This window comes from Lactuca serriola, chromosome 1, assembly GCF_051521515.1.
Source record: "Lactuca serriola cultivar US96UC23 chromosome 1, Lser_US96UC23_V15, whole genome shotgun sequence".
Lineage (NCBI taxonomy): Eukaryota > Viridiplantae > Streptophyta > Magnoliopsida > Asterales > Asteraceae > Lactuca > Lactuca serriola.
The window spans coordinates 190,305,657-190,377,745 of NC_136408.1; the positions used below are offsets into that span (position 1 = coordinate 190,305,657).

The 72,089-nt window shown below is 38.4% G+C and overlaps 1 protein-coding gene and 1 non-coding gene across 2 annotated transcripts; one reads left to right on the forward strand and one right to left on the reverse strand.

Moving 5' to 3' along the window:
• Positions 1 to 21,693: 21,693 nt before the first annotated feature.
• On the reverse strand, positions 21,694 to 21,800 carry LOC145080638 (small nucleolar RNA R71). Its single transcript, XR_013695233.1, has one exon. It is a non-coding gene; the product is annotated as a small nucleolar RNA R71 (small nucleolar RNA).
• Positions 21,801 to 66,851: 45,051 nt separating this feature from the next.
• On the forward strand, positions 66,852 to 68,645 carry CIPK12 (CBL-interacting protein kinase 12). The gene has a single exon (XM_079039456.1). The coding sequence runs from the start codon at positions 67,133 to 67,135 to the stop codon at positions 68,570 to 68,572; it is 1,440 nt and encodes a 479-aa protein (XP_078895582.1). The 5' UTR covers positions 66,852 to 67,132; the 3' UTR covers positions 68,573 to 68,645.
• The last annotated feature ends 3,444 nt before the right edge of the window (positions 68,646 to 72,089 follow it).

A 72,089-nucleotide genomic window follows, 5' to 3' on the forward strand; every position in this document is an offset into this window, starting at 1 on the left:
TTGAACGATCTTCTCTGTCGTTTCCTGAATGATCTCCGGACCCGTGAGATTGCTTTCGGGAGCTCGTTACTTAGCTAACTGGGTATCACCCACCTCAGCCCAACACAGAGGGGATCTGCACTTTCGGCCATAGAGGGCCTCGAATGGAGCTGCCTTTATGCTCGTGTGATAACTGTTGTTGTAGGAAAACTTGACAAGAGGTAAATGGGTATCCCAAGCTTTTCCAAAGTCAATCACACATGCACGCAACATATCTTCTAAGGTTTGGATAGTTCTCTCACTTTGCCCGTCGGTCTGTGGGTGGTAGGCTGTACTCATGTCCAGCCTAGTCCCTAGGGAATTTTGTAATGACTGCCAGAACCTCGAAGTGAATCTACTATCTCGGTCTGAGATGATAGATAAAGGAACATCGTGCAACCTTACAATCTCCATAATGTAAGTTCTGGTAAGTTTCTCCATCTTGTCTGTTTCTTTGATCGGTAGGAAGTGTGCAGACTTGGTCATTCTATCGACGATGACCCATATGGAATCAAGTCCACCCGTCGTCTTGGGCAACTTGGTTATGAAGTTCACAGTGATCCGCTCCCACTTCTATTCTGGTATCTCCGGTTGTTGTAGAAGACCGGAGGGTTTCTGGTATTCAACCTTGACCTTTGCGCAAGTAAGGCATTTACTCACGAAGGTAGCAATATCTGCTTTCATGTTAGGCCACCAGTATAACTTTTTAAGATCCAGATACATCTTATCTGAACCCGGGTGGACGGAATAACGAGTGTTGTGAGCTTCTGTCATGACCAAGTCTCTGAAGCCACCGTGTTTCGGTGTCCAGATCCGATCCATGAGGTATAAGGCTCCGCCACCCTTGGCTTCTAGGTTCTTATCCATCCCTCTAAGGGATTCACCAGCCACGTTTTCAGGTTTCAAAGCGTCGAGTTGAGCCTCCTTTATTTGCATGGACAAGTGTGAATGGATACTTAGAGTCAAAGATTTGACTCTACGACCGGTATATTCTTTCCGACTTAGGGCGTCGGCTACTACATTGGCTTTACCCGGATGATAACGAATTTTGCACTCGTAATCACTAAGTAGCTCGACCCACCATCGTTGTCTCATGTTGAGCTCTTTCTGGTCGAAAATGTGTTGTAGACTCTTATGGTCTGTAAAGATCGTGCTTTTTGTACCATACAGGTAATGTCGCCAGATCTTCAGAGCGAACACCACCGCTCCTAGTTCAAGATCGTGGGTTGTGTAGTTAAACCTCATGTGTCTTTAGCTGTCTGAAGGCATAGGCGATGACTTTACCTCGCTGCATCAAAACACATCCGAGTCCTTGATTGGATGCATCGCAATAGACAATGAAGTCTTCTATTCCTTCGGGAAGGGATAGTATTGGGGCGGTGCACAAGGCTCGTTTGAGCGTTTGGAACGCTCTTTCCTGTTTCTCTTCCCAGTCGAAGGCCACGCCTTTCTGGGTCAGGGTTGTAAGGGGTTTCACTATGCTGGAGAAGTTCTGAATGAACCTACGATAGTAGCCAGCTAGACCTAGAAATTGACGAATTTCAGTAGGTGTCTTTGGTGCTGACCAGTTCTCGATGGCCTTAATTTTGGAAGGGTCCACGTGTATACCTTCTTCGCTAACTACATGGCCCAAGAATTTGACTCGTCGAATCCAAAATTCGCACTTTGAGAACTTCGCGTAGAGCTTCTCCGATCGTAATGTTTCTAAGGTTTTACGGAGATGTTGACCATGCTCCTCCTTACTTCGAGAGTAGATGAGTATTTCATCAATGAAGACAATGACGAACTGATCCAAATAAGGACGACACACCCTATTCATCAGATCCATGAATACTGCGGGCGCGTTAGTTAATCCGAATGGCATCACTACAAACTCGTAGTGTCCATAACGAGTTCGAAAGGCTGTCTTGGGAACATCCTCCTCTAACACTCGTAGTTGATGATATCCGGATCGCAGATCTATCTTCGAGAAATAGTTGGCTCCTTGAAGTTGATCAAATAAATCGTCAATGCGGGGCAAGGGATAATGATTTTTAATGGTAAGTTTGTTGAGTTCTCTATAGTCGATGCACATGCGAAACGATCCATCTTTCTTCTTGACGAACAAGACCAGTGCTCCCCATGGTGAGAAGCTTGGTCGAATGAATCCCTTCTTGAGAAGTTCGTTAACTTGACTGGAAAGTTCCTGCATTTCAGCCGGTGCCAGACGATACGGGGATTTGGCTACGAGGGTAGCCCCTGGCACTAAGTCGATTCTGAACTCGACTTGGCGTTGTGGTGGTAAACCGGGAAGTTCTTCTGGGAATATGTCGGGAAAGTCGCGTACTTCTGGGATTTTCTGGATGTCTTTCAGTTCTTGACTGGTATCGACGACGTGTGCGAGAAATGCATGGTACTCCTTCCGCAAGCACTTCTGGGCTTGAATGCACGAAATGATGCGAAGGCTCGTACTAGGTTTGTCGCCGTAGATAATTAAAGTTTCGTTGTTAGGAAGGTTAAGACGAACTGTTTTTTCGAAGCACATAAAGTCGGCACGAAGAAGACTCAACCAATCCATACCGATGATAACGTCAAAACATTTAATTGTGACAGGCATGAGATCTATCTTGAAAGTATGGCCATCTAATGTTAAAGTACAACCTACGTATATGCAGTTTGTACTCTCTGTTTTCCCGTTAGCCATTTCTATCGTGAATGAACTATCTAGTGCACATGGTTTTTGTTTAAGCAGGTGTGCAAATTTGTGACTTACAAAACTTTTCTCGGATCCACTATCGAAAAGTAGGCAAGCATATGAGTTATCGAGGAGGAACGTACCAGTAACTATCGTAGGATCAGCTACTGCTTCCTCGTGGCCTATGGCCATAACTCTTCCTACCCCTCCAGCCATTCCTGCCTTAGGGCAGTTCCTCTTGTAGTGGCCCACTTCACCATATCCATAGCAAGCTTGGCCCATACCGGCGTTAGGAACTTGGGCAGCTTGAGCTATTGGAGTTTGGCAGAAACGGGCGGTGTGCCCCTTCCTGTTGCAGTTGGTGCATTGCATCTCCCTGCAAGGCCCGCGGTGGTGGAAGTTGCACTTGGTGCACTTCGGGAGAGACCCAGCATAAGTTTTTGCTGGTAAGGGGTTCGCAGGGACAGCGGGTGTCATTGTGGCAGCATTGATTGCCACAAGTTGTTGTCTCTTAGAGGATCCTTGCGAAGCCCCCTTTTTCCTCTTAGACCACACTTTCTGGTTGTTGCCAGGGCTGGACTCTTGGGGTACGGGTGTAGGGATTGTTGTGTTCTGAGGTTTCCGGTGATCGATAAGAGATTGTGTCAGTTCCTTGGCACTATCAAAGGTAATAGGCCTGGAAGCGATCACACTTGACTGGATCTGGGGCGACAGTCCCCAGATATATCTCTCGATCTTTTTTCTCTGGAGAGCAACCATATCAGGGCATAAGTTTGCCAAATCGTAGAACCTATTTGTGTAGGTAGTGATGTCGGATCCAACCATTTGTAGACCCCAGAATTCTTGCTCGAGTTTTTGTATTTCACCTCGAGGACAATATTCTTTCATCAGCATATCTTTTAACTTTTCCCAGCCGATGGAATACGCCACCACCAAAGTTAGATAGTTAACATGGCTGTTCAACCATGTTAGTGCTCGGTCAGAGAAGCTACAAGCTGCGAACTTGACCTTGTTGCCTTCTTGGCATCCGCAGATCTTGAAGACAGATTCCATCTTCTCAATCCATTGTCTCAACACCATAACACCCCCAGTTCCATTGAAGCTGCGGGGTTTGGCGTTAGTGAAGTCCTTGTAGGTGCACTCCCGAGGGTGTCCATGGCTTTCGCCGTGGTTCGAGGGTGGTGCACCTGTTCCTGATCCACTAGGGGCAGGAGCGTTGATTGCTGACACAGCAGCTGCAACTGCTGCTGTGAAAGCTGCCTGGAACATAGTGGCATCGAAAGGATTTGGTGGTTGAAGGGGTACAGGTGGTGGTGGAGGTGGTGGTATCGGTGCTTCGTTGTTTGGGTTACGTCTTGTACTTCTGCGTGGCTGCATCTTTAACTATACGTTTAAAAGAAGACGACATGGATAAGAATAAATGATTTAATGAATGTGTCTCATGGACTAATCCCCATAGTCCAACAACAGAAGGAATATTTAAAATAGACGACTGACTAAGGTACTTATAGTAAGACCAAATACCCATATGATGTTTCTTTATGGTTGTGTTGGAAAGTTTTTAGACTTGTTGCCATATCACAACCATTCTTGGGCATATTCTAATCACTCCTCGGACTAGCATAGTTGATCAGGCTATGCCATTCCTAAGACTGACCATATATCCCCAGGCTTACTTGTGATATTCAACAATCGTAATACTTTTGTTCTTGTCGTTGTGACACTGATTTTAGTATGAATGCAGGCACGTATACTTTGTTAAATATTTTATTATTTAAAAGCATAACTCTGAGACAGAGTGTTTTAATCCCGTTGTATTTATAGTTAGTATATCTTTTATGGGTTGATATACTATATTCACTATAAACAATGCTCTGATACCAATCTGTGACACCTTAAAACCACGAACGGTGGAAACGTTCAGGGGTGGAGGACGTCATGTACAGTATCACAACCGTGTAATATAATAAACAAGAAACAACATCATCCATTGCATTATAAGTAAAGTTTAATACATGTGTGTTCTTTCATTGTAATAAGACACCAAAAATATACAATCAAAATGAAAGACGAGACTTGTCTGCTCCGTCTTCTCAAAACCTGGCCTCCGTACCTGTCTACTGATGACCTGAGAATACAAGTTATTTTGAAAGCGACTATCAACTTTAAAGCTGGTGAATTCATAAGTATAATAGTGTCATTGCCTTGTTTGTGAAAATTTGTTATGAAGGCCATGTAAACCTTTAAATGAAAATGTTGAGGTAAGTATGAAATCCCTAGAAAAACCCTTATTTTCTATAAGTATGAAATGTAGTCTTCTACCAAGACCCGAATGTTCTGTACGTATGAAGTGTAGTCTTCTACCAAGACCCGAATGTTTTGTAAGTATGAAGTGTAGTCTTCTACCAAGACCCGAATGTTCTGTTTGTAAAATGATAGTTTTTCCTTTGTATTGACTAGTACTAAAAGTTCTTAGTCTAACTCAACGTTTATGTGAATGTATCACAAAATAAAGTAAACAGGAAAATGTACTACTGTAAGTGTTGTCACTGGGTACTAGGACCAACACAGCATCGCATTAAGCGAAATGTATAACCTAATGAACATCCGAAGATTGTCCAATTGTCATCTGTAGCAGCAGCAAGTGGGTGGAAGGGTCAGTCCCAATCGATCTACCTAATATAAATAGTAACCTTAGACCTCCGTAAATGGTCATCGACCACTAGTGCTAATCAGTGGGGGTCGGAATGGTAAGTCCCGCCTAGCTATCCCATTGAACCGAGATAGGAAAGACAATTTACACAGTAAGTACTAATAAATCATCCTCGTAGTCCTAAGTACAAGTATCCTGGTAAGTGAATACAGGATAATGCTCCTATGTAAAAGTGTTCCTGTATGGCATTCATGTATGTGTGTCCATGTAACAGGTAAGTATATGTGAACATATTCATGTATCAGGTAAGCATCTGTAAGTACTCATGTATCAGGAAATGTACTAGTATAGACTCATGAATGAACTGACTCTTGTGTGATTCCTTGTAATAGAAATAATGTTTGATATCTTCAAATTATCCCTATGATAATTTACTATAATATAACTGGTTGATCATGTAGGTTTATACACTCTTACTACTCAAGGGTGTGGGAAACTAAATGAAAGATGTAAACTATAACATCAATACATATATAAAAATACAAGTGTATATGCCTAGTTTAGTTCAAGAATGTAAAATGGTTTTGTAAGACATCTTATGGGTTTTGAACAATAATTAACAATGACTTGATGTCATTTTAATTAACATTTCAAAGGTAAAACATTTGGTAACAATGTGTTTTTAAGATGTAAAATCATTTCATGCATCACATTTTGTAGCATGTGAAATCTGTTAAATGACAAACACAGTTATAAAATACATATCAATGATTCAATAACATGTTTGTTTCTACTTGTATCCCCCCCCCCCCCAATTAAAGCATTTAAAATCATTTAAAATATTGATTAGGGGTATGAACTCACTTGAAAGTTTGAAGATAGCGAGATGGAAAACCGGGCAGAGTTTCGTGTCGGGAAACGGATTTTTCTCGGGATTCTCGGGAATCTCGGGAGTAAAATCGACCTTCGGGACTTGAGCAAAAAGACCAGGGCTTCGGGTTTGAACGGGCACGGAAAACGAGGCAAAACGCAAGAGAAATGAGAAGAAATGAGCAAGTTTTTCGGAAACCCTCGCATCCCTTTTATAGGGGTGCTAAATCGCCTCGGTACGCTGGGCGTACGAGGGTACGCAGCGCGTACTGGGGCATCATCGCTTACGTACTTCGGATGGGAGGGCATAGAGGAGTAAGGGCGACGTGGACAAACCGAGGCCCTTGATTTGAGTACACGGGGCGTACGAGGGTACGCAGGGCGTACTCCGGTCCTATCTGCTGACTCCTCTTCGGATATTACCAAGAGTTTATATTTAAATTTATATTTATTTTAAATAAACTTCTAAAATTCATATATCCTTCATACGAACTCCGTTTTCGACGTTCTTTATATCCACGCGTAGGTGAGACTAAAATCTACAACTTTCGTTTAGATTCCGTTGGCAAATTATGAAATTATTTTTACGAACTATTTATTAAAATGACGTGATTAAGGAATTTCTTTAAAAATTCATAACTTCTTTATCTGACGTCGGTTTTTGCCAGAATTTTTACCGTTGAAATACCATTGTCGAGACCTTCGATTCTCGTTTAGGTCATTCCGGCCAAAAGTCGCTCGATTTCCGATTCGAGTTTTTAGTTGTTTGTTGCTAAGCCGAACTTGGAAAAATCTTAACTTCAAAATACGAAGTCGGATTTGGGCATTCCTTTTACGTACGATCATGGTTTAATGACATTTAAACATAGAAGGAAATTTAAATAGAAACTTTTTGGACACTTTATTATCAAAGTAAATTTTATTAACTCAAAAGTGGTTACAATACTTGACCCTTTTAGGTCATTACAAAGAGTTGAAATATCGGGTTGTCACATAAGAGACACATAAAGAATCTAGGTGTATGGTTCTATAGTATCATAAAATACTCCTATAGTATTTTAAGCTTTATGTTTGGTTCTAAGTTTTATTTGTATGGGATGTTGGTAAGTTTTAGACTTGTTGTTCACAATGACTATTCCCCGACATATGCTAGTCACATCTTGGATAAATATAGTTGATCATGCAATATTTATCCTAGATCTGATGACATACCCCAAGGCCTACTCGTAGTGTTCAACTTATCATAATACTTTTATATGGCTCTTGTTATGACAGAGTCCTAGTATGTATGTATATACCTATACTTTTTTTTATAAATATCTATATATTTTAAAAGTATACTTTTAGTCGGAGTGTTTTATCCTGTCACACCCCCAAACTAGAACGATGGAATCCTTCGAGGGCGGATGACTTCATGTAGTATCGTAACAGTTGAATACATAGTAAAGAAAGTAAAACAACCATCATATATATAATTTAAAAGTTACATTGTTGAATGATACTTGTTTCAAAACAAATTACAATATGATGAAAAAATGAGTTTTAAACTGACGCCTTAGCGTCACTTCTCTAAAAGTTGAAGTTTACCTGTATTACTGAATCCTTAAGAGATACAAGTTAATTTAAAAGAGTAGATCAGCATTTATGCTGGTGAGTTCATAAGTATTTAATGTCAATGTTTGTATAAATTTAAATGAAATTGTTTGTAGATGTTTGAAAACTCCTAGAAAATCCCATATTTCCTACTAGTATAAAAGTAGTATTCTACCAAGACCCGACTGTTTTTGAATGTTTACTTCTAGAAATCCAATATTTTTCCATAAGTGTGTAGTAGTTTAAAAGTTCCAAAACAGTAAAGCAATAGTGTTTTTCATGTCTAGAATAGTAGATTTATGTATGTATAAAATCACTAAGGCATTTGATAACCCCATAAATCAACGTGTTTTTAATACTCCATGTGAGTTTTATAACCATGCTATTGACCCAGACTTCATGTAACAACGTTCTTCAGGCATTGGTATGCAATGACGTTTGTCACCCCAGACCTGCCGGTCTAACTGTAGCTAACAGTTTAGGTGCGGGATTCTCAATCCCGTATAGATCTATACACCAGTATCACGCTCTCCCTACAAGAGATTATAGTATATAATACCGGACTTTAACTGCATACTTGAAACTACGTGAAGTTGAATGTCTCACAAAACTTAGTATCAAATAGATTTATGTATGAAAAGTCCAACTATTCTTGTATATGAAAGTATTTCCTTGATATAGTACTTATAGTATGTAAAATCTCATGAATATCTAGTAAACTATACCGATTATAGTTTTTCCAAATTTGTGATTCGTTTGTATGATAAACCCAAGTGTAGTGTCGACTTTGTATGTAAAGTATAACATTTGTAATAACATTATTGAATATTTATACTCAAAATATAAAGAAAGTGTTTGATATTTATATAAAAAAAGTATAGCAGAAGATTGATGTTTTTCACACAAGGATAACCGTGTGTCTACTTGTATTCCCCCCCCCCCCCCCATTAAAAGTGTATAAAATCATTTACAAAACATTTGAAAACGTAGTTATAGAGTATGAACTCACTTGGTTGAAGTGGTAGCTTGAAGAAGTTGAGACTAAAAATCAAGCAGAACTTCGACTGGAGAAAGCTGAAGATCTCGTGAATCTCGGGAGCGTCGGGACTTGCATCGTGAGCTAGTGGTAATACTGGGGCTTCAAGGTAATCTTAGAGGGACTCGAGAGGTGTTCGGTGGAGAAAATGGTGAGAGAATAGCAACCAAACCCAGAGCCCTAGCCTCCCTTTTATATTGCTGGGGGCACTCACGAACACAGGGAGTTCCCTTTGGGAACGCAGGGCGTTTCCTGGGTCATCATGGCTTACGTACTCTTGATTCGACAGACGGATGATACTGGCTTTGTGCCCCAAACGCAGTGTGTTCCCTGAAGGAACACAGTGCGTTCCCTCAGACCTGCCTCGGGTTTTGTGCCTCAATCTTGTAAAATACATAACTTTGGCGTACGAGCTCCGTTTTTGACGTTCTTTATATACACACGAAGGTGAGAATATACTATACAACTCTCGTTTAGACTTCATTGGCTAATTTTGAGTTTATTTTTAGTAATATATTTTTAATAGGTCGGGACTAGAAAAGACCGTTAAAAATCCATAACTTCTTCATCTGACGTCCGTTTTCGTCTGTCTTTTTACCGTTGTACTACTATTGATGAGATCTTCGATTCTCGTTTAGGTTGTGTCGGCTAAAAATCGCTCGATCTCTATCTCGAGTTTTTAGCTGTCTACTGTTATATCCGAAACATCGAAAAATCATAACTTCCTCATACGAAGTCGGATTTTGGCGTTGTTTTTATGTATGTCATGGTTTAATGATATCTACGACTTTAATTTAGATACTTAAGGTTAAAAAGTATTTTATTAAAACTTCGCGTTTTACTTTTAACCGTATTGACAGTTTTGCTGTGAATCTTAGGTTGGTCATAACTTTTTTGTTATAACTCAGATTTTAGTGTTCTTGATATTTCTGAAACCCTTGTTACCATATCTGTCATTTATGAAATCTAGTAGATGACTTTTGAACATTTTATTTTTGACGATAATTTCATTATTTCAAAAGAGATTACAATTCTTGACTTTTTAGGTCATTACATTGATTCGAAATATTGGGTTATCACATCATCCCCCGTTAGAGGGAATTTTGTCCCGAAATTAAATTTAAGGTAAATATTTGTGGATTTGGGAAAGAGATGCGGGTACTTTAAGTTCGACATATGAAAGGTAGGATGTACGTTATTGAGTTCTTGTAGTAGTCGAAGTTTGTATGGTACCGGGCCGATCCTTGCAAGGATCTCGAATGGTCCGATCTACCTTGGGTTTAGTTTCCCATGTTTTATGAAACGTATTAACCCTTTCTAGGGCGAGACCTTCAATAGGACTCTGTCCCCAAACTTAAATTCTAAGGGCTTCCGTCTTTTGTCTGCATAACTCTTTTGTTTGTCTCTTGAAGCCTTTAGTCGTTCCCGAATTTGTACAATCTTCTAAGTTGTTTCTCTCATAATTTTCGGGCCTGTGAGAGCGCTGTCAGGTACTTGTCCCTTAGCTAGTTGCATGTCACCCACTTTGGCCCAACATAGTGGTGATCTACACTTGCGGCCATAGAGGGCTTCGAATGGCGCAACTTTAATGCTGGAGTGATAGCTATTGTTGTATGAGAATTAGAATTGTGGTAAATGGGTATCCCATGCTTTACCAAAATCAATTACACAAGCTCTTAGCATATCTTCCAAGGTTTGTATGGTCCTCTCATTTTGACCTTCGGTTTGTGGATGGTAAGCGGTACTTATGTCTAGTCTTGTCCCTAGAGACTTTTGCAGCGACTGCCAGAATCGTGAGGTGAACCTATTATCTCGGTCGGAGATAATGGATGTTGGTACACCATGCAGTCGTACTATCTCTCGGATGTATGTTCGAGCTAGCTTCTCCATCTTGTCAGTTTCCTTTATTGGTAGAAAGTGTGCGGATTTTGTTAATCTATCGACGATTACCCAGATGGTGTCTATCCCACCTGCTATCTTGGGTAATTTGGTTATGAAATCCATGGTTATCCGCTCCCACTTCCACTCGGGTATTTCAGGCTGTTATAGTAATCCTGAGGGCTTTTGGTACTCTACCTTGACTTTGGTGTAAGTCAGACATTTACCCACATAGGTAGCAATCTGTGCTTTCATGTTCGGCCACCAATATAGTTTCTTGAGATCCAGATACATCTTGTATGGACCTGGATGCATGGAGTATCAGGTCTTATGAGCCTCATTCATGACCACGTCTCTGAATCCACCAAACTTCGGTGTCCAGATCCGATCCACGAAGTAACGAACTTCGTCACCTTTGACTTCAAGATTCTTATCCATTCCCCTTAAGTCTTCACCAGTCACATTCTCTGTTTTCAAGGCTTCCCTCTGAGCTTCCTTGATTTGTGTGGACAGGTGTGAATGGATCGTCATAGTTAAGGATTTCACTCGGCGGCCCGAGTATTCCTTTCGACTAAGAGCATCAGCCACCACATTCGCTTTTCCTGGATGATAATGAATTTCGCATTTGTAGTCATTCAATAGTTCAACCCGTCGTCTTTGCCTCATGTTGAGTTCCCTTTGATTGAGGATGTGTTGAAGGCTCTTATAATCGGTAAAGATTCTAAATTTCGTGCCATAGAGATAGTATCTCCAGATCTTTATGTTAGGATTGTTATGTTGCGTCATGGGCTCGGTCCTTAGCCCAGTTTTGATTGTCGGTATTGGGCATGTCCAACCATGCATGTTTTTGTTCTAGGGTTTAGTATATAAGCTACATGCATGCATTCTTAGATGTTAACGCTTTCATAATTTTTCTCTCTGAGTTTTTGTAAACCCTAGCTCGCCTCTACAACGGAAGTTCTTCATCGAGCTCTGCTGAGGCGTAAGTTTATTGAATCATAAGCATACATTTGATTCTATTCTGTGTTCATTCACTTACTGTATTTGTCTTGTTAGATTTTCATATTCATACCTATGAAAGATCTAATCGATCTAGAATTTAATTCTCATCAATTGGTATCAGAGCAGGAGACTGTGTAATTCATACACATCTCTTCTGTCGAAGAAGTTATTAGGGTTTTTAATTCCGCATTGATTGATATTAATTGAGCCGTCATTCCATATTGACGTATCTCATTAATCGTTGATCTAACCCTAACGATATATTACAAGTCTGATCTTTAACATATGATCGATCAAAAGTCATTACAATGTCCATGGATGATTCACAAACCAATCCAATCAACATCTCCAACAACATTGGTTCTACGACGAGGATACCAATCTTGTATACACAAGACTATGAAGTTTGGACGCATCACTTTGAAGACTATGTGACTGGATCGGAGGATAATGGATACCTGATCTGGGAAGCGATCAGTGTTGGCCCATTCGCTCACTCAAGCACCTCTAAGATTGTCAAAACTCAGAAAGAGTACAATCTGCTTTTTAACGATGTCAAATATATTCCTCAAGACGAGAAGGAAAAGTTTCAATGCAACATCAAGGCCCTAAGGATGATAAGGTTTGCGCTGCAGTCAGATACGTTTCATTTGCTAAAGAGATTTGGGACAGATTAAAAGAATTGTATTCCACTGACGAAGACTTGGAACATTCAATTCAAACTCTCTTGCTGTCTGAATTTGGAGACTTTAAGCAGAAGCTTGAAGAGAAGCTTGTTCAAGCCTTTGATCGTTTCAATACTCTTTTAAGCAAGATGATAAAGCATGGGATTGAAAGGAAAGTCATCAAGCAAAAGGTTACTTTCATGAACGGTCTTAGATCCGAATGGATGGCTATTATATCTACAGTTAAAGCTCATGAACAGTTCAGGTCATATTCTCTAGCAAAACTAGTGGGTATTTTGAAATCCCATGAAAGTGCACCGTCTAAGGAAACGAATGTGGTTTCCAGTCTGGGTTCTTTGGCTCTTGTCTCTAAAGGAAAAAGATCTGTTGAAGAAGAAGAGGAATTGGATCTTGCCAATTATGATTTAACTGGTGAAGAATACGCCATGATGGTGTCTAATCCCAGAAAATTTATTAAGAAGAAGTTCCCAGCCAACAAGAACCGAAATTGGCAGGGTAGTTACAGCGCCCAAAAGATCAAGGAGGAACCGAAGATGGGGTCAAAGTCTGAAGAGTCAAAAAAAGAAGTGAAAGTAGGAGGAGACTCAGGATTTGGCTGCCATTACTGTGGAGGCAAGAACCATTTTGCAAAAGATTGTATGCTGAGAAAGAAAGAAGAAAAGATAAATGATGAAGATGAGGAAGCGAGCCTCCTGAGAAGACTGGAGGAAATCAAGAAAAGAAAGTTTGTTGCTAACAATACTACTATGAATGCTTTAATTGTGCAGGATACATACAACTGTGATGAATTTGGTGGTGTGGAAGTTTGGTCCACGGATTCAAAGGATGAAGAAGTCAGGAAGCCCACTCATGGGAAGGCTATGCTGGCAAAAGAAGAACCTGTAACAGGAAGGTGCTTTGTGGTGACCGAAGGTGTGTCTCAAATGAGAGGATATACAACCGATGGGGGAGTAGAAGGCGAGAAGGAGCGAGAGGACAGGTGTTTTGCTGCCAAACCTGTCAGCACACAGATCAACGAATGTGATGAGTTGATCAAAAAGGTACAAAATATTCTTGCTTCTCTAAAAATACATGTTTCTAACTATGAAAAGGAATTAAATAACTTAAAATCTAAATTTTCAAGCATAAGTAGTAGTCTCACCCAAACCCGTGTCACAAATTCTAACCTAACTGATCAAATTAGCAGGATTTCATCAAAGAGTGAGGAAAGGAGGATGTGGATCGAGCAAAAGGAGAAAGAGTTGATTAGGTCTAAGGATGATTCAATTTATTTGCAAAGAGACAATCTTAAACTTCTTAAACATCGAAATGTATTTTGTTTAATTGCTAAAAGACTCTATTTTAACATCACTCAGTTGCATCTTGATTGTGAAATAGGAAAGAAGATACATCGCATGATTTTACCCTTCCTTGAGTTAAAGGAGGATGAAATCGATGCTGAAGCCTACAACTGTGAAAGCATTGTATCTTCTGACGAGGTTTCTCCATCATATAAAATAGGTCTGGACAAAATTGAATCCTACATAAAGTCCAAAGACCACAAGGACATGCTCAAAAATTTGTTAGATGAAAATGATAGATTGAAATTAAGAACCAAAACCGTACAGAAATTTGACTCTTTGAATGCCAAATTAAGTTCAGAATATAAAATTGATGTAGAAAATGCATCTGAACTTAATGAGGATGATGATTTGAGTGAAATCTCTGTCGAGGATGTGGTGGACTGTTCAGAATTTTTGCAAAAGCGAACCTAAGTCACGCAAAAACCTGATTTCTGAAAACTCTGTTGAGTTTGCTCGCTTGTCTGCTAACAATACCAAAGTTCTCAAAGCTAAAGTTGTTGTGTACCAAAAGGTACAAACCACTCCAAATCAAGTCTACACAGTTCCGGGTGTCACTCCATAACAAACTGCAGAATTGACAGCTATGGTGGAAGAAGACAATGTTGGCGGATGTGACGAGTTTTTCTGGTCAGCCCCAATAGACAACGCTGATGAGACTAAGGGCCTATCTCAGAAGACCTCATGGAGAGTGAAAGGTAGATATATACCCGAACCACTAAATGAGCCTACAAGATATGATGTTCCAAGCACAAGTGGAACCAAAACCTCATTGGGCGAACCTGTGCAAACCACTAGTGAAACATCCTCAGCAAAAAGTGAATGTTGTGCTCATGCTTCAAAAAGAAAGGCCAACATCCACATAAATCCAAAATAAGTGGCTGATCGAAAGCACCAAATAAATCTGAGATACAAGAAGAATCTCTCAGAAAGAAAACAGTTTTGGAAATCACAAAATCCTCACTTTATAAGGATTGACAGGAAGCACAAATCGCAAGAGGACTCAAGGAACCGAAAGGGGAGTTTCGGTCCCACGACCGAAATGAACCGAAAGAGTAGTTTCGGTCCTCAGAACAACATCAACTGAAAGGTTGGTTTCGGTCCATGTACTGAAAGGAACCGAAAGGAGAGGTTCGGTCCCTCGACTGAAAGGAACCGAAAGGAAGGTTTCGGTCCCTCTACTGAAAGGAACCGAAAGGAGAGGTTCGGTCCCTCGACTGAAAGGAACCGAAAGGAAGGTTTCGGTCCCTCTACCGAAAGGAACTAAAAGGAGAGGTTCGGTCCCTCGACCGAAAGGAACCAAAACGATAGTTTTGGTCCTCGAAGCAATAGCAGCCGTAACAGCAGTTTCGGTCCCCATCCATACAAGTCCAATCAAAAACACAGGGGATCCAAAGTCACTTATGAATCCAACACTTCACATTCCAATTCTCGTCCTTCAATTGATTCAAAGGGAAAAGGAAAACTCTTTCCTAAAGATAACAATCTTCCAAAATAGATTCAAAAGAATGCTGACGTCAACACCATAAATTCCAATCCTACTAAATCAACCAAAATTAAAGTTTTCACGATAAAAAGAAAAGATGAAACAACTTTAGTTAAGCGCACATACATGGTTGATATTTCTATTACTATTCCCTGTCCTATAAAAGGCTTACAAGGACCCAAGAAACTTTGGGTTCCTAAATCTGCTTGATATTTTGCAGGTTATTCGTGACGAGCAGTTTGACGAAGAATGGTACATTAATAGTGGTTGCTCACGTCACATGACAGTAAGGATGGAAGAACTGAGGGAGTTTTGGTCTCTCAGGGATGGTGGTATTGTGAAGTACAACAACAACTCATCTGGTACTATCAAAGGCTATGGAATGATCACTAATGGCGAGTTCTCTATAAGAAAAGTGGCTTATGTTGAAGGGCTCCAACACAACCTTATCAGTGTATCACAGATGGTAGTTGGAACTGGATTGAAAGTATCATTTGATGATGAAGGCTCAGAGATTGTCGAGAAGATTTCAAATAACATTCTGCTGAAGTCAAAGCAAGAGGGGGAAATGTATCCTTTGAACCTCAACCCAATTCGAGGCAAACTAGCAGTTTGCTTACTCACAAAGGCTCACTCTGATGAAAGTTGGTTATGGCATCGAAGATTCTCTCATCTGAATTTCAAGGATATCAACAAGTTGGTTTTGGGTGATCATGTTCGAGGTCTTCCAGTTCTAAAATTTGATAAAGAACATCTTTGTGCAGCATGTGAAATGGGAAAGCATAGTAGACAAAGTCATCCTTCTATTATCGATACTAAGGTGATAGAACCATTACAGCTGTTACATATTGACCTGTGTGGTCCCTCGTCCATTGAAAGCATTGGAGGAAACAAATACATTCTAGTCATAGTGGACGATTTCTCTCGATTTAAATGGGTATTCTTCCTGAAGAAAAAGTCAGAAGCCACTCCAAAGCTTAAGCTCTTTATAAAACAGATAGAAATACAACTAAGAAAAGTCGTTCGTAATGTGAGAAGCGACAATGGCTTTGAATTCAAGAACAAAGATTTTGAAGACTTTCTTGCTGAAAAAGGAACGACTCACAATTTCTCATCCCCTTATACTCCACAGCAAAATGGTATTGTTGAAAGACGAAACCGATCTCTGTGTGAAGCAGCTCGAACAATGCTATGCTTCGCGTCCTTACCTCTGTATTTCTGGGCTGATGCAATTGCCGCTGCTTGTTATACTCAAAACATATCATATTTGAACAAGAAATTCTCCATTACACCTTATGAGATTTTGAATAATCGTAAACCGAATGAGAAATTCTTTCATGTGTTCGGTTCAAGATGCTTCATCTTCAACTCCAGAGAAAATCGAAATAAGTTTGATGCTAAGGCTGATGAAGGAATATTCTTAGGCTATTCCCTGAACTCCAAGGCGTATAGAGTTCTCAATAAGCGCTCAAAGAAGATTGAAGAAACATACTATGTCACATTTGACGATAGTTATGTTAAGAAGATGAAATCAACAGAAGGTGCAACGCAAGAAACCACTATCTCAAATCTTTTCGAGCAATATTTGCTTTTGTTTGATGAGCCTCAAAAGGCGATTGACTCTGAATCAGCTGCAAAAGACAAAAAAGTTGATAATCTAAAACAAATTATCGATGACGCTGCTCAAAAGATGGCTGATGAACAATCCAAAGAAACCGAAAAGCCAGAAACAAGCGAACCTTCAATTGACCGTCCTAATTTCCAGGGGGAGGGTCCATCTCTTCATCATGATCAAGGTTCATCATTCCAGGGGGAGAGCTTATCATCTTAATCTTCAAGCTCTTCTGAGAATCCAATCAAAGGAGGGAATACTAATACAGGTACTGAACAGGAGTCATTCTTCGAGGGGCAGAACACCAACGTCAATGATGATGACATTCTGTCTGAATTAGAAGAAGAAATAAATGCCGAATTGGATCCCACTTATGATCCAAATTACCCACCACTTATCAAATGGACCAAAGATCACCCTCAAAGTCAAATTATCGGGGAATCTTCAGAAAAAGTGTTAACTAGATCTCAAATCAAAGCGAAACAAGCTGCACTCTTTTCTCAAGTAGATTTTTGCATGTTCAACTCCTTTGTTTCCAAAGTTGAACCGAAGACCATTAACTCTGCACTTGATCATTCAGACTGGATTCAAGCCATGCAAGATGAGTTAAATGAGTTTGAAAGAAACAAAGTATGGCGTCTTATTTCAACTCCAAAGGATGCTTCGGTTGATGGTCTCAAATGGGTATTCAGAAACAAGATGGACAAGGAGGGGAATGGCATTCGTAACAAAGCACGGCTAGTGGTCAAAGGATATTGTCAGGAAGAAGGCATCGATTATGAAGAGACCTTCGCTCCAGTTGCAAGACTAGAGTATGTTCGTATTTTCTTGCCTATGCAGCTCACAAGAACTTTGAAGTCTATCAGATGGACGTCAAATATGCCTTTCTCAATGGGGAACTTGAAGAAATGGTGTATGTTGAGCAACTACCAGGCTTCGTGAACGAAAAGAATCCAGATCATTGTTATGTCCTTGACAAAGTTGTATATTTCTTAAAACAGGCTCCCAGAGCATGGTATGAAACTCTCACTCGTTTCTTAAAAATGTCTAAGTTCAAACAAGGTTCGGTTGACCCAACCTTCTTTCACAAGCGAGAAGGTAACCACCTTATGATAGTCCAAATTTATGTTGATGACATCATCTTTGGCTCCACGAATCCTAGCTTAACAGCTGAATTCAGGAAGTTGATGGAAACTAAATTTGAGATGACCTCAATGGGTCCAATTAACTTTTTCCTTGGATTAAACATTAGAAAGGGACCCGAAGGCATTTTTATTGATCAGGAGACATACACCAAGACTCTATTGGCTAAGTTTGGGATGATGGGAGACTCCAAAGTGAAAGTGCCTATGGCCTTTGCGACAAAGCTTACACCCTCATTGGAGAAACCATCAGTTGATATGACGCTCTATCGACAAATGATTAGGTCTCTAATGTATCTCACAGCCAGTAGACCTGACATCATGTTCTCAGTCTGTTACTGTGCAAGATTTCAATCCAACCCACGCGAACCTCATCTGCAAGCCGTGAAAAACATCTTTTGCTATCTGAAGCGAACCTCCTCTCTCGATCTGTTGTATCCAGCCAACTCAGGATTCTTTGTTCAAGTATTCTCAGATGCTGACTTAGGTGGTTGTGGATTAGATCATAAAAGCAGCACTAAAGGTTTCGAATTTCTAGATGGTAAATTGGTTAGTTGGAAATCGAAGAAACAAACTTATGTTTCTCTCTCCACTGCAGTAGCTGCATACATTGTGCAGCATCATGCACATCTCAAGTCGTATGGATACAAAGTCAGCTTAGGGATTACAGGCTAAACATGAAGAAAATCCCACTATATTGCGATTCTGAATGCGCAATTAGGATTTGTCACAACCCAGTGCAACACTCGAAGACCAAGCATATAGCACTAAGGTACCACTTCATCAAGGATCACGTCGAAGATGGTAACGTAGAAATTCACTTCGTCAGAACGACAGATCAACTGGCAGATATATTCACTAAGGCTTTACCTGAAGCAAGCTTCAATAAGATTCTACAAGGCCTAGGAATGATGCAAGCCGAATCCGTACCAAAATCGCCCTGACATCATGTTCTCAGTCTGTTACTGTGCAAGATTTCTTCAATGTGAATGTTCCAACCTTGAAGTTGCACGCCAGGCAATTGAAGCAGCCAACGAAACTTTACATGCTAACGTCAATTACCGATTGACTCAACTGGAGGCTAAGTTAGCTGTAGAGAATCGTATCATGGATGAGCTAGACAGGCGAACCTCACAGCTGAAAATGAAAAATTACAAGTTGCGTACTGCTACTGCTGAGGTCAACGACCTAAAGTCATAAAGGGAGGTCATTCGGAGTTCTGCTGCTGATGTTCACTCCATCCTCCTTCATTTCCTTGAGGCTCACGATCCTATCATCACCATAACTATCAGGCGCCATCTGGCTGACAAGCTCAGACCAGCACTGGACATCCTTAGTCGTATCGAGGGTGTTCCAGTGACTAGTGTCCAGCCGAAACAAGGGGGAGAGAAGGTAACAACTCAACCTCCTTCTAGAGCGAAACCATCTACTGAACCGAAGGGTAATGAAGTGATATTGCCGTATTTATACCCATTTTCAGTCAATATTTGAGTACCTTTTTATTAATAAGTTGATAATATGTTTAGAATAATGATAATTATGACTTTGAATTGTTATTTTCAGTCAATTAGAAGTATTTTCGAAGAGAGGGACCAAAAGCGACAAACTATAGAACATGGGAGACTTGGAACACAAAAGATGAAGAAATCCACAGAAATTAATAAAACCACGTCATGGCATGGATATCCACGACGTGGCATGAGTAGCCTTGAAGATAAAGATCGCGTAAAGAAGGAGACCTTACCCGATGCGGATAACTTGGGGGCCACATCATGGCATGTATATCCACGATGTGGCGCGGGATTTTTAAGGTTATTTAAGCACCCTTGACCATTACGAATAGGGAGAATTTTTGGCTAGAGAAAGGAGTTCCAGAAGACGATTTTGAGCAAAAGAAAAGTTATGGGAAAAGGCTTTCAACACCAAAAGAGTGAAGGTCCATAATTTAGTTTATTTATTTATTAACTAGGAACATGTTTCGTTACACTTTGATTTATGTTAGTGTGTTAGTTGCTATTATGAGCAGCTGAATCTACCTACTCTTGTTTAGCTAGATGAAGCTTCCAACTTATGAATAGCTTAATTTTTATGGATTTATTTATTTGGTAAATTGCTTGTGTTTGATTTATAGTTACCTAGCATGCTTGTGTTTGTTTCTTTAGTTGCTTGATTTCATGTTCTGTGTAGCTTAGTGACCATTAACTGCATAAACTTGTTTACCTAATGATTTAGTGAACATTGAATTATTAGAGCTAGGATTGACCAATCTTAGTTAGTAATTAGAGTAAATAAACTTAGCTGTGCTAGAGAACGTGGATTGTGACTATAATTGCGTTTACATAATAAATCTCACATAGCATATTCATATTCATAATTGGTTATGTGCTTAATTATGTGTGACCATACATAGTTTGACATGAAATAATTAATTATTGGTAAAGTTAGAATTAAATTACTAATACAATTAAAACCAACTTGATAATCCATAATTATTAGCTAGCCGTAAGGACGAAGTGGACTCAAACTAGACAAGAGTGTGTGTTTACTTATTGATTGAATTTAAGTTAAGTTCGTCTGATCTTGTAAAATCAGATAAAAACCTTTATAAATTTGTTAACAATTAGGTTAATTTGATAGCAAATAGATTAATTAGTAACACTGTTCCATGTGATCGACACCCGACTTACCCAAGCTATACTATAATCTGACTAGGTACACTGCCTATAAGTGCATAGTTAGTTTAAGTTTGTTAGGTTATAAATATTAAAATTAGTGGGTACTTTCATGCACATCAAGTTTTTGGCACCGTTGCCGGGGAACGGCTTAGTTTATTAGCTTATTTATTTGCATTGAGTTAGTCGATCCTTTTTGTGGGGTAAAACCCGCAAAAAGTTAATTTTTCAGCAAGGTAAAAAAAAAGTTCATAGACTCCACGACGTGGCCAGATACACGCCACGACGTGTTTTCTGAGAAATTTAGTTTTTAGTTTGTAGTTTATTTTTCTATTTCAGTTTTACATTTTATTTTTATTGTGCAGGAGTTCATGACCAGAGGATCTACCACACCTTTGGTGCCACCAATTGAAGATCCAGAAGCTGCACTTCACAAGAAGACTAATAAGAAGACGTCATTGCAAGAAATAAAGTCAGCATTTTCAAGGAAGTCGGGAAAGAAGACAGGAGAGTCAAGTACATCCTCAAGGAACAAGAGCAATTTTGAGCACTTGGATCAAATACCCGTCCAAACCGAATCCGAATACGATACCGAGCCCGAATTTGAAGAACATACAAGTGAACCCGAGAACGAGCCAAGGAATAAGGTGGAAGCAATTGAATAGATGTCCATGGGAGCTTACAAGAAGCGGATCCGAGAAGATGTGGGTCCCGGTTTAGTCCCACCCGCAATACCCGCCACTTCCACATTCGAGCTGAAGGGGCACATCTTGACTGCACTGAAGGATATCCCATTTTTTGGGAAAGATCATGAGGATGCTTTTAAGCATCTAGATGAAGTCAATGACATTGTTGATTACTTCAATGTCCCAAATGTCAACAGAAATATCGTCTTGCTTAGGTTGCTTCCCATTACTTTCAAGGGAGCTGCTAAAGAGTGGCTAAAATCACTTCCACCGGGTACAATCACCACTTGGGCTCAAATGCGTGAGCAATTCCTAGACCAGTTTTTCCCGCCATCCAAGATAACTAAACTCAAGAAGGCAATAGCCAACTTTAAGCAACAGTCGGGGGAGTCATTATACGAAGCATGGGAGCGGTACAAGGGCTTGCTCAGATATTGCCCTCAGCATGATCTAAATGTGCAACAAGAGATGTCGATTTTCTATGATGGGGTCAACGTTATGACGAGACAACTCCTTGAATCTCAAGGACCTTTGACAAAGAAAAATCCAAGGGAGGTCAAGGAGCTGATTGAAGAATTCGCGAAGCACTCTCGCGAATACCACAACCCTAGGCAAGATGGAATCAAAGGCGGTGGAGGAGCCCAAACTGAAGAAATAGCAGTTTTGATGGCTATGTTGAATAATTTGGATCGAAGGATAACACAAATGGACCAGTCAATTCATGCCATAAGAGTGGGTTGCGAGAGGTATAGTGGTCCACACTTGACCAAGGACTGCAATTTAGATGAGTTTGGGAACAGAAAGTCTCAAGTGTGCTACTCGAGTGGGGATAAGTTTGATGAAGACTGGAGGAAACCAAGGAAGGAGTGGCTGCCATATGAAGAGTATAAGAAGCAAAAAGAGGAGAAGTACAGGCAGACAGGTCAAGGCTTTTATCAAAAGGAGCAGCCACCAGTTGAGAAGAAACCCGATCTAGAGACCATGCTTATGTAGTTTATGGAAGCTTCGAAAAAGAGACACGATGCTACTGATTCTGCTATTAATGAACAGCAAACTTTAATAAAGAATCAGCAAGCCTCCATCAATAACCTTGAAGTACACTTTGGTCAACTAGCCACTCTAGTTCATGAAAAGTTGTCCCCAAAAAATCCTGAAATGAAGACCCAATCTCATGTAATGGTTATAGATACTGAAGAAGAGGCCATCTATGAGTTCCTGGAGGCATTAGAAGAAGAACCACAGCAACCCGATCCAAAACCAAGGAAGCCAAAGTTCGAAAGTGAAAGGGTTGCTGAAACAGCTGCGCCACGACGTGGCACTTGTCTGGCCACAAAGTGGCCCTTGTCTGAACAAAAAGTTTATGAGCCCGTTCCTGTTTATCAGCCGCCTTTACCGTTTCCATCCCAAGCGGCCCTTAGTCCACTGGAAAGAGAGCATCTGGATTTTGTTAAACACGTGAAGGGAATCCCGATTAATACTCCCTTTGTTGAGTCCTTATCCAAAATTCCCGAGTATCAAAGATTACTGCAAGCCTTGATTGGGAGAGATACCTGAGAAGATGGGGGATCCTGGACGCCTCACTCTTCCGTGTGAGTTTGGTAACAAAATGAAGGTTAATGCTTTATCCGATTCTGGGGCTAGCATTAATTTGATGCCTTTTTCATTTTATCAAAAGTTGGAAATTCAGAAGATGAAGGCTACAAGAATGACGATTCACATGGCGAACCGTTCAGTGACACAACCCCGGGGCATCGTGGAGGATATTTTGGTGAAAATTGGAAAATTTGTTTTTCCAATAGATTTTGTAGTGTTGGATATGAAGGAAGACCCCGATGTTCCAATTATCCTTGGTCGTCCATTGCTTAACATTGCTGGAGCTCTTGTTGATATCCGTGAGTCTAAGCTCACTTTGAGGGTTGGAGGTGAAAAAGAAGTTTTTGGGATAGAAGATGGCTTCCAAAGGAATCATGTTAAAGAAAAGGTTATCACAATCAATGAAGATAATGAACTAGAAGAACTAGAAAATTTTATGGAAGAAGAGATCAAGATAGTTCATCAAGTAAAAAGAACAAAACCAAGAGCATTTATTCCCTATTTAGTTGAAGTCATTGCTTACAAGAGCCCACCTTCTTGGGTGAGTAAAGAAGATGATGAAATGACAAGTGATGAAGAAGAGGTTACTTCAAAAGTGACAAGGCAAATGGTGAAGGAAGAGACAAGTGGTATGGAGCTGAAGAGTGAAGAAAAATTAAAGACTCAAGGGATTAAACGCAAGTTCGATGTAGATGAAGTCAAGACAAAAAAGGAAAATTCAAAGAAGGCGTACAAAAGACGTGTGCAAGCTTACAAGAGGCGTTTCAAGGAACAAAAGGTCCACTTGGTGATGGACTCTTCAGAAGATTCAATGTAGGAGGCACGGAGTCCAGCTCAAGAATCCAAGAAAAAGAAGCGCTTCTCGGGAGGCAACCCAAGCTTGGTTTGCATTTTCTTTTCTTTTATTTTTGAATTTTAATTAGGAAAAATATCAACTCATCATCTAATAACTGATAATTGGTAAAAATTAGCTGTGGGGTACTTTAATTAATAAATGGAATGCAAATTAGTTAGTTAAAATGTGTGATTTTACTCATTTTTTGCGATTAGACATATGGTTACAGAGCAATTATAGGGATAAGATAAAAAAATTTTAAACAGATTATGTTATTTTTGAAATCCACGACGTGGCCTTTAAAAATCAGGGGGGACCATTTCTTAAACCTTTTGACCAAACGAATGTTCCTCATTTGCTCACTGCCTCACGAACGGAAACAAAAGGTTCCCCACAACCGATTTCTTTAATTTGCCTTCCAAATTCTTCGAAGTTCTTGACTTCTAACTCCATTTGGTATGTATTTTGGCCATTAATTGTAGTTATTGCTTACAATTTTTACATTTTCATGGTTAGGGTTTATGTGAATGATGACATTACTGAAATTGGTTGAAATTAGTTACTGTTTTTAGGTTGCATGTTCTTTGAATAGCCATAGGAACAAACCCCAAGTAATGTTTTTGGTTAAAATTAGGTATACAGTGACCGATCTAGACCCACGTCCCGAGTGCGTGCCACGTCGTGACTTCTGGGCAAACAGATTATATTTTTAATGTTTTGGGTGTTTGTTACTTTGGTTTAATGTTGTTTACATAAATGGGACCTAGAAGTGCTGTTCCACAAGAGGAGAATCCAATTGATGTGGCGAGTATTCATCCTCTGTATCGGTTTCCACAAAATATTCCCCGACCATTATTGACTACCTATGAAAATCGGTTGGGATGGTTGTACAACAGGGAATTTGCGATAGCTCCGATTGTTGATTGGGGATGGCTCGGTGGTGTGGGAATGGTTGCTGAGTTAGAACGATATTGGACGAAAACATACGAAGGGGATCATTTTTCCTTCACTTGTCACGGGTGGCGAAATTTGTTTGCAATTCAAGAACCCGTGTACCGGGAGTTATCGGTGGAGTTTTTCACTACCGTAGTATTTGAAGAACGCACCATTGACTTTAATTATAATCGGGCACTTGTGTGCCAGTTGGGTGGTGTTTATAGGGAATGTAGTCTTCGGGAGTTTGCTTGGCGGATGGGACTTTACACAGAAGTGGAGACTCAATCTCCGTTCTTCATACCATTTCTGCATGGGTGTGTTCGGGATTTTACTCTCGGTATTATGGATGTCCAGTTATGGCGGAGTATTTCCAACCACGAGTATAATACTCGTGACTCTAGTGAGTCAGAGATTCGGAACCCCGTTTACCGATTTCTACATCACCTTATTACGTTTTCTATAAATCACAAGCATCATGGAGATAAAGTTCCTATTCAGAATTTGTTCTATCTGTGGAGTCTTATTACCCCTGGGGTTTGCTGTGATTTACGGGAGGACATTTGGTTACTCGCCTTGCTCGGTCGTATCATATTTTGACTAACGACTTTGTGAGGAATCAAACCGGATTCTCGAACACTAATTTAACCATTCAAGTTTTGGGAGTTATGCGGTTAGTGGTGAATGTTGGGGGCGGTTTTGTTATACCGCCAGTAGATGCGGAGCTGGAGGAGGCATAGCCAGAGCAGCAACCACCAGCCAGACCGAGGCGAAGAAATGTTCGATCTAGGGGAGAGTTGGAGAGAGAGCATGATGTTCCACAGCAGGTACAAGGAGTACCCACCGACCCTTTTCAAATTTGGGTAGGAACTTATTTGGATAACCTCCGAGGGCATGCTATTTATCATACCCAACTTACTGAGGGTATATATTCACATTTGTGTGTGACCCGGCCACCTTCTATGCCACCACACTATCCTTATTTTCCAACATGGGAGGAGATTTGGAGTCCGCAGAATGATGGGGCAGGACCAAGTGGAGCACAGGGACAAGGAGATGATGATTGATTTATGTTCTATTTAGTTTCTTTTGTTTTGTTTTAAGTAGTGTTTGAATTTGCTTTGTAAGACTTTGTTAAACTATGATGTTACTCTTTTATTTCTTTTGGGTTGTTCCGTTTTTCAGATTAGCATTGGAATTCTCAGGAGCATATAAGGTTAAGTCCAGAGTCGTGTTTGTCTAGTCAAGTCAAGGAAGGATAAAGTCATGAGTCGGAACCCACAATTAAAGATAAGTGTGGGGTACGTTAGAGGGAGAGAGGTTATAGTTGGGAAGTATATTTACATAGAAGAGTCTTAACCCATTAAGACACTGGTCAAGCTGCTAGGATGATTAAAGTAATGAGGCATTTTTTCCTGACGTCCAGTTTCCACGATGTGGACTTCTTACACCACGTCGTGGCCTTCATCCAGTTTGAAGAATTGAAGATGCCTTCTGTTCGCGTTTTGATCTAAAGTCACGTCGTGGCATTCTCTAACACGAAGTGAATCATTTTATACTATCCCATATTTTCTACATATTTGCACCCACTTTGAAGAATTTAAGTTTCGAGTCATGTTCGTGGTTTATTTACATACTCCTTAAGTTCTACACCAACTTTATATTTTTGAGAGGTCCGTGTTTGAGATGCACGTTTTCCACACTTTTGGAGATGCTTACACCACTATACCAGGGGAGTCTGTTCCTTTTTCTCCTTTTTTCTTAATTTTGATTTATTCTAGGCATACAATGAGGGCATTGTATGAAATAAGTGTGGGGTAGGGGTAGAAAAAGTAAATTACTAGAAAATTTGAAAATTGAAATTTTTAATAATTGAATCTAGTAATAATAACCTGAACTATAGTTGCTGGTGTTATGTGGGATGATCCGATAAGAGTTCAAATGTTTAATTGAACCAATACACGTTATAGTGCATTCGTGGCCTCCCTTATTTTAGTGAAATCATGGAACAAAAACATAACCCCGCTTGGTTTGAGGGATGCAGTATGTTTAGCAGCCTAAACCTAAAATGTATTCAGGAAAATTATTATCGTTAACCAATAAAGGTTGAAGTTGAGCGCCCCTGCTTAAGCATATAAGGTTTTGAGTGAAAAAAGTGAGGTGCATGTTTAAAAAAAAGAGAGAGAATTGGAAGAAAAGTTTGAAGAATTTTGGAGCAACTAAAGTGAAGATCAAAAGATCAAAATTCCAAGAAATTCACAAAGTTGAAGATACCAGAAATCAAATCAAACAAGGTGGTGAATTAAATGAAATCAAAGATCAAATTATCAAGGAAATGAAGAATTCCAAAGAGCTCCATAGTGGTATCATAAATTGTAATTCTAGATTATGTATGTTTGGGTTGCTCAACCAAAAACACCTTGAGGTTAGGAGGTTTTTGCGGATGAATTCGGAGGGTTGCATAAAATGAGCATTGTTCGAAAGAAGTGGGCGAGTGTTTATGAAGATTGTGAGTATTTAAAGTATGGGGGTACTTTAGGGAAATTTTAGACACAAATGCATGTGTTGAGGTCTTGGCATAATGGTTGAACTAGAATCGGATTGTTCTATGTGATGTTAGTAAATAAGGGTTAAGTTTACATTTGCATGAGGGCAAGCAAAGACTAAGTGTGGGGTATTTTGATATTTGCATATTTATACCCATTTTCAGGCAATATTTGAGAACATTTTTATTAATAAGTTGATAATATGTTTAGAATAATGATACTTATGACTTTGAATTGTTATTTTCAGTCAATTAGAAGTATTTTCGAAGAGAAGGACCAAAAGCGACAATCTATAGAACATGGGAGACTTGGAACACAAGAGATGAAGAAATCCACGGAAATTACTAAAACCACGTCGTGGCATGGATATCCACGACGTGGCATGAGTAGCCTTGAAGATAAAGATCGCGTAGAGAAGGAGACCTTACCCGATGCGGATAACTTGGGGGCCACATCATGGCATGTATATCCACGATGTGGCGCGGGATTTTTAAGGTTATTTAAGCACCCTTGACCATTACGAATAGGGAGAATTTTTGGCTAAAGAAAGGAGTTCCAGAAGACGATTTTGAGCAAAAGAAAAGTTATGGGAAAAGGCTTTCAACACCAAAAGAGTGAAGGTCCATAATTTAGTTTATTTATTTGTTAACTAGGAACATGTTTCGTTACACTTTGATTTATGTTAGTGTGTTAGTTGCTATTATGAACAGCTGAATCTAGCTACTGTTGTTTAGCTAGATGAAGCTTCCAACTTATGAATAGCTTAATTTTTATGGATTTATTTATTTGGTAAATTGCTTGTGTTTGATTTATAGTTACCTAGCATGCTTGTGTTTGTTTCTCTAGTTGCTTGATTTCATGTTCTGTGTAGCTTAGTGACCATTAACTGCATCAACTTGTTTACCTAATGATTTAGTGAACATTGAATTGTTAGAGCTAGGATTGACCAATCTTAGTTAGTAATTAGAGTAAATAAACTTAGCTGTGCTAGAGAACGTGGATTGTGACTATAATTGCGTTTACATAATAAATCTCACATAGTATATTCATATTCATAATTGGTTCTATGTTTAATTGTGTGTGACCATACATAGTTTGACATAAAATAATTAATTATTGGTAAAGTTAGAATTAAATTACTAATACAATTAAAACCAACTTGATAATCCACAATTATTAGCTAGCCGTAAGGACGAAGTGGATTCGAACTAGACAAGAGTATGTGTTTACTTATTGATTGAATTTGAGTTAAGTTCGTCTAATCTTGTAAAATCAGATAAAACCCTTTATAAACTTGTTACCAATTAGGTTAATTTGATAGCAAATAGATTAATTAGTAACACCGTTCCCTGTGATCGACACCCGACTTACCCAAGCTATACTGTAATCCGACTAGGTACACTGCCTATAAGTGCATAGTTAGTTTAAGTTTGTTAGGTTATAAATATTAAAATTAGTGGGTACTTTCGTGCACATCATGAAGCTTCGGTCAGTAACAAGGAGAAAAAGAAGAAGAAGATTGGTGAGGATGACACAGACAATGAGGATGATGTCTATGCTGAAAATCCTAAGAACCCCTTTCAGAAGGTAAAGTCCTATGAAAAGGAAATGGAAGAAAACTACAAGAAACAAAAAGCTGAGCTCGAGCAAAAGTGAAAGGAGGCGGAGCTCCTAGAAAAGAAAAAGTCCATGTTTCTTGTCTGGACGATAGATTCGCTTCAAAGAAGCGTAATCGACCTGAAGTTTGCTCAACCCCAGTACTTGACCTGAAGTTCCAAGAAGATTACTACTGTCAAGGTGTTGAAGCCCTACTCAGTAGGGAAGTTTATTAATGTCAAATTCAAAGTGACTCGAGGAACCGAAGGCTCAGTTCATGTCACACCCCGAAACCGATGGCGGAAACGTTCCGGAGCGGAGGACATCATGTAAAGTATCACAACCAATGTAGATAGTAAGCATAGTAAACACAACCATTACATTACATAGTAAATTTACATTTATTTGAAAAGAAAAGTAATACATATTTTATCTATACAACAGTATAACAAAAGTAAAGACGAGACTTCTATACGCTCCATCTTCTCCAAAAGATTGCGGGATACCTGTCTAGCGTTGACCTGAGAATACAAGCAGTTTTAGAAATATCAGCATAAAGCTGGTGAGTTCATAAGCATGTTTGAAAGGAAAACCGGTTATTTAATCTTGTGATAAATACTTCATTTCCTTTGATAAAGATTTCTGTAATATCGAAAACCATTGATACTGAGTTATGAAATACATATGCATGTTTTCCCAGAAAATCCCATATTTTCTAACATGTAAGTCGATTTCCATAAGATAAGAAAAACCCAGGTTATCACCAGCACAATAAGAAAACAATAAGTTAAGATCCTTGGAATGCCATCCAATACGAAAGTAGGTAGTTTTAATACATAAAACTATAGATTAAGAACTATGGAATACCCTCCAGTACAAAAGTAGATATTTTTAATACATAAAACTATAGATTCATAACTCTGGAATACCCTCCAGTACGAAAGTGGGTAGTTTTAATACATAAAACTATAGATTAAGAACTCTGGAATACCCTCTAGTATGAAAGTAGGTAGTCTTATTACATAAATAAGACTATAGAAGAAAGAAAGAAATAAATCCGTGAATAAAACTAATCAGTTTAATTCGTATTGTGAGTCGTATAACCATACTGATTTGACCCTTAACATCCTTGCCGTTCTGCAAGCGTCGAACGATATCCGAAATTTGTCACCCCAGGCGTGCCCGCCTAACTGTAGCTAGCAGTTAAGGTGTGGGATTGTCAGTCCCGAATAGATCTATTCATAAATTTCACACTCTCCCTCCAGGAGACTCTGGTTATACTTCCGGTGAGGATTTACTGGTACCCCGAAGGGTATAACGAAGACGAATCTCACAAGCTAGTATTAAATAATTCACTGTGCACTTGGTCGTTATCGAGTTTCGAAATCGTTCGAAACGAAGTAGAGTATAAATAATTAAATACAAAGTAATTATTTAGCATGATACTCTAGATTAAACATGGATAAACTAAATCAGACATAGTTTATATATCGTCTTTTCATGAAATCTGAATCTGTGAAACAAGTAATGAAGATCCTAAATTATTCCCATAATAATTTGATTGGTGTGATAAATTTCCCCACACTATATTGAAAACTATGTAATTATATTCAGAAAACATCCCTTATGCTCCGCATATTACAAAAGGGATAAAGATATCTAAAAGTTTGTCAAAAAATCGTATAATTACATCAATTTTTAAGTTACGAAAACATTTATGGTTTGCTTGTATTCCCCCCTGAAAACATGAAAAACTCGGAAAAAGAGTAAGGGTATGAACTCACCAGTCGAGAAATGTGCCGATTAGGATGCTAAGTGTCAGTTCGGGGCTTGAAAACATGTGAGGTTCCTATGTAATATGAAGAGATACATAATTGTATCTAATTAGACTTAGAACTACCAATTAAGTAAGACAATACATTCCAAGATGCGAAAACACTTTATTTCAAGTGTTAGGAGTGATCCGGGTAACATCTAAGGGTATGTAGGGCTTAGATATGGAGTTTGCTCTTCAAGAGTAAACTCCTAAGGGAGATTATGGCCCTATGACCATATCCCCATGATTTTACGGCCGTAGACTCATGGGTGGAGTGTTCTTGGATGCTTAATGGCCTTACAACACTTGTGGAATTAGGCTAGGCTCAGTTCTAAGGCATTGGAAGAGATTTAACCATCAAATGGACCATTATGGGGAGTTTACGGTAGTAAACATAGAGTTTACAGCCATAAACTCTTACTTACCCTTTTCGTTCATATTTTGGTTGTCCTAAGTTAATCATAAGTGGTTCTAGTCTAAAGTACAAGCCATGGAAGGAAGTTAGCGCACCGTTTGACCACTATAGAGGATTTTACGGCCCAGGAACCATTCCTTGGGGGGGTTTACGTCCGTAATCTCCTAAGGGGGTGGTTTCTTTCATGATTAAGGTCCATAACATAATGGTGGTTGATTCTAGACATTATTCCAAGGCTTAGGAGGTGTTTAAGGGGCATTTTAACACCTTAAAAGGTGTTTACGGCCTTAGAAGGGGTGTTTACGGTCCAAGCATGCTCTTGGGCCGTAAAATCATGTTTACTCCGCAATTGTTAAGATTTTGGTGATCCTAGTCCATTCAAGAAAGCCCTAGGTCATATCTAAGCTCCAGAATTTGGAAGGGTTTTGGGGCTCTAAAACCCCATATAAAGGTGTTTATAGTTTGGGATTGTTCCTGGACTGTAAACACATGTTCTTGGTCCTTTTGAATGATTCAAACACGAATTTCAAAGCTAAACATGCTAAACTATAAGCTAGGAAGGATTTACTTACCAAATTGGAGCTTGAATGAGGTGATTTTGGATCAAGGTTTGGATTTGTAGAGAGAGAGTAGTGAGAGAGAGTGAAAAAGCTTCAAATGAGGTCCTCTAAACTTTATATATGGTTTGAGTTTGAGACCCAGTGGAAATCTACCTGATACTGACGTCGAACGAGGCTTATGGTCGTACCCGATTTAGTTGTCGTAACTCGACGTGGATGAAACTAAAAAATTTTCCAAATAAAAATTGGGATGTTTTAACGTGTTTCAAATGGGTTTGGACACTCATGAGATTATAATAAAGGTATCAGTTTAATTAACTTAACCCAAAAGTTAACGGAAAAATTGGAAATACAAACGGTTTTATTAACGGGAACAGGTTACAGTGACGGAATAAATTACAGGTTGTCAGATTATCCCCCCGTTAGAGAAAATTTCGTCCCGAAATTTAAAAATTAAGATACAAATCATGGAATTAGAAAGAGATGCGGATATTTCTGTTTCATCGAGTCTTTGAGCTCCCAAGTGAATTCGGGTCCCCGCTTGGCATTCCAGTTAACCTTCACTATTGGGATGTGGCTTTGCTTCGTACGTTTGATCTCTCGATCCATGATTTCGATGGGTTCTTCCACGAAGTTCAGGTTTTCGTTGATCTCGATCTCATCAAGAGGGATCACGAGGGTTTCATCGGATAGACACTTTTTAAGATTTAAGATGTGGAAGACAGATTGGATGTTGCTAAGTTCTTGAGGTAGTCGGAGCTTATAGGCTGCGGGACCGATCCTAGCAAGGATCTCGAGAGGTCCGATGTACCTCAGGTTAAGTTTTCCATGCTTTCCAAAGCATATCATGCCCTTCCAGGGCGAGACCTTCAACAGGACACGATCTCCAACCTGGAATTCCAAAGGTTTCCGTCGTTTATCGACGTAACTCTTCTGTCTGTCTCGTGAAGCTTTCAGTCATCCTCGGATTTGGATGATCTTCTCGATTGTTTTGCGGATGATTTCAGGACCAGTGAGAGCACTATCGGGGACTCGACTCTTAGCTAGTTGTGTGTCCCCTACCTCGGCCCAACACAGAGGGGGTCTGCACTTGCAACCGTAGAGGGCTTCGAACGGGGCAGCCTTGATGCTGGTGTGGTAGCTGTTGTTATATGAGAACTCGATCAAGGGTAAATGGGTGTCCGACGACTTTCCGAAATCGATGACACATGCTCTCAGCATGTCCTCCAGGGTTTGGATAGTTCTCTCACTCTGTCTATCTGTCTGAGGATGATAAGTTGTACTCATATCCAGCTTAGTTCCAAGAGCTTTCTGAAGGGACTGCCAAAACCTTGAGGTAAACCTGCTATCTCAATCGGAGATAATGGACACAGGTACACTGTGCAACCAGACTATCTCTTGGATGTAGGTTTGTGTAAGTCCTTCCATCTTGAATGATACTTTTATCGGAATGAAGTGAGCAGATTTTGTCAAACGGTCGACAATTACCCAAATGGTATCGTACCCACTTGGAGATTTGGGTAACTTGGTGATGAAATCCATGGTGATCATCTCCCATTTCCATTCAGGTATCTCGGGATGCTGGAGCAGACCCGAGGGCTTCTAATACTCGACTTTTACCTTGGCGTAAGTCAGACACTTGCCCACGAAGGTAGCGATCTCGGCTTTCATGTTTGGCCACCAGTATTGCTTCTTGAGATCCAGGTACATCTTATCCGAACCTGGGTGAACAGAGTATTTGGTCTTATGAGCTTCGTTCATAACAACTTCCCTGAAACCTCCACACTTTGGGGTCCAGATTCGATCCATGAAACAATAGACTCCGTCACCTCTGATCCCAAGTTTCTTATCCATTCCCCTCAAGGCTTCGCTCGACACGTTCACTGGTTTGAGGGCTTCCAACTGGGCTTCTCGGATCTATACGGATAAGTGGGAATGCATGGTCATTGTCAACGTCTTCACTTTGTTGCCTGAGTTTTTCTTTCGGCTGAAGGCATCTGCTACCACATTGGTCTTACCGGGATGGTAGAGGATTTTGCACTCGTAATCACTGAGCAGCTCTACCCAACGTCGTTTCCTCATGTTTAATTCTTTCTAATTGAAGATGTGCTGAAAGCTTTTTATGGTCAGTGAAGATCGTGCACTTAGTTCCGTAAAGATAATGTCTCCATATCTTCAGTGCGAAGACCACTGCACCTAACTCCAATTCATGAGTCGTGTAGTGAACTTTTTGCACCTTCAGCTGTCTCGAGGCATAAGCGATAACTTTTCCTCTCTGCATAAGCACACAGCCTAAACCCTGATTGGACGCATTGCAGTAAACAACGAAGTCCTCCGTCCCTTCGGGCAGGGACAGGATAGGTGCGTTGCACAAGGATTGCTTCAACGTATGGAATGCAGTGTCTTGCTTCTCACTCCAACAAAAGGGTACACCTTTATGTGTCAGAGTGGTCAGGGGTTTGGCGATTCTGGAAAAGTTCTGGATGAATCTACGATAATAGCCGGCGAGACCCAAGAATTGACGGATTTATGTTGGTGTCTTCGGTGCCGACCAATTCTCTATCGCTTTAATCTTGGAAGGGTCCACGTGTATACCCTCCTCGCTTACCACGTGACCAAGGAAGGTTACCTTCCGAATCCAGAATTTGCACTTGGAGAATTTTGCGTACAACTTTTTGGATCTAAGAGTTTCCAACACTAACCTCAAGTGTTGTTTGTGATCTTCTTTGCTTCAGGAATAGACAAGTATGTCGTCAATGAACACGATGACGAACTTGTCCAGAAAGGGGCGACAGACTTGGTTCATCAGATCCATGAACACAACCGGTGCATTGGTTAGACCGAATGGCATCACTATGAACTCGTAGTGTCCATATCGAGTCCTGAATGCCGTCTTGGAAACATCATTCTCGTGAACTCGAAGCTGATGGTACCCTGATCTAAGGTCTATCTTCGAGAAGTAACTGGCTCCCTGAAGTTGATCGAAAAGGTCGTCTATTTGAGGAAGTAGATATCGATTTTTGATGGTCAACTTATTCAGCTCACGGTAGTCTATACACATCCGGAAGGATCCATCTTTCCTCTTTACAAACAATATCGGAGCTCCCCAGGGTGAGGAACTCGGTCTGATGAACCCTTTTCTGAGCAGCTCATTAAGCTGACTGGATAACTCCTGCATTTTTGCTGAAGCTAAGCGATACGGAGACTTGCTACAGGATTAGCTCCAGGAATTAGGTCGATGTGAAATTCGACTTGACGTTCGGGAGGAAATCTCGGGAGCTTTTCAGGAAAGACATTAGGAAAGTTGCAGACTTCGTGGATGCTCTCGAGGTCTTTAACTTCCTGTTTCTCGTTGATTACATGAGCCAGGAATGCGTAACACTCCTTTCTTAAGAGATTTTGAGCTTTGATGTAGGAAATGATGTGGAGATTAGAACTAAGTTTATCGTCGTAGATCATTAGAGTTTGGCCAGAGGGGAGATTGAGACGGATGGATTTTTCATAACAAAGGATATCAACATGATTGGGACTCAACCAATCCATGCCAATGATGACATCAAATCTCTTTATGGAAACTGGCATTAGGTCAATGGGAAAAGAATGATCGTTCAAGGTAAGGGTACAGCCTATGAATATATCGCTAGCGCTTTCTTTCTCACCGTTAGCCATCTCAACGGTAAATGTTTCGGTTAATAGTTGGGGATTATGCTTAAGGAGATGTTTGAATGAATGGTTTACAAAACTTCTTTTAGCACCAGAATCGAAAAGGATACTAGCATAAGAGTTGTCGAGAAGGAACGTACCCGAGACAACCGTGGGATCGGCGACTACCTCCTCTTGTCCCCTAGCTAGGACTCTCCTAGTGTTGCCAGTTGTTGCTGCCTTGGGGCAGTTTCTCTTGAAATGCCCAACTTTACCACAACTATAGCAAGCCTGACCAACACCTGCTCCGGAAGCTTGATTGGTTCATTGGGCTGGTGTTCTGCAGTTTCGAGCAAGGTGGCCCTTCTTGCTACAGTTGTTGCAGAGTCTTTCACGACATGGCCCGGGAGTACGATGATGGTAGCTGCACTTGCTGTACCAGGGAAGGGTACCAGTGTATCCACTGGTAGGGGTTTGAGTTGTAGAAGCGATAGCAGAATCAGCAACAGGAGTAGTAGCAGCGTGGACTGCCACAATTTACTGCTTCATGGAGGATCCTTGCGATCCCTGGCCCTTCCGTTTGTTCCATAATTTCCTTTTATTTTCACCACTACCTTTAGCCGGTTCAGGAGCGGTGACTGCCTCATTGGGATTGTCTCCATGATCAATCAGAGTTTGCGCCAGACATTTAGCATTGTCGTATGTATCCGACTTCGCAGCTAAGACATTACCCTTGGTTGGCTGGTTCAACCCCCAGATGAACCTCTTAATCTTTTTACTCTCCGGGGTAACCATTCCTGGATGGAGTAGCATCAAGTCAACGAATCTGGAGATGTAAGCGGCGATATTAGAACCCTTCATCTTTAGGTTCCAGAGTTCATGCTCCAGCTTCTGCATTTCGCCCCGAGGGCAGTACTCCGCAAGTAGAAGTTCCTTCATGACTTCTTAACCCATAGCATTGGCTACAGGTAGGGTTAAAGATTTGACTCGGCCATTCCACCAAGTCAGGGCTTTGTCGGTGAACGTGCAGGCGGCGAATTTCACCTTATCAGATTCTGAATTGGCACAGATTTCGAAAATTGACTCAATCTTTTCAAACCATCGAGTCAGAGCAATAACACCCCTAGTGCCATTGAAGGGTGTGGGTTTCACGTTCATAAAGTCTTTGTAAGAACACTCCTTCCGGTGTCCCTAACTACCTTCCTGGTTTTGAGATTGGGTACCACCTCCTGGACCACCGGAGCCACCGGGGTTCATTTGAGACATGGCAGCTGCCACTACGGCAGTAACAGCTGTCTAGAACATCACAGGATTAAATTGAGGAGGAGGTGGTGGCGGAGGGTTATTGTTCTTTGAACTGGGTCTCTTTCTTGGAGGCATCTTGATCTAGAATGATCAGGAAGAGAGGATGGTAAGTCCTCTGAATTGAATCAAGAGATATGAATCAAGAGATATGAAACAAGAGATATCTCATTATGAAAGATAAAGCGTGCTACTATGCGATAATATAGGAAAACTAACAAGGCAAGAAATTATCGCTAAAGGAATGAATGAGTAGCAATACTTGAATGAGGATTTCTATAACGAAGTTGGCTCTAGAAAATACTCCCATAGTATTTTATGTTTCTGCAACGATGAATCATTGTTTGGATATTAGGTAAGTTTTAGGCATGTTGCACACCACAGTCACTCCCAATCATATTTTGGCCGTGTCTCGAATGAATATAGTTGATCAGGCTATATTGACCCTAGACACGACTACATAACTACCCAGGTTTAACCGCAGCGTACAACACCCAATTACTTATGTTTTGTTCTACTCGTAGTTATGGATTTCGGTGGTTAGGTATACTTGTATACTTTTGAAAAATACTTATATTTTAAAGTATACTTTTAGTTCAGAGCACTTCGGCCCCTTAGTGTTTATAGTCTTATACCATTTAAGGTTCGGTATACTTAGTTCACTATAAACAAGGGCTCTGATACCAATCTGTCACACCCCGAAACCGATGGCGGAAACGTTCCGGGGCGGAGGACGTCATGTAAAGTATCACAACCAATGTACATAGTAATCATAGTAAACACAACCATTACATTACATAGGAAATTTACATTTGTTTGAAAAAGCAAAGTAATACATATTTTATCTATACAACAGTATAACAACAGTAAGGACGAGACTTCTATACACTCCATCTTCTCCAAAAGATTGCGGGATACCTGTCTAACGTTGACCTGAGAATACAAGCAGTTTTAGAAATATCAGCATAAAGCTGGTGAGTTCATAAGCATGTTTGAAAGGAAAACCGGTTATTTAACCTTGTGATAAATATTTCATATCCTTTGATAAAGATTTATGTAATATTGAAAACCATTGATACTGAGTTATGAAATACATATGCATGTTTTCCCAGAAAACCCCATATTTTCTAACATGTAAGTCGATTTCCATAAGATAAGAAAAACCCCGGTTATCACCAGCACGATAAGAAAACCATAAGTTAAGATCCTTGGAATGCCATCCAATATGAAAGTAGGTAGTTTTAATACATAAAACTATAGATTAAGAACTCTGGAATACCCTCCAGTACGAAAGTAGGTAGTTTTAATACATAAAACTATAGATCAAGAACTCTGGAATACCCTCCGGTACGAAAGTAGGTAGTCTTATTACATAAATAAGACTATAGAAGAAAGAAAGAAATAAATCTGTGAATAAAACTAATTATTTTAATACGTATTGTGAATCGTATAACCATACTGATTTGACCCGTGACCTCCTTGACGTTCTTCAGGCGTCGAACGATATCCGAAATTTGTCACCCCAGGCGTGCCCGCCTTACTGTAGCTAGCAGTTAAGGTGTGGGATTGTCAGTCCCGAATAGATCTATTCACAAATTTCACGCTCTCCCTCTAGGAGACTCTGGTTATGCTTCCGGTGAGGATTTACTGGTACCCCGAAGGGTATAACGAAGACGAATCTCACAGGCTAGTATTAAATAATTCACTGTGCACTTGGTCGTTATCGAGTTTCAAAATCGTTCGAAACGAAGTAGAGTATAAATAATTAAATACAAAGTAATTATTTAGCATGATACTCTAGATTAAACATGGATAAACTAAATCAGACAGTTTATATATCGTCTTTTCATGAAATCTGAATCCGTGAAACAAGTAATGAAGATCCCAAATTATTCCCATAATAATTTGATTGGTGTGATAAATTTCCCCACACTGTATTGAAAACTATGTAATTATATTCAGAAAACATCCCTTATGCTCCGCATATTACAAAAGGGATAAAGATATCTAAAAGTTTGTCATAAAATCGTATAATTACATCAGTTTTTAAGTTACGAAAACTTTTATGGTTTGCTTGTATTCCCCCCCCCCCCCACTGAAAACATGAAAAACTCAGAAAAAGAGTAGGGGTATGAACTCACCAGTCGAGAAATGTGCGGATTAGGATGCTAAGTGTCAGTTCGGGGCTTGAAAACACGTGAGGTTCCTATGTAATATGAAGAGATACATAATTGTATCTAATTAGACTTTAAACTACCAATTAAGTAAGACAATACACTCCAAGACGCGAAAACACTTTATTTCAAGTGTTATGAGTGATCCGGGTAGCATCTAAGGGTGTGTAGGGCTTAGATATGGAGTTTGCTCTTCAAGAGTAAACTCCTAAGGGAGATTACACCCCTATGACCATATCCCCATGAGTTTACGGTCGTAAACTCATGGGTGGAGTGTTCTTGGATGCTTAATGGCCTTACAACACTTGTAGAATTAGGCTTGGCTCAGTTCTAAGGCATTGGAAGGGATTTAACCATCAAATGGACCATTATGGGGAGTTTAAGGCAGTAAACTCAGAGTTTACGGCCGTAAAATCTTACTTACCCTTTTCTTTTGTATTTTGGTGGTCCTAGGTTAATCATAAGTGGTTCTAGTCCAAAGTACAAGCCATGGAAGGAAGTTAGGGCACCGTTTGACCATTATAGAGGAGTTTACGGCCCAAGAACCATTCCTTGGGGGTTTACGGCCGTAATCTCCTAAGGGGGTGGTTTCTTTCATGATTAAGGTCCTTAACACAATGGTGGTTGATTCTAGACATTATTCCAAGGCTTAGGAGGTGTTTAAGGGTCATTTTAACACCTTAAAAGGTGTTTACGGACTTAGAAGGGGTGTTTACGGTCCAAGCATTCTCTTGGGCCGTAAAATCCTGTTTACTCCGCAAATGTTAAGATTTTGGTGATCCAAGTCCATTAATGAAAGCCCCTGAGTCATATATAAGCTCCAGAAGTGGTTTGGAAGGGTTTTGGGGCTCTAAAACCCCATTTAAAGGTGTTTACGGTTTGGGATTGTTCCTGGACCGTAAACATATGTTCTTGGTCCTTTTGAACGATTCAAACATGAATTTGAAAGCTAAACATGCTAAACTATAAGCTAGGAAGGATTTACTTACCAAATTGGAGCTTGAATGAGGTGACTTTGGTTCAAGGTTTGGATTTGTAGAGAGAGAGTAGTGAGAGAGAGTGAAAAAGCTTCAAATGAGGTCCTCTCAACTTTATATATGGTTTGTGTCACACCCCCGAACCAGACGGCGGAAACGTCCGAGGGCTATTGTGACTTAATTGAATACCATCACAATGATTATACATGAATCATAACATCATTCATCACCATGCGAAATATTACAACCGATATTGTTTACATTCAGTACATTGTTTTAAAACATTACATTTCCAAAACATAAACTGTTTGATATTAATTAAACAAAACATCATGATATCACTGGATACATTTTCTTCGACTTACCTGTTACCTGAGAATACAAGTATTTTGGAAAAACGTCAACATATGGAATGTTGGTGAGTTCATAAGTAATGTTTGAAAAGTAATGATTTGTATTATTTTGAAAACCACCAGAAAATCCGATATTTTCTGAAAAGAGTATTGTATATAAGAAAAAGTGTGAAGATCCGTAAGAATGCTTGTTGATTTCTGTAAACGTGAATAATTGTTAGACTTTGTATGCATCACATAGGTGAAAGTGTTGAATTCCCTAGGAAAACCCGATGTTTTCCTAATACATCAAATTACGTGTCTTATTTATTGTTATACCGATACGACGTTTGTTTTCGATAATTCCAGGTGACATTGGATTAATTATGGGTTGTGAGTCGTTATAATCATGCATTAATGAAAATTACTAGTTTATAACTACCAATTACAAACGATCCTTTTGGCGTCGTCCGTAAGACTCACTTAATCCAACCACCCTGACTTCTCATAGCCCCACAACTGAGGAGAAAAGAGGGTACGAAGCCCTCGTTATTTCCATAAGTCGTTCAAGGCTATCGTGAATGTGAAAGGCACTAGGCCCGACTCGCATTTGACTTCTCGACTTTGCTAGCAGTACCAATGGGCCCTTGGGGCCCAATAGCATAATAAAGCTATTGAAAGTCCTTTTACATGGAATTAGGTCATAGAAGGCCCAATAACATGTAAGCGCGTTCCCTTTGGGCCTAAAGATCATGTCATTGGGCTAGCTAGGCCCAACAAGCACGATTTGAAACTTTCAAGCCCAAAGATTGAATATTGACTTCTCGTAAGTTTTCGTGTGTGTATTGAAGTACTATTGTTTATTGATTTTTGATTCATTATTGATTCGAGACCGAATCAATTCGTTTGGCAACGATATATTGGTGTTGAAAGTGTATTTGCAATTACGTTTCGCCGGTAGCCGTGGTACTCGTATTTTATCTTAAGGGATTTATTGTTTTAAACATTAGAGTTTTCCTTCTTATGCCCCTTCTTGGATAAAATTTACACTTTTAACCCTTTATATAAAAGAATTTCCATTTTAGTCCTTAAACCATTTTTCTTGACACTTTAGGATCAAAACTTGTTGAAAAGACATTTTCAACCCAGATTTACTTGATAAACAGCTTAAGTCCCTCAAAAATGAATTTTTCTCGGTTGAAACCCCCATTTTTGCAACTTTTACAATTTTGGCCCAAAATGGAATTTTTTTGCATTTTTAGTCCCTTTTTATTCAGAAATTATCTTTTGTCGTTTTGGGCCCCTTAGTTTTGTATTTTTGACATTTTGAGTCCAAAAATGGGTTTTAAGTCCAAAAATGTTCATTCTAACCAACTAAACTATTTTCTAGACTTGATTAGTGTGAAATGGTATAAGTTATACTTATTTCGTTCCTCATATTGTAGTTCTCGGTTTTTAGGTTCTTTTGGCTAACATAAACATCACAAATCACATAAGATCATACATATAAGCATAAAAATCACACAAGGCATACATTTACTCATAGATCTACACATTTGCTTGTATTCTCCCCCACAAAACTTATAAAAACCGAAAAAGAGGGGGTATGAAGGTCACCTTGGGTGTGGTTTTGGTTTTGGAAGAAAATGAGAAGAAAATTCGGCCTTAGCAACCCTCCTTGGAAGATCTTGAACTTAGATGCTTCTAAGGTGCTAAATCATAAGTTTGAATGGATTAAGAGGTGATTCTTGAATGGAATTAAATAACTAGCTTATGGATCTAACATCAACTTACCTTAGATGATGTGTTTTTGGGAAAAATCTCCTTGAAGCTTCCTAATTTTCGAACACTTGGAGAGGAGTGGAGAGAGTTTCTTTTGAGAGAGTTGAGTGAAGTGTGTGTGTGTGTGTGTGTGTTTTAGGTTCGGTCGAGAGAAGAAAAGAGAGAGGAGGAGAGAGTGGTGATGGGATTGTTGCATGGAGATATGAGGCCTTAGCATGGGAATCCAAGAGATAATGGTGAGGTGGCTACCAAAAGTCAACCCTTCTTCCCTTGAGTTGGTAGTTTGGGCCGAGAGAGAGGAGAAAAGAGAATTAAATTTTGGGCTTTTTGCCTTTAAGCCCACCTTATAGATAATTTAGATGATGTTTGGCTCAATTAAATCAAAGTATAATTTTTATGACCTATTAGGGCTAAATTAGGTTAATTATGGCCCAAAATGGTTCATATAATTAATTTATTTCATTATAGGCCCAATATGGCCTAAAATATTGAAATAACTGGAAGTGGGTCCAATTAGAGCCCATTTAAGAGTTCTAAGCCCAAGATAGTCAAATTGGAAGCTTATTGGTCCATTGGGCCCAATAAGGAAGTCCTAGTCCAAAATTATACCTAAACAATAACTTCTAGGGTTTCCAATTGTTTGTTGACTATTTGTAGTGCTTGTATGAAGTGTTTGATTGAAATATTGTTGTCATAGAGTAAGTATTATGCATGCTTTCATGTCTTTGATTCATAATTTGACTTAAGTGTTGTAGTTACAAGGCACAAAAATTTCTAGTTGTGACAGTTTGAGTTTGAGACCCGGCGGAAATCTACCCGATACTGACGTTAAACGAGGCTTATGGTCGTACCCGATTTAGTTGTCGTAACTCGACATGGATGAAACTAAAAAATTTTCCAATTAAAAATTGGGATGTTTTAACGTGTTTCAAATGGGTTTGGACACTCACGAGATTATAATAAAGGTCTCAATTTAATTAACTTAACCCAAAAATTAACGGAAAAATTGGAAATACAAACGTTTTTATTAACGGGAACGGGTTACAGTGACGGAATAAATTACAGGTTGTCATAGTTCACAACTTCACCCTTGCTGATCTACCGAACCTTAATCCCCATGACTGGATACTCCTCAACAACATTCTTCTGTCAAATCCTCAGGAGTACCAGCCAATAATTGATCATGTCAAGCGAATGCTTGTGTGCTACATTCACGAGGTAGCGAAGATGGACCAGGAGATCGCCTCTGCCATTCATAAGCGAACTACGATCAAGACTATGGGCAAAGCAGGCAATGTCAACACTATGGTCAAGGGGAAGATGGATTCTAAGTACAACACTGTTATGTTCATCAGAGGCGAAGGTCAGAAATGCCTGTTCGCTCTCGTTGACAAACACCTCTTCTCTACGTCTTGCTTGGAGCATATTTTAGAGATCGTTCAGAGGTGTGATCAGAATAGTGCAGCTGAAAAGAAGTTGTTCACTGATATGCTGAGGTGGTATATCTAGTTTCGGCAGACACTTCTCGCAATAATTCCTCCGTTGTTCAAAGTAATAAAGATAGTGAAGCCAACTCAGAAGAAATAATCTCTCGCCTCATTTGACGCAAAGGGGGAGATTGTTAGGATTGTTGTGTTGCGTCATGGGCTCGGTCCTTGTAAAGCCCTAAAAATAGATCTACCAATGATCAAATACGAATAACAGAAGCAAAGATGAAACAATAAGCAATATAGCAAAACGAACCAAGCTTGCATACGCCTTAAAGCAATAAAACGTCAGATACAACTTGGAGAAAACACGAAGGCATCAACAACCTTTAAAGTCTGACACAACGCCCTATTTATAGCCAAGACTTACAACCGCAAGGAGTTTATGGCCGTAAGGAGTTTACGGCCGTAAACACATACCAACCGTAAACTAGACAAAATTGACTTTCTACACAATCACTACCACTAATCAGTATACCTAGACCAAACCATTAGACAGGGTCTTTCAGTCCTTAGCCCAGTTTTGATTGCCGGTATCGGGCCTGTCCAACCGTGCATGTTTTTGTTCTAGGGTTTAGTATATAAGCTGCATGCATGCAGTCTTAGATGTTAACGCTTTCATAATTTTTCTCTCTGAGTTTTTGTAAACCCTAGCTCGCCTCTACATCGGAAGTTCTTCATCGAGCTTTGCTGAGGCGTGACTTTATTGAATCATAAGCATACATTTGATTCTATTCTCTATTCATTCACTTATTGTATTTGTCTTGCTAGATTTTCATATTCATACCTGTGAAAGATCTAATCGATCTAGAATTTAATTCTCATCACTTTAGCGCGAATACGACTGCTCCCAGTTCGAGGTCGTGTGCAGTGTAGTTGACCTCGTACGTCTTGAGTTGTCTCGAGGCGTAGGCGATGACCTTTCCTCGCTGCAGTAGAACACATCGAACACCTTGATTAGATGCATCACAGTAGACCACGAAGTCTATTGTTCCTTCTGGCAAGGACATGATAGGTGCGCTTGTCACACCCCGAAACCAAAGGCGGAAACGTCTCGGGGTGGAGGTGACTTCATGGGAATATCATAACCAATGTACATAGTAAGCAAAGTAAAACACAAAACATTACATTACATATATTTCATTACATCAGTTGAAAAGTAAAGTAGTTACAAGTTTCATAGATACATAGTTTAAACAAAAGAAAGACGATTCTTCTACGCACTCCGTCTTCACCAAAAGAGATCGGGATACCTATCTAAAGTGGACCTGAGAATACAAGCGGTTTGAAAATCAGCATAAAGCTGGTGAGTTCATAAGCGGTTTATTTTATGAAAAGAACGAGTTCCTTTAGGTTCCTAAAAAAGTGGTTAACCAAGAAAATCCCATATTTTCTTAAGTGTTAGGTACCAAATCCAAATTGTAATGTAAAAGATGTACAATGAAAACATGATTGTTCTTATGATTTGTCAAGTTTAGTTATTTAACTTACTACACTTATCTGGTTACAAACTACTGTTACTCAGGAAAATCCTATACTTTCCTATATGTGTAAGTGTGAACTATTACTGGTTCTGTGTGAGCTAACTGATACTAATTCCGATTATGTTCATTATTATCCATAGGAAAACCCCATGTTTTTCTGAATGTGTGTGTGTACTATTACCAATTCTGTGTATGCTAACTGTTACCGATTCTGATTATGTTCATTGTTATCCATAGGAAAACCCCATGTTTTCCTGAATGTGTGTGTGTACTATTACCAATTCTGTGTATGCTAACTGTTACCGATTCTGATTATGTTCATTGTTATCCATAGGAAAAACACCATGTTTTCCTGAATGTATGAGCTGATAGTCTGATTATCCGTAAATGTACATTAGCTTTACTACATACATAAAGCTAGTAAACGAGTCTAAAGTGTTAATAATCTAGATTGCGAGTCCTTAACCATACTCAGACTAGATATGACTCGAGTTATGGCCAATATCCTTTTTATGACTTTCGTCACCCTTGAACCTTTTGGTTCGGCTGTAGCTAGCAGCCAGGTGCGGGATTGTCAGTCCCGTATAGATCTATACACTCAAGTCACGCTCTCCTACGTTCGGAGATTCTGGTTACAGGGGTAGTCCTCCACTCTCGTGCCACGGGACGTGTTACAAAGGACGTGTCTCCAATCTTTAAGATTACTCATTACTTCTCGCCTAGGAGAAGTAGTATCTATGACTAACTAGGTTCTAACGTACCTGTCCTTTACACTCGGGCCTAGGTGTTATAATTAAGGACATTACACATGTTCTATGTTTTCTAATGACGACTATCCATTTACACTCGATTCGAGGTGCATTATTAAAGACATTACAATGTTCTATATTATCAAATGACTGTTGTCCTTTACACTCGAGCCTAGGTATTTTATTAATGACATACCGAAGTTTTATGTGTTCCTTATGGTGTCTGACTTTTATACTCGTGCCTATGGTATTTTATTACAGACTTTACAATGTTTTATGTTTTCTATCAATATAAGTATGAACAATCAAATGTGAAGTATACAATATGACAGTATATAATAAGAATTGAAAATCGGTTTTTAAACAAATAACTCTGCAAGTTAAAACAGTTTGTTAAAAGGGTTTTCAATCCTTAAAAATGTACAAGTATGAAACCATTTAACTAAAATCAAAAGTTTAAGTACAAGATATTCTTGTACTCTTGCTTGTATTCCCCCCCTAAAACATTGAAAAACCATTGAAAAAGGGTAGGGGTATGAACTCACCGAACGTGGAAATGTGTCAGATGGGATGCTAAACGTCGAACCAAGGCTTGAATATGAGTGAGGTTCCTATGTAATATTAAATAATACACAATATATATCTAATTAGATTTAAATAACTAATTAGATACCCTTGAACATTCTAAGACGCGAAAACACTCCAAAATGAGCGTTTGAAGTGACCCGGGTGACGTTTCAGGACATGAATGGCTAGGATATAGAGTTTACTCTTCAAGGGTAAACTCTAGGGAGTGTTCATGGCCTAAACACCACATCCCCATGAGTTTACGGCCGTAAACTCATGGTGGGTGTTTTTATGAGATAAATGGCCTTAAATCAATTAAGAGGTGCTGCTAGGTTTGGTTTTTGAGCAATTGAAAGGGATTAAATCATTATATGAATTAATAGAAGAGTTTAGGGCAATAAACTAAGAGTTTACAGCCTTAAACTCTCACCCACATCCAATTTAATTATTTTGAAGGCCAAGGATTAATCACAAATGATTCAACTAATTTTTACAAGGCTTGGGGTGAGTTTAGGGCTTCAAATGGCATCCATCTAGGAGTTTACGGCCCTGGAGCATATGATCTGGTCGTAAACTCTCAATTAGAGTGTTTATGATGAGTTTAAGGCCCCTAAATGATTTTTGGTTGGTTCCATAATTTATTCCAAAGCCTAAGGGGTGTGTAAGTTGCATTTTAACACCCAAAAGAGGAGTTTACCACCCATATATATGAGTTTACGGCCCAACCATATTCTTGGGCAGTAAACTCATGTTTACTCCTCAAAAATGACATTCAAGGTGTTCCAAGTCCATTCCAATAATTCCTTAAGCCTTATCTAAGCTCTTATGGTGATTTGGAAGGGTTTTAAGGCTCAAAAACCCTAATTACATGTGTTCACGGCCTAAGGTTGATCCAGGGCCGTAACACATGTTTATGGTCCTAACACATGATTTAAACATGAAATTGAAAGCTAAGGATGTTATACTAGGAGCTAGGATGCTTACCTTGGTGTTTTAAGGCTTGAAATGGTTGATTCTGGCTTAACAAGATGGATTTGAGGAAAAAGGTTAGAGAGAGAGAGTGAAAAAGCTTCAAATGAGGCTTAATCCACTTTAAACATGGTTTGACTTGGATACACGGTGGAATTTTACCCGATACCGACGTTAACCGATGCTTTGGGTCGCACCCGATTAAGTTGTCGTTACCCGATATGGTCGAAACTATAATTTTTCAATTTACTAGTTTGGGACGTTTTCGCATGTTTCCAACATGTTTGGATACTTACCAAGTCAAAATAAAGGTTTTGACTTAATTGACCTAGTTCAGGACGAAATCGGAACAATTCGCTTAAGACGAGTTTTGACGGAACGGTTACGGCGAGGAAGCAAAGTTTCGGGTTGTTACATTATCCCCCCGTTAGAGGGAATTTTGTCCCGAAATTCAAGAATTTAGATACAAAATTATGGACAAAGGGTGTGGATGTGTCTGTTGTATCGGGTCTTCGCGCTCCCATGCGAATTCAGGTTCTCGCTTGGACCCTTCACTAACGGGACGTGGCTCAGTTTCATACGCTTGATTACTTGGTCTATGATCTTAGTTTGCTCATCCAGAGAGTTTGGGTATATAAGGGTTCTTGGTCACACTAGAATGGATTTATGTGGTTTTATCAGGCAGGTATTCATTAAGGATAGAGGTGCAAGGTATAGGATGAACGCTGTTAATTACTGAAGGTATTTCGGAGCTGAAGGCTAAGGAATCAATCCGAATGGGGATCTCAAAGGGTCTAATGTACCACATACTAAGTTTTCCATGCCTTATCAAGTTTACTATGGGTGTCTTTGGTGCCGAACAATTTTCTATTGCTTCGATCTTAGGAGGATCTACGTGTACGTCTTCATCGTCTACTACATGACCGGAAAGAAAATGGTTTGACCGAAGGGTATCAATGCGAACTCTCAGTGATCATATCTAATCCTGGATGTTGTCTTTGAAACATGAACTCGTAGCTGGTGGTGTCTCGACCTGAGGCATATCTTCGAGGAGTAGTTGGCTCCCTGAAGTTATCGAAGAAATCGTCTATTCAGAAAAGAGAATATCGGTTTTGACGGTCAACTCATTAAGCCGATTGGATAACTCCTGCATTTCTGCTAGAGCAAAGTGATACGGAGGTTTGGCTACGGAGATAGATCCAGGGATTAAGTTGATACGAAACTCAACTTGGCGTTCGGTAGGAATTCTCGGGATCTATTCGGAAAGATATCAGGAACATTATAGTCCTCGGGGACGTTCTTGGGGTCTTTAACTCCTTGTTTCTCGCTGATCACATGGACTAGGAATACTTGACACTTCTTTCACAGGAACTTTCGAGTTTTGACGCATTGAACGAAGCGAAGATTTGGGCTAAACTCGCCACCATGAATTATGAGGGTCTGATCAGAAGGAAGATTGAGACGAATAGCTTTCTATAACGAGGTGTATCAACACAGTCGGGGCTCAATCGATACATAATAAGGATAACATCAAAGCTCTTACTGAAACTGACATCGGGTTAATGAGAAATGAATGATTACTAAAGGTAAGGACACAACGTAGAGATAAGTCGTTTATACACTCATTCTCACTGACAACTATCTTGACGGTAAATGTTTTTGGTTGTCAAACGAGGACTATGTTTAACAAGATAATTGAATGAATGACTAATTGAACTTTCTTGACACTAGATTCGAAGAGGATGCGAGCATAAGGATAGTCGGAAAGAAATATACCCGCGACGTTAGTGGGATCGGCGGCTGCCTCCTCCTGCTTCAAAGCTAAGACCATTCCGGCGTTGTTGACATTGTTGGGGGTTGTTGCTTTTGGGCAGTTTTCGCTTGAAATGCCCAATTTCTCCACAACTATAGCAAACCTGTTCGATACTTGATTCAGAAGTTTGTTCGAGGTGTTGGACTAGTGTTCTGCAGCTTCTAGCAAGATGATCTTTCTTCCACAGCATTTGCAAATCATCTTGCGACATTGGCTAGGAATATAATGATGATAACTACACCTGCTGCACCAAGGGAGATTACCAGCATACCCAGTGACAGGTGCTTGAGCCTTAGACGAAATAACAGGAGTAGTGGTAGCTTGAACTATAGGAACAGCGGTAGGATTGGTAGCAACTTGGACTGCCACATTTTTGAGCTTCTTAGAGGGTCCTTGGGAACTCTGACCCTTTCTCTTTTTCCAGATAACCTTATTACTCTCATTAAACTCATTCTGATGCTCCTGAACATTTTCACGGTTTTGGGGGTAGGGGTTATATCCTGGACCAATGGACTTGTTAGGGTTCAAGATCGTCATTGCAGCCGTCACTGCAGCAGAAACAGCCAGCTGGAATATCACAGGGTCAAAGCGAGATGAGGGTGGGGACGAAGGGTCGTTGTTCTTCGAGCTGGGTTCTTTCCTTGAAGACATCTCGATCTAAAAGTTTAGGAAAAGAGGATAACAAGTCCTCTAAATTGAATCAAGAGATATGAAACAAAGGATATCTCTTTATGATAGACGTATAATTCTATTAAGCGATAAGGCAGGAATGAATTATCATAGCAGAAAAACTATCGCTAAAGGAATGATCGATGGGCAACGCTTGAATGAGAATTCTCTACAACAAAGTTGGATCTAGAAATACTCCCCCATAGTATTTCACGATTCACCGCAACGACGATTCGTTGTTTGTGTTATTTGGGTAAGTTTTAGGTATGCCGCATTCCACAGTCACTCCCAAGCACATGTTGACCGTGTCTCGAATGAATATAGTTGATCAGGCTATATTGATCCTAGACACGACTACATAACTGCCTAGGTTTAACTGCAGCATACAACACCCATTTACTTATGTTCTGTTCTACTTATAGATACGATTCTCGACGGCTAGGATACTTGTATACTTTTTGAAAATACTTATATTTGAGATATACTTTTAGTTCAGAGCACTTAGGCCCCTTAATGTTTATAGTGTTATACCATGTAAAGTTTGGTATACTTAGTTCACTATAAACAAGGGCTCTGATACCAATCTGTCACATCCCGAAACCGAAGGCGGAAACATCTCGGGGTGGAGGTGACTTCATGGGAATATCATAACCAATGTACATAGTAAGCAAAGTAAAACACAAAACATTACATTACATAAATTTCATTACATCAGTTGAAAAGTAAAGTAGTACAAGTTTCATAGATACATAGTTTAAACAAAAGAAAGACGATTCTTCTACGCACTCCGTCTTCACCAAAAGAGATCGGGATACCTGTCTGAAGTGGACCTGAGAATACAAGCGGTTTGAAAATCAGCATAAAGCTGGTGAGTTCATAAGCGGTTTATTTTATGAAAAGAACGAGTTCCTTTAGTTTCCTGAAAAAGTGGTTAACCAAGAAAATCCCATATTTTCTTAAGTGTTAGATACCAAATCCAAATTGTAATGTAAAAGATGTACAATGAAAACATGATTGTTCTTATGATTTGTAAAGTTTAGTTATTTAACTTATTACACTTATCAGGTTACAAACTACTGTTACTCAGGAAAATCCTATACTTTCCTATATGTGTAAGTGTGAACTATTACTGGTTCTGTGTGAGCTAACTGATACTGATTCCGATTATGTTCATTATTATCCATAGGAAAACCCCATGTTTCCCTGAATGTGTGTGTGTACTATTACCAATTCTGTGTATGCTAACTGTTACCAATTCTGATTATGTTCATTGTTATCCATAGGAAAACCCCATGTTTTCCTGAATGTGTGTGTGTACTATTACCAATTTTGTGTATGCTAACTGTTACCAATTCTGATTATGTTCATTGTTATCCATAGGAAAACCACATGTTTTCCTGAATGTGTGTGCTGATAGTCTGATTATCCCCAAATGTACATTAGCTTTACTACGTACATAAAGCTAGTAAATGAGTCTAAAGTGTTAATAATCTAGATTGCGAGTCCTTAACCATACTCAGACTAGATATGACTGGAGTCGTGGCCAGTATCCTTTTTATGACTTTCGTCACCCTTGAACCTTTCGGTTCGGCTGTAGCTAGCAGCCAGGTGCGGGATTGTCAGTCCCGTATAGATCTATACACTCAAGTCACGCTCTCCTACGTTCGGAGATTCTGGTTACATGGGTAGTCCTCCACTCTCGTGCCACGGGACGTGTTACAAAGGACGTGTCTCCAATCTTTAAGATTACTCATTACTTCTCACCTAGGAGAAGTAGTATCTATGACTAACTAGGTTCTAACATACCTGTCCTTTACACTCGGGCCTAGGTGTTATAATTAAGGACATTACACATGTTCTATGTTTTCTAATGACGACTATCCATTTACACTCAAGCCGAGGTGCATTATTAAAGACATTACAATGTTCTATATTATCAAATGATTGTTGTCCTTTACACTCGAGCCTAGGTATTTTATTAATGACATACCGAAGTTTTATGTGTTCCTTATGGTGTCTGACTTTTATACTCGTGCCTATGGTATTTTATTACAGACTTTACAATGTTTTATGTTTTCTATCAATATAAGTATGAACAATCAAATGTGAAGTATACAATATGACAGTATATAATAAGAATTGAAAATCGGTTTTTAAACAAATAACTCTGCAAGTTAAAACAGTTTGTTAAAAGGGTTTTCAATCCTTAAAAATGTACAAGTATGAAACCATTTAACTAAAATCAAAAGTTTAAGTACAGGATATTCTTGTACTCTTGCTTGTATTCCCCCCCTAAAACATTGAAAAACCATTGAAAAAGGGTAGGGGTATGAACTCACCGAACGTGGAAATGTGTCGGATGGGATGCTAAACATCAAACCAAGGCTTGAATACGAGCGAGGTTCCTATGTAATATTAAATAATACACAATATATATCTAATTAGATTTAAATAACTAATTAGATACACTTGAACATTCTAAGACGCGAAAACACTCCAAAATGAGCGTTTGAAGTGACCCGGGTGGCGTTTCAGGACATGAATGGCTAGGATATAGAGTTTACTCTTCAAGGGTAAACTCTAGGGAGTGCTCACGGCCTAAACACCACATCCCCATGAGTTTACGGCCGTAAACTCATGATGGGTGTTTTTATGAGATAAATGGCCTTAAATCAATTAAGAGGTGTTGCTAGGTTTGGTTTTTGAGCAATTGAAAGGGATTAAATCATTATATGAATTAATAGAAGAGTTTAGGGCAGTAAACTAAGAGTTTACAGCCGTAAACTCTCACCCACATCCAACTTAATTATTTTGAAGGCCAAGGATTAATCACAAATGATTCAACTAATTTTTACAAGGCTTGGGGTGAGTTTAGGGCTTCAAATGGCATCCATCTAGGAGTTTACGGCCCTGGAGCATATGCTCTGGTCGTAAACTCTCAATTAGAGTGTTTATGATGAGTTTAAGGCCCCTAAATGATTTTTGGTTGGTTCCATAATTTATTCCAAAGCCTAAGGGGTGTGTAAGTTGCATTTTAACACCCAAAAGAGGAGTTTACCACCCATATATATGAGTTTACGGCCCAACCATATTCTTGGGCAGTAAACTCATGTTTACTCCTCAAAAATGACATTCAAGGTGTTCCAAGTCCATTCCAATAATTCCTTAAGCCTTATCTAAGCTCTTATGGTGATTTGGAAGGGTTTTAAGGCTCAAAAACCCTAATTACATGTGTTCACGGCCTAAGGTTGATCCAGGGCCGTAACACATGTTTATGGTCCTAACACATGATTTAAACATGAAATTGAAAGCTAAGGATGTTATACTAGGAGCTAGGATGCTTACCTTGGTGTTTTAAGGCTTGAAATGGTTGATTTTGGCTTAACAAGATGGATTTGAGGAGAGAGGTTAGAGAGAGAGTGAAAAAGCTTCAAATGAGGCTTAATCCACTTTAAACATGGTTTGACTTGGATACGCGGTGGAATTTTACCCGATACCGACGTTAACCGATGCTTTGGGTCGCACCCGATTAAGTTGTCGTTACCCGATATGGTCGAAACTATAATTTTTCAATTTACTAGTTCGGGACGTTTTCGCATGTTTCCAACATTTTGGATACTTACCAAGTCAAAATAAAGGTTTTGACTTAATTGACCTAGTTCAGGACGAAATCGGAACAATTCGCTTAAGACGAGTTTTGACGTAACGGTTACGGCGAGGAAGCAAAGTTTCGGGTTGTTACAGCGCTGCATAGTGCTTGCTTTAGTGTTTGTAATGAAGCGTCTTGTCTTTCTTCCCAATTGAAAGTTACACCCTTCTGGGTCAAGGTGGTAAGTGGTTTAGCAATCTTCGAGAAGTTTTGTATAAACCTTTGGTAATAGCCAGCAAGGCCCAAGAATTGTCGGATTTCCGTTGGGGTTCTGGGAGCTGACCAGTTCTCGATTGCCTTGATTTTAGAAGGGTCCACGTGGATTCCGTATTTGCTAACCACGTGACCTAGGAAATCTACTTTCTGAATCCAAAATTCGCCCTTTGAGAATTTTGCGTATAGTTTCTCTTTTCTTAGTGTTTCCAAGATTTGTCGGAGGTGTTGACCATGTTCCTCTTTACTCTTCGAATAAATGAGTATATCGTATATGAACACGATCACAAATTTTTCCAGGAATGAATGACACGCTCGGTTCATTAAGTTCATGAACACCGTCGGTGCATTTGTTAATCCAAAGGGCATCACTACAAACTCGTAGTGACCATAACGAGTTCAAAAGGCTGTTTTGGCAACATCTCCTTCCAAGACTCGTAGCTGATGATACCCGAATCTCAAATCGATCTTCGAGAAGTAACTTGCTCCTTGGAGTTGGTCGAACAAGTCGTCAATGCGTGGTAGGGGATATTGGTTCTTTATAGTGAGCTTGTTGAGTTCCCGGTAATCGATGCACATGCGGAAAGATCCATCCTTCTTCTTTATGAACAGGATTGGTGCTTCTCAAGGTGAGAAGCTCGGTCTGATGAATCCTTTGCTGAGTAGTTCGTTTAATTGACTGGATAATTCTTCCATCTCAGCTGGTGCTAGTCGATACAGCGAATTAGCTATTGGGGTAGCTCCAGGAATTAAATCGATCATTAACTCGACTTGTCGTTTTGGTGGGACTCCTAGAAGATCTTCAGGGAAGGCATCAGGAAAATTGCAGACTTCTGGAATGTCTTTGAGGTCTTTCACTTCTTTTTCCTTATCTACTACGTGGGCTAAGAAGTCATGGTACTCCTTACGCAGCTATTTCTGGGCTTTAACGCAGGAGATGATTTGTAAATTGGTACCGGGTTTGTTACCATAAATGACAACAGTTTCACCATTTGGCAGATTTAGGCTAACGGCCCTTTTGTGACAAAGTATATCGGCATGGTGCAGGCTTAACCAATCCATACCGATGATGACATCAAAGCTCTTTATAGTGATCAAAATTAGATCGAATTGAAATGGATGTTCGTTTAGAGTTAGTGTGCAGCCTATGTACATATCGTTTGTGCTTTATGTTCTATTGTTTGCCATTTCTACTATAAATATCTTATTGAGTGATTGAGGGTTCTGTTTTAGTATGTGTTTGAATTTATGACTCACGAAACTCCTCTTCGCACCACAATCAAAGAGTATGCATGCATAAGCGTTATTAAGGAGAAACGTACCCGTAACCACCATGGGATCAACTATTGCTGCGTTCTGCCCTATTGCCAACACTCTTCCTATGCCGCTAGCATTCCTTGCCTTAGGGCAGTCTCTCTTGTAGTGTCCAGCCTCACCGCATCCATAACACGCCTGACCCACACCGACTCTAGGGACTTGGGTGATTGGTCGTGCAGGTGCCTTACAGAAACAGGCAGTGTGCCCTTTCCTGTTGCAGTTCATCTCCCGACAATTTCCGTTGTGATGGAAATTGCATTTTCTGCACTTCGGTAGGTTCCCAGCATATTGCTTTGCTAGTGTAGAGGCAACAGGAGAAGCAGTGGGGGTAGTAGCAGCATGGACTGCCACTATTTGTTGCTTCTTGGAAGGTTTCTGTGAAAATTGACTATTCCTCTTGTTCCAAAACTTCTTCTTGCTGTTGTTGTTGGTACTATTGTTGTTATTGTTGTTTCCTATGGTTTGCTCCGGAACAGCAGTCACGAAGCCTTGGCAGACTCCATGGTCAACGAGAGCTTGTGCCAACTATTTGGTACTATCGAAAGTGACAGGTTTAGAAGCTAGTACACTTCCTTGGATCTGGGTTGACAGCCCCCAAATGTATCTCTCGATCTTCTTGCTCTCTAGAGCAACCATCCCTGGGCAAAGGATTGCCAAATCACTAAACCTATTGGTATAGGTTGTGATGTCCAAGCCTACCATAGTAAGGCCCTAAAGTTCCTGCTCTAGCTTTTGTACTTCGCCCCTTGGACATTACTCTTGCATTAACATTTGCTTTAGATTCTCCCAGCCCATAGAATTAGCCACTACCAGAGTTAGTGACTTGACATGGCCATTCCACCACGTCAAAGCTCTCTCGGAGAATGTACAAGCAACAAACTTTACCTTGATCACTTCCAGACATGCACAGATCTCGAAAACCGCTTCTATTTTTTCTATCCACTGCGATAGAGCCATTATCCTTCCGGTTCCATTAAAAGATATGGGCTTGCTATTGGTGAAGTCCTTGAAGGTGCAATCTCCTGAACGACCCTAACGTTGGCCATTCGTAGAGCTATTTACTCCCCCTCCGGAACCATTATTACTCATCTGTGCCATTGTTGTTGTCACTGCAGCTGTTATAGTGGCTATCAAGGCGGCATTATCTGTTGATGGAGGTGGTGGTGGTGGAGGTGTTGCGTTGTTGACATGGCGTGTAGATCTACGAAGTGGCATCGTGCTACTAAAGAAATAGAATGAAGACCATAAGTCTTTAATGATTGGAAGCCGTGTGTTAATAAATTTGCTATATTCATCAATTTATGAATTTGACTGACCTACCCAAGGTTTTAGAGCTTGATTCATAATAAGAGTTTGTATAGTGATAGATAAACTTATGAATCTGAGTAGTATTCAATGAATTAACACATAAAGGAATTTCTTCATATATATTAAACATACGTTGAGTTACATTTTGAAGTTAGGAAAATTTCAACCCTTCTAAGGATCTCTGATACAGAAGTTAAAGAAAAGTAAGACTTTTAGCCGAGTTCCTATTCTATAACAAAATCTTTGGGATTCAGGCAAGTATGCGACATAGGTTGCGCTTGGAGCTCGACTCCTTGTCTGATTGCTTTGCTTCCATAAGACGCCTATCAAAAACGGCTTGTTATTCCCTTATTTCCCTTATCTCAGAGAGGGCTGCAATCAGTTGCGCTTGGAATGTGTTGGTGCGGAGTTGGGCATCATCATGTAACTTGTCCAGTCGACGGATGTCAAAAGTGTGAACTTGTACTTCCACGTTGACTTCACGAATCCGGTTTGCTTGAACCCCGGATTTATAGGACTGGTTGGATAGTTCACCCACCATGACTGGGAGTGCTCGGTCGGCTAAACCTCCACCCCTGACGTCGTAGAAGTCCCGACACATACCGTAGGGAGGACGTAATCCTTAATGTCGGCTCCAATGGTGAATGTGACTTCCCCAAATGGGAGTTGGTCCCCGAAAGTTTACCCTAAATGCGGGAGGTTGAGCGACTGGTGGGTTGATTACTTCTGGCTCTGAGTCTGTCCCAGAGTCTTCCCCTTCCTCTAACTCTATAGGTTCCTCGTCTTCTTCGGGGTCCTCCTCTACCCATCCTTCATTTCCCTGATTTGGGTAGTAGGGATCCCGGAGTGGATAGAATCCAGCCATTACGTCTGTGCGAGAATAAAGATATGAGAATTTTCTAGAAATTAAAACACGTAAATCTAAAAATGTAAGTTAAACTATTGTATTTACCAAATACTCCTATAGTATTTAAGTTTGTATGTTTGATACCAGTGTTATTTTGGTAAGTTTTGACTTGTTGCTCACTACGACCATTACTCGACGTACATTAGTCCGATCTCGGATAAATATAGTTGATCAGCCTATATTCGTCCCAAATCCGATTACATATTCCGAGGCCTAGTCGTAGCGTCCAACTTGTCTTAATACTTCTTGTATAGTTCTAACTATGAAAATAAATCGTTGTATGCATGTATTTGTGCTTTTTCGACCCAATAACTTAAGTTAAGTGAAACGCGGTTTAGGTGTAACAACGTTTTGTCAGAGAACTTTAGTCCATATGCATTTATAGTTTGTATATCCTATGTGGTTCGATATACTTAGTTCACTATAAAAATTGCTCTGATACCAATCCGTCACACCCCCAAACCAGAACAGCGGAATCGTTCGAGGGCGGATGACTTCATGTAGTATCGTAATGGTTGAATACATAGTAAAGAAAGTAAAACAACCATCATATATACAATTTAAAAGTTACATTGTTGAATGATACTTGTTTCAAAACAAATTACAATATGATGACAAAATGAGTTTTAAGCTGACGCCTTAGCGTCACTTCTCCAAAAGCTGAAGTTTACCTGTATTACTGAATCCTTGAGAAATACAAGTAAATTTGAAAGAGTAGATCAGTGTTTAAGCTGGTGAGTTCATATGTATTTAATGTCAATGTTTGTTTAAATCTGAATGAAATTGTTTGTAGATGTTTGAAACCTCCTAGAAAATCCCAAATTTCCTACTAGTATAAAAGTAGTCTTCTACTAAGACATGACTATTTTTGAATGTTTGCTTCTAGAAATCCAATATTTTTCCATAAGTGTTTGGTAGTTTAAACGTTCCAAAACTGTAAAGCAATAGTGTTTTTCAATCCTAGAATAGTAGATTTATGTATGTATAAAATCACTAAGGCATTTGATAATCCCGTAAATCAACGTGTTTTTAATACTCCATGTGAGTTTTATAACCATGCTATTGACCCAGACTGCCTTTAACAACGTTCTTCAGGCATTGGAATGTTATGACGTTTGTCACCCCAGACCTGCCGGTCTAACTGTAGCTACCAGTTTAAGTGCGGGATTGTCAATCCCGTATAGATCTATACACAAGTATCACTCTCTCCCTACAAGAGATTATAGTATATAATACAGGACTTTAACTGCATACTTGAAAGTACGTGAAGTTGAATGTCTCATAAAACTTAGTATCAAATAGATTTACGTATGAAAAGTACAATTATTCTTGTGTAGAAAGTATTTCCTTGATATATAGTACTTATAGTATGTAAAATATCATGAATATCTCGTAAACTATACTTATTATAGTTTTTCCAAATGTGTGATTCGTTTGTATGATAAAACCTAGTGTAGTGTCGACTTTGTATGTAAAGTATAACATTTGTAATAACATTATTGAATATTTATACTCAAAATATAAAGAAAGTGTTTGATATTTATATAACAAAAGTATAGCAAAAGATTGATGTTTTTCACACGAGGATAACCGTGTGTGTACTTGTATCCCCCCCCCCCCCCTAAAAGTGTATAAAAGCATTTACAAAACATTTGAAAACGTAGTTATAGGGGTATAAACTCACTTGGTTGAAGTGGTAGCTAGAAGAAGTTGAGACTAAAAATCGAGCAGAACTTCGACTGGAGAAAGCTGAAGATCTCGGGAATCTCGGGAGCGTCAGGACTTGCATCATGAGCTAGTGGTAATACTAGGGCTTCAAGGTAATCTTAGAGGGACTCGAGAGGTGTTCGGTGGAGGAAATGGTGAGAGAATAGCAACCTCACCCGGAGCCCTAGCCTCCCTTTTATAGTGCTAGGGGCACTCACAAACACAAGGCGTTCCCTGGGTCGTCATGGCTTACGTACTCTTGATTCGACAGACGGATGGGACTGGTTCTGTGCCCCGAACGCAGTGCGTTCCCTCAGACCTGCCTCGGGTTTTGTGCCTTGATCTTGTAAAATACGTAACTTTCGCGTACGAGCTCTGTTTTCGACGTTCTTTATGTGCACGCAAAGGTGAGAATATACTCTACAACTCTCGTTTAGACTTCATCGGCTAATTTTGAATTTATTTTTAATAATATATTTTTACTAGGCCGGGACTAGAAAAGTCCGTTAAAAATCCATAACTTCTTCATCCGACGTCCGTTTTCGTCTGTCTTTTTACCGTTGTACTACTATTGATGAGATCGTCGATTCTCGTTTAGGTTGTTTCGGCTACAAATTGCTCAATCTATATCTCGAGTTTTTAGCTGTCTATCGCTATATCCGAAACTTCGAAAAATCATAACTTCCTCATACGAAGTCAGATTTGGGCGTTCTTTTTATGTATATTCACGGTTTGATGATATCTACGACTTTCATTTAGATACTTAAGGTTTAAAAATATTTTATTAAAACTTCGCGTTTTACGTTTAACCGTATTGACGGTTTTGCTGTGAATCTTAGGTTGGTCATAACTTCTTCGTTATAACTCGGATTTTAGTGTTCTTTATATTTCTGAAACTCCTGACACGATATCTATCATTTAGGAAATCCAATAGATGACTTTTGAACATTTTATTTTTGACGATAATTTCATTATATCAAAAGAGATTACAATTCTTGACTTTTTAGGTCATTACATTGATTTGAAATATCGGGTTGTTACATATCCCCATTGTATTTATAGTTGTATATCTTACATGGTTTGATATACTTAGTTCACTATAAACAATGCTCTGGTACCAATCTGTCACACACCCAAACCAGAACGACAGAAACGTCTGAGGGTGGATGACTTCATGTACAGTATCATAACAAATGAATAATACTGATCAAAGCCATACAACCATCATATTGATAATTAAGAAGTTTACATTGTATCCAAAACATTGTTTACTTGATACCAAATACATATTACAAAAGTAAATGACGTGACGCTGCAACACCCCATCCTCAAAACCCTTTTGGTTACCTGTCTACTGATTTTCTGAGAATACAAGTGGTTTTGAAAAAGTGTCAAAAATTAATTTGGTGAGTTCATAAGAGTTTGTATGGGAAAAATTGACAACTTTTCCTTATAAAAGTGATAGTGTATGTTTCCAGAAAATCCAATATTTTCTTTAAAAGTGAGTTGCATGTCTTAAACCCAAAGACCAAAATGTAGGTTGTGCTATACTAGAAAATAGTATTGTGTAGTTTTATCATTATATAAAACTAATTGAATGTAAGTTAGCCCGATAAACCAAATGTATTGTTAATAACCCATGTGAGTTATTATAACCGTGCTAACAGCTACTTGGTCTGCTATGACGTTCTTCAGGCATCAGAATGTTAGACATTTGTCACCCTAGACCTGCCGGTCTAAATGTAGCTAACAACTTAGGTGTAGGGTTGTCAGTCCCATATCTATACACAAGTGTCATGCTCTCTTACCGAGACTATGGTTATAATTCAGGAACTTTAGTATGTACTCAAGTAGGTACGGTGAAGGCTATGTCTCACAAATTGTATTAACAGGTTTACTTCTAGTGTAATGAAAACCCTTTTTGCAAATGAAAGTATTAACCTTCCATAGTGGTTACATAGTGTAAAAATAATTATACCTTTAAATAATTGTATGGTTCGTTCAAAATGATAAAGTAGTATTTGTGACCCATAAACTATACCAATTATAGTTTATTATGAATGTTTTGTTAAGTCTATTTATATAATAAAATATATAAATACACGTAAGGTATCATGTCTAGATGTTTTAAAAGATTATAACATATAAACTTACATCTAAACACAAGTATAAAAAACATTTAGTATGATAAAGACAATTTCTAGTTCTTGACTTTTCTGTCCATGTTTTTAGAAAAATTATAGAAAAATCATCGTAAATCGAAATTTGGATCCGTAAACTCTCATAGCTTAAAAAATGAGCCTACTTTATCCATAATATTTTTTCCTGATCTTAATTGGTTCCTAACCAGAGTGAAAACATTCATTTTTACAGACTGGTCCGAAATATTTTGAAATGATAGGAAGTTTTGTAAAAATCTCCATAAATTGTAGAAAAATCGTATGAATGTGTGCGAGTAGTCCTTAAAAGGGTATAGACCTGAAGTACTTGCAAATTGAACAGCTCTGAAATATATGAAGTTTAAGAAGGGTAAAACAGTCTGTGAACAAACCACCACTTTTTTTTTTGTAAAAAGCTGATTTTTAAGCTTAGATATGTTTTAGTGACATAACTTGTATTTTTAGTTTGCAAAGCCTTTAGATCATCCAAATAGGATTTGTTTACTTGTATTCCCCCGCTAAAACTTGGAAAAACAAAAAAAATAAACGGGTGTGAACTCATCTTGAGTGGATTTCTTAGTGGATAAAGATATGAAGATGAATATCCTCAAGCTTAGAACACTTGATGACGGTTGAAAAACACTTAAGGATGGTATTACCCTATGGATAATAACACATATAAATGTGTGTAAATGTAACAAAATTAGTGTTTTTATGTGTAGAATCACTAGATTTATAGAGAAAAGTTTACCAAAAATCAGCTTTAGATTTGTTGGGAAAAGAGTGACCAACATGTCTAGTCATGGGTTTTCACAAAAACAAAAGTCAACCCTTTATTTTTTTTTATAAAATGTTGGCATTTTTTATAAAATAGTGGTATTTTTATTAAGAATTATGATATAAAGGATATATAAATATTTAATTTGAATTATAAAAATTCAAGTTATTATAAAAATTATTATTATTAAAAATAATAATATGTTATACGAAAATTAGGTTGATTCCTAAATTCTTTCCGTCAAAAGTTTGATGTTTTAGGCCAGGTATTGAATTTGTCGCATTTGGTGACGAATTCACCAAAAATTTGTATATGTAACATTTGATATGAATTTTCTATGTTGTGTAATGTTTATGAACTCCACTACCTTGTTTTAGGAATATTATTTATACCCAAATAATATATAATTGAATTACCGAATTGTTACGTTACTAACCTTTTTTAGGGTGTATATTCGATAATTGGTAACCAGATGGGTACTTTGTATTATAATTTGTCATTAGTACATTAGGAACATTAGAGAATATCACATTTCTCCTAAAATTCTAATACGATTCGAGTTGACCTGGTTGACTTTTATTGACTTGGTTTGACCAAAATTGATGGTTGTCACAATAGGAGAATAGAAACAACCATAAAGGTTGTTGGAAGCAACCCTAAAAACCGTCCCACATTCTCTCCCTTATTCCTATCGGTTTTCTTATCCCACATGCAAGCTTTCTTATCCCACGTGCAAGAGGCTGAAGACCCCAAGTGAATTAGGGTTTTGGTGTTCGAATTGAAGCATAAGCAATGAAGTGTCAGGAGTTGTTAACGTCTGCTTCTTGGGAGCGACAAGAGAGGAACTCTAGTTTAGGTTGTCTACATCCACACCGACAATAGAAAAATCAAAGGACTACAAGGTTATATGTTCTTAATCATTATTTTATGTTTTTTAGTTGCATTAAGATTTCGAATCTATGATCCCTACTATGGAATATGTTTTATGTGCTTCCGCTGCCTTTGTAGCTTTCTATGTTTGTTTTGTATTCCACATATTCTATAACTTCCTTCTTCATTTCTTCAAAAATATTCCAGGGTTTGAAAGTATTATTAGAGTTGGAAGGGTTATTGATGGAATTATCATTTTTAGACCAATAGTTTGAAGGAGAATATGAAGACATTTTTCCATGTAGAAACCCAGTTATATGAATGTTAAGTTGTAAGAAAGTTTGGTATGAAAATATTATGGTTTTATCCACTTTATTTTGTATTATAATCATGGGTAGGTTGGAAGTTAATTTGTCATGTCAATTTGACTTTGAAAATGTACACTTTGACTATGAACTTCAAACATTTTATAAAAATTGTCATTTTACCAGTAAAGTGTCATTTCACCATCGAGTTGTCAGGTCAATTTGACTATGAAATGTAGACTTTGACTATGAATTTCAAACATTTAATGAGACTCTTAATTTCATCAATGAATTGTTATTTCACTAGAGAGTTATCATGTCAATTTAACTATGAAAAGGTACAATTTGACTATAAATTTTAGACATCTATTTTAAGCATTATTGTTTGATCAGTGATTTGTCATTTCAGTTTAACTCCGAGAAGGTACACTTTGAATACGAATTTCAGACATTTAATATGAAGTGTCATTTCACCATTGAAGTGTTTTCATTGTCTTATTACGTAGACTACAAAGTCTATATCACGTAGACTACAAAGTCTATAGGTTGTACTGTGAATATGAAAATGCATACTATGAAAATTCATACAAACATTTTACGCTACATATACTATTTATTCCATCTTCTTTTCTTTCATTAACAACCAAGTATTTTTAATGGTGCTTTAAAATTGATTCAAAATGAGTTTTTCAGATCATGATCACGAAGAAAGCTTTGCTAACCTGCCCTCTTACTTGTATAACCTTGGAAGAACGAACCCCTATAGTTACTCCATCATTAGAAAATATGGTATGAATTGTTTTCAAATATGTTTTTGTAGCTCTTAGATGTGTGGTAAGATATATATATATATATATATATATATATATATATATTCCAAATTTTAATTTTTTATTTTCATTTATTAATTTTTTTACCATTAATTTATTAATTGTGCCACAAAATGTAGATCCATACATTCATTGCATGTATTCTACCGAACATATTTATATGTAGTGTTGCTCTGGGATGGGAGGAATACCTGAGCTCAATGTTCATAACGGTTGCACTACTGATGGAAACAACTTGAACCTGACTATAACATTTAGTTGGCATGAAAAATAGTTTTGGCAGAATACATGGTACCTGATATGGTTAAATGAAGCTCTGAGGAACGATAAGGAAATAGCACTCATAACCAATATGGATGATGTGATAGCTTTTTCCTTAGGTCAACTCTTCCCTTATTTATATTAGGGGTATTCTTGCAAGAGTGTGGCTATTGCATTGCGCTCTAGGATTGGTAGAAATAGAACATTTGATCTTTTATGCTAGCAAACATGCAAATCCTGTGTAATGCGTAATTTCTACGAAAACTTTGGTCGTCTACAACATGCAACATGGACTGTATGCGGGTTGCTTGCCGATATCGGTCATGCGAAATGGGAAGACGATTTTTCCCCAACATCCATTGGAATGTAATCAACATTGATATTCCAGAAGCCATCCACATGTTATCGGTTTGTGAAAGCAATTTGTCGATAACATTTGTCATTAAGATTATCCGTGAGTATACTCAAAAAATTATTATTCAACAAAGTAACTTAAGAGGTAGAATAGTATTTACATAACAAAATATTATGTAATTGTAAAATGACAAAGAAAACATTTTGTTTCTTTTAAAGGGTTTATTGCTATACTTGCCTACTGTATAGAGACAATTCTTCAAAGGAGGATACACAGATTTGTCTGGTGGCATTCGAGAAAGATGTCGTCAGACATGTTTCCTGTACCAAATTTTAGGAACACTTGTGTTGTAGATCTACAACTTCGAGTATGTACATGTGGGAAATGGTGTAGTCATGGTATAACATGCAGTCATGCTCTGACAACAACATGTTTTTTAACACACACAAACTTTAACTATATGGTTCAAGTTTATTGTAGGTCTGATGTGTATCGAGTTGCATACCAAACGACAATTGTGCATCCTCTGCCACCTCCTTCTAAATGGAAAATACCAAACCAAATAATGGTTGTTTTAACCCCTATATAATTAAATAATTTATGTTTAATTGAAATTAATTATGTTTGAATTTGGAATTATGAAAGACAATTATTATAATTACTTCTTATTACATATCACAAATAACAAAATTAAGTTGTAAATTAGAAATACAACTCTTAATTAGAAATGCAAATCATCTTTCAAAATATTTTAAACGGCTTAATGTGCAAAGTCCGTCGTGTCAGTTTGCATTATATATTGCTTCTTAGCCACCTCCAAAATATCATCTTCACCTTCATTAGGCAATTAATTTTCGATATCATGATCAATTTTGTTGAAATTCTTCACATCACTTGTAAAATCCTTAAGCTTAGTCTTCATTTTTTTGTTCGATAGACTCTACAACCTAATTCATATGAAACATATCTGTTAAGCGGACCGAAAGTGATCATATTGGTAAAATGTGGGAGACCGATGACAAAAATATCATCTTTAATGATAATCAATGAACGTATGAGTGCATCTCCTCTTCTACAATCCATGGAAGGGTACATTTTACGCCATTGATAGTTGTATAATTAAATAACTGGTGTGAAAAAAAAGTCGACATCTCATAACTTGGGTTTTTTTTTTTTCATATTTTTCAGTGAAGAGCCTATTTTAGAACTATTTTTCCGACGTTCAAATTTGAAGTGTTATATGCTCATAGATAGCCCTTATTACATAGAATACAATGAAAAAAAAAGCACCTTATCGATTTTATATGAAACAGTCATAAAAGTTCAAAGTTAAATATTTTTTAATAAAGAACCTATTTTGGAATTAAAAAAAGTCTTCCTTATATCCAAATTTGGAAAGTGAAATACCAATGAATACCTTTTGTTATATTTTACACAATGAAAAAAAATTCATATCAAACGGACTTTGTATAAAAAGTTATAAAAATTCAAAGCTAAAAAAAAAAACTAGATTTTCGTAAGTTATAGCTACAAAAGCTATGAAAATTATGCACTCAACATCCATATTTTCGCAGTTAACGCTAGTAAAGGACGTTGTCCTTCATTAAAAAAATTACCGATGATATATATTTTTATAGATGATCATCTGCAAAAATGATAGCATTTAGGTAATTTTATTTGTGCAGCTATTTTGTATAATCAACTAAATCCAAACCCATTTTTGTGGTTATTTTGTAACAAATCTTAAAACAAAAAAATGGTATTTTGTAAAATATATATATATATATATATATATATATATATATATATATATATATATATATATATATATATATATATATTACCTTTAATTTCAAAGTTGAATGGAATAATAACAAACTTTTTTTCAACAAGCTAAAAGTTAAAAAAAATATTTGCATGAAAGAGATTACACCAAATTACACTCGGTAAATATTTTACATTTAGACTAAAGGATATGGGAGGGAAGTTTCCCATACTTTTTGTGGGCCATACCACAATTTCCTTTATTTTTTTTTCCTCACCTAAAACTCAAAGAATGAGTGAAACGCTCTCCTCACTATTTTTTATATTTAAAAAAAATATTTCATACATATATTATACTTATTTTGTAGGAAATTAAAAACCATGAATTTTGATATATTTGTTATATTTTTTTAATAGGTATATAATTTTAAAAATAATTAAAAAGATAAAAAAAAAATGCCCAATAAAATAAAGAGAGAAAGTGCCATCCCCCTCACCCCACCTCTTCCCTGAGGGTTGCTCTCTCAAGGAGCGGTATTCCACTGAGAGGGAAGCCCTCCCGCTCTCTTTTCCAGCTTCATACCTTCCAACCTTATACAAGTATATGGATGGAGTATATTAATTATTTAAATAATTTAAAAATTAAATATATTACTTATTAAATTATTAAGTTTTAAATATATTTTTTTTTATAGAAAAATATCGATGAATCAAATCAACTTAGATCCAAACCCTTAGATTTTTTTTTATATGGTTTGACTCAAGCCTCAAATCCTCCGCGACCCCTTGTTGTTGACAAATGATAATTGACATCAACGAATACATACAGGATCAAATTCCATGATCCCTGTTCCTTTTCGAATCTTAATATCCCACAGTAAAAAAAAAAATGAAACCTCAAGAATAAATCTGTATTAATACACGGTGGTGGTGGTGGGATGATGCAGGCGTGATATTGACACTCTGTTTTCCTTTCTATGGGTGGACGCGGTTGTTATAAGACACCTCGCAAACATCTTCTGCTTTAAGTAATCGAAAATCAAAATCAACAAAACATTTCAAATGTTTACCAAAATCCCAATTCCCAATTTCAAACTCTGATTCCCAAATTCATCCTTCCATGGCAACAAAATCATCCACCACCACCACCACAAGAAAAGAAGGCCATGGCCTCCTCCTTGGTCGGTTCGAGATCGGAAAACTCCTTGGTCATGGCAGTTTCGCTAAAGTCTACCTTGCTCGCAACGTCAAAACCAATGAATCCGTCGCCATTAAAGTCATCGACAAAGAGAAAATCATGAAAGGCGGTTTAATCGCCCACATCAAACGCGAGATCTCCATCCTCCGCCGTGTACGACATCCAAACATCGTTCAGCTGTTCGAGGTAATGGCAACAAAGGGTAAGATCTTCTTCGTTATGGAATACGTTAAAGGTGGTGAATTGTTCAATAAAGTCGCTAAAGGTCGATTAAAAGAAGAAGTCGCCAGAAAGTATTTCCAACAACTGATTTCCGCAGTAGGGTTTTGTCATGCTCGTGGTGTTTTCCATCGAGATTTAAAACCCGAAAACATATTATTAGACGAAGATGGTGATTTGAAGGTCTCCGATTTTGGTCTCAGTGCAATCTCCGAACAAATCAAAGGCGACGGTTTGTTCCATACCTTTTGCGGTACTCCGGCGTATGTCGCGCCGGAGGTATTAGGCCGGAAAGGCTACGAAGCTGCAAAAGTCGACATCTGGTCCTGTGGAATCATCTTATTCGTGTTAATGGCTGGTTACTTACCATTTCATGACCAGAACATAATGGTTATGTATAAGAAGATTTACAAAGGAGATTTCCGATGTCCCAGATGGTTCTCGCCGGAGCTAACAAGGTTACTCAGACGACTTCTCGACATAAATCCCGAAACCCGAATCACAATCCCCGAGATTATGGAAAACAAGTGGTTCAAAAAGGGGTTTCGGCATATTAAATTCTATTTCGACGACGATAAGTTATGTAGTGTGAAACACAGCGAAATCGAAGACGACATCGATTATTCTTCCGATCAATCTTCATATTCCGAATCGGAAAGTGAAACCGAGACTAAACGGCGGCTCACAAGCTTGGCAAGACCTGCAAGTTTAAACGCTTTCGATCTGATTTCATTCTCTCGTGGGTTTAGTTTGTCGGGTTTATTCGAAGATGGTGTGGAGGAATCACGCTTTCTGACACGGGAACCAGTTTCCACCATTATTTTGAAGCTTGAAGAGATTGCAAAACTAGTGAAGTTTACAGTGAGGAAGAAGGATTGCAGGGTGAGTTTGGAAGGATCTAGGGAAGGAGTTAAAGGTCCATTAACGATTGCAGTTGAGATCTTCGAATTAACGCCTCTATTGAGTGTGGTTGAAGTTAAAAAGAAAGCTGGAGATAAAGGAGAATACGATGATTTTTGTAACAAAGAACTTAGGCCAAGATTTCAGTCACTCACGGTGACTGGTCATTCTGGCGAACCCTCATCACATTTGCCTTCTGATAATGAATTAATTAAGAAAGACGATCAAACGGGTACTGTTTAATTCCATATTCTTACACACTCTTTGTAATGATTTTGTTTGTATGATATATCCAAACTTGTTTATCTTGTGTTCATTGTTTATATGGTTTTTTATTTTAAGTGCTAATTGAGTAATTGCTTGAAGAAGATATGAAGCTGTTACTCGATAGGAATCCATGGAAATATTGAATACACAGTTGTACATTTGGTTAGTGACGATAGTGATTACTGAATCATTGTATACTGTAAATGATCTATAAACTTCAATTGATTGGGTAAACAGTCGTGTTCTTGATTTGCATATCAGTGGTAGTAAGATTGTTACAAAAACTGCATTTGAATCCATTCCAGATTGTAAAGCACTCCTTTTGTTGTACGTGGTGGGGTTGGTTTTCGTTAAATTATTTGGATTTCTTAATTTAGGACAACCCTCATGTATGTTGGTGTTTTGAACCGGATCCCCCATTATATAGAAGTAAGCCCTGTATGTGTATGTGTAGGATATTAACATAAAGCATTAAGCTTTGTTTGTTACACAGGAGAGTCTTGTATTGTGTCTGACATGAATCGAATTGAGACTTCAAGTCAAGTCAATAGGTCAAAATTTCTATTTTTTTCCTACCTAAAAAGGTAGGCACAGATTCACTCTCGATCTCTCGTGCAAAAGACATGAATGTTATTTTCGATTGCAAAAGACGTGAATGTCATTTTCATCGAAAATAGCCTAAAAGGTTTGTCTAGTCCCACGGAATCAAAGTGTAGGTGCAATGAGAAACTGATGATGAAATCATGTAGTTTACCGGATTTGGTCCTAATTAGGTACAAACTTTGTTTATTTGAAGTCAAAGAAAGGAAATGAGAGGTAGGTTTTCATACCTAATATGGTGGGTGGTGACTTGCCAATGGAACCTGGTATTTAATGAGTATGTGACGTTTAAACACTTCTCATTTCTTTTCCCTAAATTTGTCTCTCTTTGTTGTTGTTGGTTTGACCATTTTCCCTTTTGCTAAAAATGGCATTTTGGCATTCATTTGTGTTTATGTTAAAAATTGACAACTGTCAAAAAATTGAATTCACCGTGGTCATGTCGTGTATCAAAGTAACATTACGATTTACAAAGTTAATTACAAGTTAATAATCTTTATGTTCCCTTTTGCTAAAAAAGTCCATTGTCATGGATACCCTTTTCCTATTATCAATATTACAACCCTTTTCATATTATCAATAGTTGATATAAAATTTTACTCTATAATTGTTTAAGGAAAAATAAGTCAGGTGTTATTGTTTTTAAATGTTTAAACTGTGTCATGTATATATGAATTAACTTTGACAACAACTTCATTCACATTTCTACAAGTGAATTATAAAATAGTCAACTCTATTTATGGGTGTGTTTGACATAGAGCGTTCAGAAGTTTCTAATTTCTATCTTCTAACTTTTGACAAAACGCTTTATGATTTGAAGTAATGAGCTATACCTTAAAATAAAACAAACACTTAATTTTTAAGCATAATCAACATATCAATAAAATATACCTATTAAAAGTCCTAGAAAGAAATTGATAAAGGGACAAATACATTGAAAGGAAAATGAATATATTCCCTAGGAGGATAAGGTCATAACTAAGATTCTCAATCACTTGATGTATCACCACTCATATAATATGTTCAGAAGGTGTATAAATAAAGGGGAGAAGAAAATGAGAAAAAACATCGAAAGAGAGCCATCACCTTTCCCAACGAAGTCACCCAATCACATCTCGAAAATGTGGCATAAAACTACATATATAATATGAAGTTGCCTAAGGGGAATTTGATGGGTTTTTTTAGCATAACTACAACAAATGTGTTCATTCAACCCTAATTGCTTTTGATCTAAGTTTTTCACTAGTTGAACATGCAAATTGAAAACCAAAGCAAAACCCTATATCTAGCATATATAAATCAAAATCTACATATAATTAGGGTTTAGAAGTTTACCTCACTTGTTATGTAGTAATAACAAGAAACCTTGTAGATCCTTGACTCTTGGAAGCTTAGTGCCTCAAATGTGACACTTCTAATGGCTTACAAACACCACTAGTAAGTGGATGAGAGGAGGGAATAGCACCAAATTTCGGCTAGGGTTTTCCAAATGCAAGCATTGGCCGAAAATCATAGGTGGTGGGGTCTTTATATAGCTATGGGTTGCTAGGGTTTTCTAGAGGAAACCATAATTTCCTGCTTAAGGCTTAAGTAGCCCTTGAACTCCTCACCTAGAGGCCTTGGACGAAACCTATAGGGCATCCCTATAGTTTTCGTTCACTCCCATCTAAGGAGTCCAATAGCTTAGTTTTACAACTATCAATGATTTGCAAAACAACCCATGTTCCTTTAATCAGTTTCTTTAATCCCAAAATTAATTCCAAATTAATTTCTGATTAAATACTAATTAAATAACATGATTTCTAATTAAGATATATTATTTTCGTAATACATTAATAAATCAATTTATTATTCCAAATAATAAATTCAACCTCTCTCTCCAAAAGTCATCATGTCAAGTTGCTAGAGTGAAGGCAACCTAAAAGGACAATGCTACTATCAAATCAAGTACATACCTATTATAGTTATGGGCTTAGACACTTATTCCAACAGTCTCCCACTTGGATAAATCTAATAACTATGATTGAAAGTATGACCTCAAAATTTGACTAGCAATCGTAGCTTTCAAAAACTGTTGTCGAACTCTGACCAAGTCAGTTACATGTCCTTAGATAAGGGATCAAATATTCCTCCATTCGATAAGATATCGTATGGAAATGAGACATGGATTATAATCAATCTCTCTGTCCAAAGTGTGTTTCCAGATTTCCGATTTATGACGAATGATATCAGACTACTAATTGAACACATCAATTTAGTCTAGGCTTGGCTAAGCACTTTAGAGGTCATCATCAAATCATCGAGGGTCCCACACATATTGTTTTTCCCCGTTAGGGCAAAAGGAACATATAAACTTCGACTGATATGCTTACACTATCCACTCATCAAATCACGCACAACAATACGTTTTATAACATCAAGTTACTGATGCGTTTACGTATTATCAATGCACAACTGACTTCGCAAACAATAACTCATATGTCTCCATTTCAAGAATATAAGATATTATCGTCTCAAATACTCGTGATAAAATCCAATAAGTAATCCTCTAAGCGTGGGTTAATCCAATACTCAAATCCCCATTTCAAAAGTACTCACGAATGTTGTAGCAAACCATTGCTATTTCTAAACCCTTAGACAATCTACAATTCAATTCATGACAATCTTAATTCACTACTTACTTCCAAAGTATGATCGACTGTGGATGTTTTGAATAATCCAATTATTCCGGAAGTTAAGCATGTGAAGTGAAACACAATAATAACCTAATTAACTATGGTTTCAAAACTATTGAATATAAATAAAACACTTATTATTTAATCACCATATTAATTAGACTTTATTAATTGTATAATGTTTCGAGTAATCAACTAATCACTTGAATTAAACATTA

Excerpts from the sequence above, each read along its gene's own strand:
- CIPK12 (XM_079039456.1), top strand. The coding sequence starts at position 67,133 with ATGGCAACAAAATCATCCACCACCACCACCACAAGAAAAGAAGGCCAT.